The sequence below is a fragment of the Suncus etruscus genome, chromosome 15, assembly GCF_024139225.1.
Source record: "Suncus etruscus isolate mSunEtr1 chromosome 15, mSunEtr1.pri.cur, whole genome shotgun sequence".
NCBI lineage: Eukaryota > Metazoa > Chordata > Mammalia > Eulipotyphla > Soricidae > Suncus > Suncus etruscus.
Genome location: NC_064862.1, coordinates 84,529,355 through 84,593,913, shown reverse-complemented (window position 1 = coordinate 84,593,913; position 64,559 = coordinate 84,529,355). Strand labels below are relative to the sequence as shown.

The window sequence follows — 64,559 nt, the reverse complement described above, 5'->3', positions numbered from 1 at the left end:
TACTCTAAAGTATTTGAGTTTTCACTTTCTTAAGCTAGACATAGTAGGCAAGGCATATGTTTGATTAAAATGTCACACCATTATGTTGCGTTTTTTTTTTTAAATGATTTTGTGTCACTCCCGGCGGTGCTCAGGGATTACTCCTATTCTCAGAAATTTCTGGTGGCAGGCTTGGGGGACCCTATGGAATGCCAGGATTTGAACCACCATCCTTCTGCATTCAAGCCAAATGCCCTACCTCCATGCTACATCTTTAGCCCAACCATCATTATGTTTTTTTTTCCTTAAACAGTTTCATGTTTTCTCTATACCTGTCTCTCAGATTTGGAGCTTTAAATGAAGTGTCAAGAAAAAATGCAGCTGACAACTACTATGGCTTTTGTAGACCATCACCTGACATATAAGAGAAATCAAATAAAAAGTTTGGACATTTCGGGCCCGGAGAGATAGCACAGTGGCATTTGCCTTCCAAGCAGCCAATCCAGGACCAAAGGTGGTTGGTTCAAATCCCGGTGTCCCATATGGTCCCCCATGCCTGCCAGGAGCTATTTCTGAGCAGACAGCCAGGAGTAACCCCTGAGCACCGCTGGGTGTGGCTCAAAAAACAAAAACCAAAAAAAAAAAAGTTTGGACCTTTCTGGGGGGAGCCTAGGATAGTGATCAGAGCAGGCCTACTGGCCTGTGGGGGACCAGAGATAAGCATCAGAGTGATGCTTCCTAGTTTGTATCTCTTCCCTTTTCTTTCTTTAGTTTTTTTTGTGGTCACACTCAGAAGCACTCAGGGTTACTCCTGGCTCTGTGCTCTGTACTCCTGGCAGGCTCGGGGGACCATATGGGATGCCAGGATTCGAATCACCATCCTTCTTCATGCAAGGCAAATGCCCCACCTCTATGCTATCTCTCCGGCCCCTATTCCCTTTCCTTGTTCTTTGAACTCAAGTCTCCATGGACAACTTTGGCAGGTGAATTTCCATCAAACTCTCTTGCTGTCTCTAAAATACCCCTGGTGGTGGCTGTAGTCCTCAGAAACCAGAAGACATAAAAATATACTTTTTCTGTTCTTTCTGAGTTTAGGGCTATCAGACTCTACATATTGTCATCCATCGGTGATCACAAGAACCCACCAAGCAGCCAGAGAGATAGCACAGTGGTAGCGCGCTTGCTTTGCACAGAGCCTACCCAGGATGGACACTAGTTTGAATCCCGGCATTCCATAGGGTCCCTTAAGGATGCCAGGGACAATTTCTGAGTGAAAAGCCAGGAGCACAGCCAGTTGTGACCCAGACGCCGAAATAAAAAAAAGGACCCATCAGACAGGCCCCACAGGCCCCTATGAGTCTTTTAACACCTGTTCCTGGCTGCCTTGGGCCTCTGCAGCGTATTAGAGATTGGCATTCTATTTCTCTCACTCACTACCATTGTCATAATAGTTGTCAGTGTACTTATTTCACTAACTGATCTCACAACTCTTAGTGGTGAGCTTCATATTTTGAGCTGGTCCTTCCAGCTCTATTACTTCATCTCGATTACCTCTGAGCATTATTGCAATAATATATTTTATTTTTCTTAAAACCCATAGACAAGTGAGACTATTCTGTATCTATCTCTCTCCCTCTATCTTATTTCACTCAGCATAATAATTTCCATGTCCATCCATGTATAGGAAAAATTCATGACTTCCTCTCTCTTGACAGCTGCATAATATTCCATTGTGTATATGTACCACAGTTTCTTTAGCCATTCATCTGTTGAAGGGTATCTTGCTTGTTTACCTATTCTGGCTATTGTAAATAGTTCTGCAATGAATATAGGTGTGTAAAAGGCATTTTTGTAGTGTGTTTTTGTGTTCCTAGGGTATATCCCTAGGAGTGCTATAGCTGGATCATATGTTTCATCCCATATGATGATCAATCCCATATGATCCAGAGATTTTTGTTTGTTTGTTTGTTTTTGGGGGGGTCACACCCATAGCACTAAGGGGTCATTCCTGGTTCTATGCTCAGAAATCGCTCCTGGCATTCTCCTGGGACCATATTCCAACCAGGATTCAAACCACCAGTCTTCTGCATGAAAGACGAATACCTTACTTCCATGCTATCTCTCTGGACCCTGATCCAGGGACTTACTGTTAAAAGCATGAAGCAATTTTAATTTTCTTGATAAAATAAAGATATGGGTGATGGCCTGCACAAACATTAGGGGATTAGTGGATTCTTACCATTTATTGAGCATTTGATCCCAGAATTTCTCCCATCTTTCCAATGAACTGATAGACATTTTCCAAAATCTATGCATACTCTTCCTCATAAAAACATTCAGAAATCCAGTCACAGGGATATTCCTCTCAAGAACACTTTGACTAAATCCATGGCTTGTGGTGCTGTGACCATATTAAAAAGCTCTCCTCTCTTTGCTGTCACTCTAGCCAGAGAATTTGCGGTTTCAATGCTATGGAAGCTGCAGCTGTTACCACATGGATCTTGGCATGAGAGGTAGCTGTCTACTCAAAATAGGTTTTGCTGTGAAGGTGCTACAGTGGCCCATTTGTGCCCATTCTGTCCCAATGCACACTTCATGAAAAGCAAGAGAAGAGAAACATAGTTTTGTGGACACAGGAAGAAAGTGTGTAAGTCAAGACAGGTGTGTTTATTTTTGCATGTCATGGAACCCTAGTGCCACAGTTTCCCTGATTCTTTGGAAACTGAAATTCTTTGGAAAACCAAACGCATTATTTTAATAAAAGCGGAGTGAAATACTTTGCAAAAAGGAGTGCCTGAAGCCGAGCTAAGGCTATCTCTTTAAGACGTCGGTGGGCGTGTGTGACTCCATAGACTCCAGCTTCAGGTCCTTTGCGCCCCTTCCAGCCGGTCCAGGGCGCTGCCTTAGGTCTCTGGGGCCTGGGCCAGACCGGGGTCCCCTGGGCAGGGGGGTCTGGAGGGACGACCGTTCTTTCTCTCAGGCTGTTGAGCGGCCGCTCTGAGCGCGTGGAGCCCGGCTCGCCGCCAGGTGAGATGCGGGGGCGCCCCGGGAAATTGGGGGAGCTGGTGGCGCCCAGAGGTGGGACCGACCAGGGGCGCGGAGGTTGGATCTGGTTTTGTTTGTTCCTGTGACGATCCGGATCCTCTCCTGAGAGAAGAGGCCGAGAGACAGGCGAGTTGGGGCGGGATGGGCCGCCCCGGGCGCTCGTGTTGTCGAGTGGGTGAGTGACAGTCCCGACACCCCACGATGATCGGGATGCGGGAGGCGAAGGGGACGCCGGCGGTCGAGGGAGAACGCGGGTTGGAACGAGCCCAGGCGGGAATTTTCAGACACGACCATGGAAAGAACTGACTGGGAGGAGGCCGGGAGGCCCCTGGTGGCTCCTAGAATCGGGGGGTGGGGGGGAGAGGCGGCAGCCCTAGAGGGACTCTGCACCCTTCACTCTCGGGCTCGGGTCCCGGGACATGCTGGGAGATCCAGGACCTGTGCTTTGCAAGAAATTCAGGCTTGACAGAGAGTTCCAACTGCAGAACCCAGGCAGCCTTGATCACAACTGGATGTAGCCCCCAAATCAGAAAAACAGTTACATAACGATGTAAGAGAACGTGTGTTCTACTCTAGAAAGATCTGGTTTATCCGCACAAAGAACTCACCCCAGCCCCAGTCCACATAGTACAAGGAAAGCTGGAAAGCTCCCAGGTCTGACTGTGGAGAGCTGCTGCCTCAAGGGCCCCAGGCAATGGGTCCTTTGTTCCAAGTAGGATTTTCTGGGTGTTCTCCCAACCAGCCCTCCTGGGGCTTTCCAATTGTGTTAAGATGCCTGTTGCTAGGGTGGTTGCCAGGGCGGGGTGGGGGGCTATTTGAAGTCTTTGACATTCCTCCCTTGGCCTCCATTCCACTTGGAGCCTCTGTGAGAGGTGGAGGATGCAACCTTTTGGTCTGCAGAGGCCTCTGGCCCAGGTGTTCTCAATCCCTTTGTTTTTAGTATCTCTCAAGATTATATTTTCCTGGGCGCCTTCCCACTCTGTTTGCTTCCAACCTTGATGAGGTACTTAAGGAAATGTGGGAGGCATTTACTTCCTCTTTCCTCCATTTTATTCCTAGGAAATTTTTTCTGGATGGGTTGCTCTATAGTACACCTGAACACCACTGACCCATGATTGACCTCTAACGCTGTGTAGGGTTCCCCATGGCCTCCAGTAGTGATTTCTCAGTACTGAGCTCAGAATAATCTTCTTTGAGCACCACCTGGTATGGCCCCAGAAGAGAAATTGAAGACAATTTAAAGTGGAGAGAGTTCTTTCATTTGGGTAATGTGGAAGGGTCTTCACTGTGTGCTTACACCCTATTCATAAGAATGTTCATATTGAATAAAACATTATATGTGTACATTTTTGGGGTAGGTCTGAGCTTGGCTTCTTTTTGGTTTTTGGGTCACACCTGGCAGCACTCAGGGGTTACTCCTGGCTCTGGACTCAGAAATCGCCCCTGGCAGGCATGGGCGACCATATGGGATGCCGGGATTCGAACCATCATCCTTCTGCGTCTAAGGCAAACGCCTTGCTACTGTGCTATCTCTCCGGCCCCTGAGCTTAACTTCTGACACCTTACTATACCTAGAAGAAATCATACTGGAGAGGGGCCTTATGTCATGACTGTGAGAATTAAATTCCTCACTTCATTTATCCCTCAAAGCCAGTGCTTAGTCCTACTTTGCACAAAGGTTGGTCCTAGCAGTGGAGGGTGGGGGGACCACTATGGTAGGGGAGCAGCAGAGGATTTGGACCCTGAGTCTTGTAGCAGAGCACTACCAGACTGGGTGCAAGTGGCCTTTCTGCTGCTGGCCTGCAGGGGGACTGAACTACAGTACCTATGTCTTAGTGTCTGCCCCTGTCCTGGCTCCCAAGGGCTCAGGACTGCAGTTCCTCCCTGTCCTATTCACACCCTGATCCCAACCCCATTCTGTTTCCTTAGAGAGAAAGGAGTTTCTTTTAGTTTTGTTTTGTGTCAGGCACAGAGGCACACAGGAATTACCCTGGCTCTGCTCCCAGAAATCATTCCTGGCAGCCTTAAGGGGACCATATGGGAGGCCAGAGATGGAACCCCTGACTTTGTCCCGGGAAAAAGAGTTTCTATCTTTGTGTGTTCATGTGGGTCTGGCCAGTGATCAGGGTTGCAGCCCATCAAGCATTTCCGGCCTCAGTGCAGGCACTTCCAGTCAGGGCAAGGGTTTGTGCTTCTCTCTGGTGCTCATCATAGCAATGTCTTTCTTTCTTTCTTTTTTTTTTTTTTTTTGGTTTTTGGTTTTGGGGTCACACCCGGCAGTGCTCAGGGGTTACTCCTGGCTCAGAAATTGCCCCTGGCAGGCTCGGGGGACCATATGGGATACCAGGATTCCAACCACCATCCTTGTGCATGGAAGAAAAATGCCTTACTTCCATGCTATCTCGCTGGCCCCAGCAATGTCTTTCTTACAGAGATTTATGCCAAAGTCCTTCCTTGCTGCTGCACTTTGGGAATAATACATACAAGTGAAGATGGAACTGCACCATTTGAAATCCTGTTCCTAGGTAGGGTGAGCTTCGAGAAGGACACCCCAGTGTCAAGTGTGACTTCTGGTCTAGGTGCTGCACTCTGTTATTTGAGGCCACTTTTCTCCTACTTTGCTGAGTTTGCTTTGAGGTTCACAGCCAATGGTGTTTCGGCCTTGCTCCTGAATCAGTGCTCTTGGGTCACCCTTGGCATGTCTCAAACTCTATGGGGTCCTGGGGTTCAGCATTGACCTCCTAGTAATATAAACTCCAACCATGTTGCTAATGAAATTCTTGATTCCTCGATTTTTTAAATCGATTTTTAAAGCATCATTTCTACCTCATCAGGGTTCAGATCTATTACTAATTTTTAGTTCTGAAACCACAGACAGTAGGAGATTCTCCTAACTCTGCTCTCAGGTGTCCTTTCTACTCTGTGTGATGGATCATTTAGGAGTCTGGGGTTCTCTATGGGTTAACCAAGTGCAAGGCAAGTTCCCTTCTGACTGTTTTGTAGGTTCAGCACAAAGTTCTTTATTTGCATTTTGCTTAAGCTTCCAGATGCTCATCTGATGCCTGGACACTTATGGTCGACTGATGCCTGGGCACTTATCTTCTCACTGTCTTCATTCAGAACCCTCCAGGGAAGTCTGACACACATCCCAGGTTCCTATGTCAAAACTCTGGGTGAAGAATTTTCTGACTTACTAGAAACTATGTTGCTGGGTCCTTTCCTGTGAGTGCAGTTCTGTTTGGGTGTTAGTTATGATTTCCTTGTGCTGTCCTATCTCAGATTGTTTTTTGTTTTGATTAGAATTTTATCCCATTTTGCAGTACTCTGGTTATTGTTGGCTCTGCACCTAGGAGTTACTATTGACATTAGGAGACCCAAGTCTAAACCAGAGATTGACCTGGATTGGCCCTGTGTAGAAATCCCTGGCTGTTTCGCATGTATGTTGGCTGAACTATAGGGATTTCTGGAGCCTGTCACCCAGGCTATTTAGAGGTGCCTGTTTATATATTGGCTTTGAGGCTGGTTCCTTCTGAGTGTAGAGAATAGAGGACTTGAGTCTCTTTAGGGAACTGGGAGGATACTTCTCTACTCCTAGAACTTGAGAGAGCTTGTGCCCTGACGCCTTCTGTGTGTGCTGCCTCAGGACATGGTGACCTTCCCCGATGTGGCTGTGAGCTTTTCCACAGAGGAGTGGCTGTGCCTGGACGCCTCTCAGCGAAAACTCTACAGAGATGTGATGCTGGAGACCTACCAGCACCTGCTGGACATAGGTAAGAGCTTACCTGGTGCACCTGTTAAACAGTCCCTTGGAGAGAATCAAATATCAGTCAGGTATCTGCATTGAGTAGGGGACCTGACTTTGCAGTTCCCCAAAGTCAACCCTACACATTGCTTTAACCTCTCAGGTTTGCCTTTCTATTTTAGAGGTGTCTAATTCAGTAATTGTAAATGTCATTCCATGGTGCTAAGAGATAGTGCATTGTGTATGGTGTTTGCCTTGGCCTCTGTGCGCATGGTTTGATCCAGGCTGCACATTGATCTTATAAACCTCTAGGGATTATTCTTGAACCTAGGGCTAAATTTCTGCCTGAACCACTACGGGTATATCCTACAGTTCTCCCAAATTCAAACCATTTGATTTTTGTAAGTTTGGGGAAGATTGTGACCACCATACATGGCAGCACTCAGAACTTAGGAACTACTCCTGCCATTATTCGTGATCTCTTGGAGTGCTAATGATCGAACGTCTCTACCACTGTCCCAATTCCCAATGAGTCCAACTTGATTGCGAGCAAGTTTGACTTACATGTTGCTCATGAGTTATTTAGGGTATCAAGTCATCGACCCGTCATCTTTGGCTGGTGTAATTCAGGCAATCAACCTGAGGCTCTTATATTCAAAGTATGTTTCCTAATTATATTGTGTCCCAGGCCCTACTTTTCTTTTGTTGTTTCTTTTTGGGGTATACCCAACAGAACTCAGGCTTTCATCTAGCAAATGCCATACCGCTGCACTATCACTCCTTCAAAAGGTTAAATCTAAACATCTCAAAGTTTTTACTCCTAGCTCTGATCCTGATTGTCAATTCTGATATAAATGAAAAGATTAACTAGTTGCCAGGTGTTTTTATCAGTGTTCCTTTCATTTAAATCATTTAAGGGAGAAGGGTGTTTTAAGATACAAGACATCCTTTTTTGTGGGGGAGGGGTCACACTGGGCAGCGCTCAGGGATTCTTCCCGGCTCTATACTCAGAAATCGCCCCGGGCAGGCTCCAGGGACCTTATGGGATGCCAGGAATCGAACCACTGTCCTTCTGCATACAAGTCAAAGACCAAACCTCCATGCCATATCTCTAGCCTCTCAAGATATCCTTTTAACAACTAACTTCAGTTTAGTATCACAAAGTTATTTTTATTATTTATTGATTTATTTATTTATCTATTTATTTATGCATTTTGGTTTTTGTTCCACACCTGGTAGGACTCAGGGGTTACTACTGGCTCTGTGGTCAGAAATTACTCATGGAAGGCTCAGGAGACCATATGGGATGCCGGTAATTAAAACCAGGTTCCGCAGGATTGTTTACATGCAAGGAAAATGTTCTACCTTGGGGCCGGGAAGGTGGCGCTAGACGTAAGGTGTCTGCCTTGCAAGCGCTAGCATAGGACAGACCGCGGTTCTATCCCCCAATGTCCCATATGTTCCCCCCAAGCCAGGGGCAATATCTGAGCGCTTAGCCAGGAGTAACCCCTGAGCGTCAAACGGGTGTAGCCCAAAAACCAAAAAAAAAGTTTCTACTTTTGTGCTAACTCTCCAGCCCTTACAAAGTTATTTATTTATTTATGTATTTATTTATTGTCTTGGGGTCACATCCAGCGGTGCTCAAGGATTACTTCTGGCTCTGAGCTCAGAAATCGCTCCTGAATGTCTTGGGGGACCATATGGGATGCCATGGATCTAACCTTGTTCATCACATCACAAGACAAAAGTCCTTCCTGCTGTATTATTTCGCAGCCCAAGCCTTTAATTTCAAGACATTATGGAGTCTTGTCATCCTGGCAGTGTTTGAAGTTACCTCTGGCATAGCGGTCAGTGCTCACTTTAGAAACAGCTCAGGGAACTACAGAGCTTGCCATGATGGCTCCACATTGGCCCATTGTGAGCCCAGAGTTATATTATTGCTCCACGGCAGTATTATCCTGCACCCTAAGTTGGACACTTTTATTGAACCTGGTCTCCTCTGTGTGATAACCAACATTCAGAAGGAAAGCTTGATTTGGCTACTTTCATAAGGGACCCAGAATCATACACAAGAGGAGCAAGGTTGTTGTCTCCTTCCCTGTCTCTAACTATGAATCATTCCTTTGGGCAGGACACTGCAGCGTGAAGCCTGCGCTGATCTCCTGGTTGGAAGAAAGAGCCCTTGGCAAGCTGCAGAGAGGTGTGCTTGAAGGTGAGTGTAAGAGGAGCCCAAGACTCAGACCCTGAGAAGGAGTGTGGTAGTGTCCTGGGCACATGTGAAATGTGGGTGCTGAGCAGTGTGTCTTGGGCTGCTGGATCAGCGGTGCATGACATCCTGCTTCAGTTCACAGCTCTTGATGCTAAGGCCCACAATGTTCTGGAGCTGGGCTTTCTTGGCTTTGCTCTTTCTGGTTCCCTCTTTCTGTTAGTATTTGTGGTTTTGGGTCCACAACCACTTTCTATGCTCTCATGCTAATTATACAACCCCATGTTGGGGTTCCCTTCTCATGGGCTGCTGGACGCTCTTGTGTTCTATATGTCCACAATCTTGTTTTTGTCTTTGGATCATTTTCAGTGATTCCCCCCAATTGTTTTGTCTATTTTCCTTTGTTTCTTTGCTTTTGGTCAGACACGGCAGGGCTCAGGGTCCATCCTGGCTCTCTGCTCAGAAATCACTCCTGGCAGGTATGGGAGACCATATGCGATGCCAGGATTTGCACCACCAGTTGTCCTAGGTTGGACACTTGCAAGGAAAATGCCCTACTGCTATGTTGTCTCTCCAGCCCCCTTTTCCCCTCATTTTTGATATGGCTTAATAGTTGTACTCAATGGTTTCTGTGCTTCTCAACCAATTCTGGTGCTTTCAGAAAACCAACTGTGATGGCTATGATCAAACCTGGGTATACTGAAAGGAAAATACTAACCCTTAGGAATACTGAGAAGTTTTTTGTTTCTCTTTTGGGAGCATTGCACTGATTTTCAGGAATTATTCTTAGCTCTATTCTCATATATTACCCCTGCGGTACTTTGTGGATAGATGTAATGCCAGAAATTGAACTAGGTTCATCCACTTGCAAGGTGAATCCCACGCAGGCTGTCCCATGTCACTTTCACACTAGAATATATATATATTTTTTCTATTTTGGAAGTTGTCTAGATCACATTCAGTAGCACTTAGTGGGTACTCCTGGGTCTGTACTCAGAAATCACTCCTGGTAAGCTTAGGGAACCATATGGGATGATCTGTCTGGTGTTGTACACATGGAAGGCAGATACCCTACCGCTTGATATTTCTCTAGCTAGTGTGGGGGTAAATATATATATATATATATAGTCCAGATCCATACATGCAAGGCAAATACCCTACCACCGTGCTATTTCCAGCTCCCCTAGAAATATATCATTGATTTATATATTTTAACCACAGTTGAGCCCAGGTCAACTCTAATGTGGACGTCTTTAAGTTTCTCATTTTGACCCTATTAATCTATCTTCCCTATTCTATTTTTAAAATATGGACCACTTCACTAATTTCCATGTCATCCTTGCTCAGAATCCATGCTAATCTTCTCTGTATCATTCCAATTTTGGTATATGTGCTGCCGGAGCGAGCACTATCTTCCCTATTCTATAAGCTGACTTACTATCTGAAAACAATATACTGTTACTCTGTTGCTTATTCAGCCACTTTTCATTCAACACATTTTTTGGTGTGTGGTTTTGGTCCTCACACGTAGACTCGGGTGTTACTATGACTCTGTGATCAGATATTATTCCTTGCAGGATACGACAATCATAGAGAATGTCAGGATTTAATGTCAGTCAGCCATATGCAAGGAAACACCATCTTTGCTGTGTCTTCATCTGGCCCACTCAGAAATTAATATATTGGTGACTCTCAGGTGACTCTCAGGGGTTACTCCTGTTTATGTGCTCAGAATTGCTCCTGGCTTGGGGGAAAGTATGGGATGCTGGGGGATTGAACCGTAGTCTGTCCTAGGCTTGCACAGGCAAGGCAGAATTCTTACCCCTTGTATCAACGCTCTGGCCCATAATTTGTTTTTTGAGGGGGGATATATTTTTATCTGTATCTTTAAACCATTGATGAGTGATCTCGTAATATTGTGATAATATTGCCGCTATAAACAGTTTTAATTCACTTAAATATTTGTGTGGTTTTTGGGTCAGCCCTGACAGTGCTCAGGTGTTACTACTGGCCTTATGCTCAGAAATTATTTCAGGGGCCAGATGTAGGGGTCTCAAACTCGCGGCCCGCAAGTTGTTGCGGCCTCTGTACAACATTTTGTGGCCCGTGGCCGGCCTTCAAATATTGTAGTATTCACGATCATTAGCGTAATGAATAAAAATCGCATATTTGAAGGCTAGTTGTGGGCCATAAAATGTTGCACGTAGGCCACAACAACTCGCGGCCGTGAGTTTGAGACCCCTGGAGGTAGGGCATTTGCCTTGCATGCAGAAGGATGATGGTTCAACTACTGGCATCACATATGTTCCCCCGAGCCTGCCAGGAGCGATTTCTGAGCATAGAGCTAGGAGTAACCCCAGAGTGCTGCTGGGTATAACCCCAAAAACCCAAAAAAAAAAGCCCCACAAAAATCACCAGAAATTATTCCAGTTTGGAGGGAAGGGAGACATAAGAGATCTCAGTGATCCAACCTGAATCACTTGCATGCAAGCAAATGAGCTCCCCATTTTATATTGTTCTGGTCGCTGAACAGTCTTACATTTCATACCTGATTTGTTTTTAGTATGCAGAGCACCAGTTCAGAATTCCTCAATTCTACAATTTCCTTTTAGAATGAGATCTCCAAACAGGAGTGAGTTGGTAAGATTTGCAAATTCCAAATCATATTCTTATTGTGGTGGTGGAATAGCTCGGTGCACAAACACATGGGACTTATACAGTGGGGCCCATTGATCCAGCCCTTTTACCTCATCTTTGGTCTCTGCAATGGTGGGAGCATCCAGAGCTTGGTGTGAAGAGAAGTATTCCATTCATCTCATAAGTGCCAAACTCATTTGAATGATTTGTCTTATTAAAAGGTCTCATTGTTTTTCAGAGCAAAGGAATTCTGAGATTTGTGTGGGAAATGGTTTCAGGAGGGGAGAGATACAGAGATTTTGTTTGATATCATATTAGGTCAAGTGTTTCAAGTGGATTATGAATAGAGATGGAAACCTGGATCTCAATCACCTCTGTACATGGTCCCCGAGCCTCACCATATATGATCAGGGTGCACACAGCCAGAGTAACAAGAGCACTGCCTGGTTGGAGCCCCATAGTAGAGAAAACATTTCAAAAAAGGATATTGAGTTCTTTGATTGGGCGGAATATGACTATTGTGAGACTTTTCTTCTCTTTTGGATCAACACCTGTGATATTTGGGGGTTTCCTTTGGAATGGGCCCATTTTTGATACCAGGGCTTAATTCCGAACTGGACTCTCCTTGCTATACTACTGCTCTGGCCCTACTGAGGTATTTAACATTCTGATCTGGCCGTTTCCTTTCTGTTGTGCAGAAAATCCCACCTGGCCTCAAGTTATATGCTCTTAGATCCTACCAAGCCCCAAGAGAGGATGTGTTTTACGTTTGTTTATATAGGGTTCAGAAATCATGCTTTCTATTCCTCTGCTCAGACTATGTTTTACCTCCCTAAGCTATGTCTACCTCTCTCCACAGAAATCCACACATGTAGCAAATTGTTTTTCTGTGATGGGGATCACATATGAAGGGTGGTTTTGAACATGGAGACTCAAAGCTTACTGGACTAACCCTGTGCTGTTACATAGGGAAGAGGCACGCTATGCTAGGTTGTGAATGATCCAGTGTTGTTGAACCCAGTCTCAAGGAAAATGCCCTGCCAGAATCGTGATGGGAATGAGGACTCAGGGGTCATCTATTCAATTGGGAATCAGGATGAAGAGAGCGTCCGTATTATGGGGACCCAGGCTTTTGGGCACAGTGCTCCCGATTCTATTATGCCCAGTAACTGGACACAGACCTCCATAGTTGGATCACTTTGGGCCAAGAAGCCACCAGTGTTTGCTCTAACTCCCTCATATCAAGATACTCACAAGCATAATTTCCATGGAGTGTATACACCATATATAAGCAATGTGAGGGGGATTTTTTGTGTGCTCAGCAATATGATGTGCCCTTTTATACCCCTATTATACAGGATTCCTCTGATACTAAGCGAGGTGGATTCAGTCTGAGACAACTGTCACACCAGAATGATCCAAAGGAAGTCTGGACAGGAAGCAAATGTCATCTATGTCCCAAGAATGGCAAGTCCTTCACGTACTCTTTGTCCCACACTGAACACATGAAAATTCTTAAAGGAGAGAAGTCTTATATGTGTCAGGAGTGTGGAAAGTACTTCACTCAATCTTCAAAGCTTATTAGACACATTAAAATTCATACAGGAGAGAAGCCTTATTCATGTCAGGAGTGTGGAAAGGCATTTGCTCAATCCTCAAACCTTAACAAACACATGAAAGTTCATACAGGAGAGAAGCCTTATTCATGTCAGGAGTGTGGAAAGGCATTTACTCAATCCTCAAAACTTTCTGTTCACATGAGAATTCATACCGGAGAGAAGCCTTATTCATGTCAGGAGTGTGGAAAGGCATTTGCTCAATCCTCAAAACTTTCTGATCACATGAAAACTCATACAGGAGAGAAGCCTTATTCATGTCAGGAGTGTGGAAAGGCATTTGCAACATCCTCAAATCTTAACATACACATTAAAATTCATACAGGAGAGAAGCCTTATTCATGTCAGGAGTGTGGAAAGGCATTTGCTCAATCCTCAACCCTTAACAAACACATGAAAATTCATACAGGAGAGAAGCCTTATTTATGTCAGCAGTGTGGAAAGGCATTTGCTCGATCCTCAAACCTTTCTGATCACATAAAAATTCATACAGGAGAGAAGCCTTATTCATGTCAGGAGTGTGGAAAGGTATTTGCAACATCCTCAAATCTTAACGCACACATTAAAATTCATACAGGAGAGAAGCCTTATTCATGTCAGGAATGTGGAAAGGCATTTGCTCGATCCTCAGACCTTAACAAACACATGAAAGTTCATACAGGAGAAAAGCTTTATTCATGTTCGTAGTGTGGAAAGGCTTTTGGTGAATCCTCAAGCCTTAACAGGCACATGAAAATTCATACAGGAGAGAAGCTATATTCATGTTCGGACTGTGGAAAGGCATTGCTTTATCCTCATACCTTAATACACACGAAAATTTACACAAGGGTCCGGAGAGATAGCATGGAGGTAAGGTGTTTGCCTTGCATGCAGAAGGTTGGTGTTTCGAATCCGGGTATCCCATATGGTGCCCTGAGCCTGCCAGGAGCTATTTCTGAGCATAGAGCCAGGAGTTACCCCTGAGGGCTGCTGGGTGTGACCCATAAACCGAAAAAAAAAAAGAAAAAGTAAATTCACAAAGGATAGAAGCCTTATTATGTCAGGAGTGTGGAAAGGTGTTTGCTTTATCCTCAAAGCTTCTTAGACACATGAATATTCACGGAGAGAAGCCTTTAGCCTTATTGGGATTGTAGCAAAGCTTTCAATAAGTCTCAAGACGCATTAAAATTTATATAGGATATAAGCCATATTCATATCAGGAATGTGGGGAGGCATTTGCTCATAGCTTGTTAGATACTTGGATACTGGAGAGAAACCTTACTCATGTTAGGTGAGTGTGAAAGACTTCACTCAAACCTCAACTGTTTCTGGGCAGTACATTACTGATTCGTACTGATAAGAAGACTTACTCATGTCAGAAGTATGGGATGTCCTTCATTAAATCCTCAAAACCTTATTTGCACGATTACATTCAAACAGGAGTTAAGTCTAATACATGTCAGGAGTTTGAAAGGCCTTTCCTTAGTCCTCAAACCTTACTATACACATGAATGTTCATATAAGAGAAGAGTGCTATTCATGTCTGGAGTGTGGCAAGGCTTACACTTTCTGCTCAAGCCTTCAAAAGCATCAGAAAATCCATTCTGGAGGGAAATGTCCATAAAAAGTGTGGGTATTTTTTCACTGATATGAAACTTTTATAGGTATGAAAATGATATCTGATGATCTGAGCACCACTTGCAAAATGGTTGGAATTGACCTTGCAAACCACTGGCTGGGGTTCAATGCTAAATATTCTGTAGGGTTCCTCAGCCAAAGGTATGGATAACAGAGTCAGGAATTACCTTAGAACATCATAGTGTGTCACCTATGAAAATAACTAAAATAACTTTTAAACAAGACAATATTAACTTGAGGGAATATGGGGAGACTGGTTTACTTCTGAATGATTAACTGCATAAAAAATTTATAGTTGGGACTAGAATGTAGCATAGTGGAAGAGGTATTTGCCTTGGTCACAGCCAACCAGGGTTGGAACCTCGACATTCCCTATTGTCTCAAAAGTCGGCCAGGAGCAAATTTTATACTCAGTGGGTCCTATAGCAACGAATACAGCTGCATAACCTCCTTACTTGAGAGCTTTATATTTATGAAGTGCTTTGACCCTTTTTCTACTCTAAGATGGGTCAGTTTTATAACTGTAACATACTGATCAATTAATTATTTCTGTGCAGGTCTCCTGATCACATATAATGTCTGTGTTGTACATAGCTCTGTCCATTTCTATGTTCTACATAGCCTGCTACATTTCCCCTTTTCTGCCTGTCATTCAGCAAAACCTTTTCTTTTTCTTTTTTGGGCCACACCTGGTGACACTCAGGGTTTATTCCTGGCTATGCACTCAGAAATTGTTTCTAGCTTGGGGAACCATATGGGACACCCAGGAATTGAACTTTGGTTTGTACTAGGTCAGCTGTGTGCAAGGCAAATATCCTAACATTGTGACATCACTCGAGCCCAGCAACACCTTTTCTATAGTTTCCCTGTGCTCACTTATTCAGGACTTGCTTTTCCTACTAAATTCCTAGGGCCCTATAGCTCAACATCCTTTGTGCCCTGGAACAACACTCCACACACACATTTGTACCTCTTTGAAGCATTTCAGCCTCTAGTTCCCCTGGATTGCTACTAGGACCAAAATTATCTTTTCAAATGGGTCTTGGCTGAAGGACTAATTGCAGCTTGTGACTTAAGCCATCAGCTACAGGGAGTCATTGACACTTCCATTCCCATCTTATTATTCTCATCCAACAGATTACACCTTAGTTGATTTGTCCTCTTGTATCATACTAACTTGGGCATGCTCCCAACAAAGATGGTGGACTGTGTATTTTTCTTTTCTTTTCTTTTCTTTTCTTTTCTTTTCTTTTCTTTTCTTTTCTTTTCTTTTCTCTCTTTCTTTTGTTTTGGGCACACCTGGTGATGCTAATGGGTTACTCCTGGTTATGTGTTTAGAAATCGGTTCTCAGTTGGGGAACCAAATGGAATTTTGGGGGATCCTAGGTCAGCCACATGCAAGGCCAATGTTCCACTGCTCAGGCCCTGGAATGTGTATTTTTCTTTTGTTTTTGTTTTTGCTTTTTCAGGCCACACCCATTTGTTGCTCAGGGGTTACTCCTGGCTAAGCGCTCAGAAATTGCCCCTGGCTTGGGGGACCATATGGGACACTGGGGGATTGAACCGCGGTCCTTCCTTGCCTAGCCCTTGCAAGGCAGACACCTTACCTCTAGCGCCACCTCGCTGGCCTCGGAATGTGTGTTTTTCTTATAAAATACTGTTATTGGTGGTGGGAATCTTGCACTTATGAAGAGGGGTATTCTTTACATGACTGTAATACAACTACAATTATATTTGTAATCACGGTGTTTAAATAAAGAAATTTTAACAATAAAAAGGAAGTTATGACTTTGGGCTTGATTCAGGAGTCAAATGGGGAAATATGTATATTTCCTTATATGTATTTATTTGTGAACAATGATATTGCCTTGGACTTGATTCCACACCCAAATGTAGGTGTATGTGTATTTCTTTATATATATTTATGGGTAACAATGTTGGTACTACAACTATGAATCAGGGACAGTGGACTACAACCTAGTCAGTGTCTCCTAGCACCTCAATATTACTTTGTTGCAATACCCTTTTCTCTTTTTTTGAATAGACCCAATAAATTGGGTGAAAATCTTAGGAAAGAGTCATGTTCCCAAATTTTAGAGATAGGAACCCCAAATGTTTATTCCTGGGACGTAGAAATATTATTTTATTGCATTAGGGAACTAAAGACTGCCCTGAAGCCTGCAGTTGTAAAGTATGACCAGTAGCCTGAGAAATAGCACAGCAGTAGGGCATTTGCCTTGCATGTGGCAGACCCGGGAAGGACCCGGTTTAATTCCCAGCATCCCGTATGTTCCCCCAGCTTGCGGCTGGTGGGGGGGGGGAATTTCTGAGTGCAGAGTCAGGCACTGCTGGGTTTGGTCCCAAAACCAATCAATCAAAGAATAAATAAATAAAAAAGAAAAGCATGGGACCAGAGATAGCATGGAGGTAGAGTGTTTGCCTTGCATGCAGAAGGATGGTGGTTTGAATCCAGGCATTCCATATGGTCCCCCAAGCTTACCTGGTGCGATTTGAGCGTAGAGCCAAGAGGAACTCATGAGCGCTGCTGGGTGTGACCCAAAAACCAAAAAAAAAAAAGAAAAGAAAAGAAATAAAAGCAAGAGCAGATGTTTCCTGGAAAAGTCCACCCTGCAGTAAATCTAATCCAGGTGAAAAGTCTTTATCCCAGATTTTATTGCCTGTGAAAAATCACCACTTTCTTGGAAGCTATGATCTGGGGATTCTGCCTGTAGTGGAAGACAATCTAATTTATCTAGCCCTTATCTAAATTTTGTTTTTAACCAGCTTGAGATGTAACTATTAACATGAAACACATACTGTTTGTAAACCCAGAGCATACAATCGATTTCCTTAATGTCTACCCTAGACACAGAAGCACACACTCTGCTTTAAACCCCTCTCTCATTCGGCCTGATTGGCTGACACAGAGATGACAGCCTACTGTCCCTTATAAATATCCCTTTCCACCTACATAAACTGAGTGACACTCCGGAAGTGACTGGTGGATGCTTCCTTGTGGGTACTCTAGAGGTTCTAACCTTCAAAGTAAATTCTACATCTTGGGATCTGACTTCACCAGCATCATTACAATGCTGATATCCATTTTGTTGTAGTAGGAGCAGGGCTGAAGAAGATGAGCCTATGTTCTCACTCAGCAGGTAGTGTACTTGTCTTGCGAGCAACCATGGAGGTTCAATTCCTGAATCTCATGGTCCCCTGACTCCTGAGTGCAGAGCCTAGAGTAACCCTGAGCATCACTATTCGTGATTCCAAAGTCAAATAAGGACGACAAATGAGTAAAGACAAAAAGAAACAATGAAAGCAATACCCACCAGTGAAAATTCATGGGTATCTGAAACAGAGTGACTCTGAGCACCATTATTTTATTGAAGTTTGTGGTGGCCTGGTACTGATGGGTAGGTGGTGTTTGCAAAGGAACTTTGGGGATTTATTTCCTAGTGGAACTTCTCCAGTGTGAGGCCATTCACCTTCTCCTTGTCCATCTCTCTAAGACCTTGTGAAGCTCTACTCTGGAACAGCTGGTCCAACCCCAGAAGTGGGAGAATTCTCTTTTCTGGTTTGGAGTGAATTTGGGAGCTAATGGCTGTTCTTTAGGACTCTGGCCATAAATAAAATGGCATCAAGTTGGGGCTGGAGAGATAGCATGGAGGTAAGGCGTTTGCCTTTCATGCAGAAGGTCATCGGTTCGAATCCCAGCGTCCCATATGGTCCCCCGTGCCTGCCAGGAGCAATTTCTGAGCATGGAGCCAGGAATAATTTCTGAGCACTGCCGGGTGTGACCCAAAAACCACAAAAAAAAATGGCATCAAGGTCTTTATTGTGGTCAATTTCTGGAACTTTTTGGTATTGAATCTGGTGCCCTCAAACTTTAGCTCTGCCAACCTGAAAGCTTCTGAAGTAGGTTGCAGGGAAGCAGTGGTTTGAAGGGAAGATTTAATCTCTGGTCACAACAGGGCTGCTGTGTCCAAATGAGGCCCAAGAGAACCAAGAACCAAAGTCCCTCTGGGTCCATGATAAGGGTCCTAGACTAAGACAAGCCAAATCCTTGTGAAATAGTTCTTGAGACAGGTTAAAACTAGTTATTATTGAGGCAGGTTAAAAGTTCAGGTACTTTTCCACTCTCAGCTAAAGCAAAGGGAGTTAGCTCATTTCCACTCTAAGCCAAGGCAGAGAGGGAGTTAACTCTGCTCGGGAGGTATAGTCCTACAATTCAGCACCAGCTGAATCCACAACTGGATCCACAACTTTAAATAACATATTACCCCTTGAATAAGACTTTAATCAGTATTGGATGCTGAGTCGATAAAACCCTCCTCATGGTTGGCAGTAGGGATAGATAGACACTTGAGAGAGTTTGTGGGCAGTTGGAGGCGCAGGAAGAGTTTGAAAGAGAGTTGGAGGAGTAAAGGGAGACTTCGTTGGCAGTTGTCAAAGAAAGTTGGATGGTCCCACACACAGCTAGCTCTGTCTCCCTCTTTCTCTCCTGACTTAGGAGTTTGGCATAGGCCTCTGACCTTCTCTAATAAACAAGACATGATATTTATCAGAGTCTTGCCTGCAAGACCCCAAAGTCTGCAGCAAAGTGGGCCTATCTAGAGAGAGTCAGGTGACAGGGAGGCACCTGTTCCTCTAGCAAGCCTATTGAGAAATGGATTTATTCCAAGTCTGTGTCCACTAGTCACTAGAGCTCTCTGAGCTGTTTGTACCCTGTGATGAGTCAAACCCTTGACTCTCCTTGGGGGTTGTACTGGGCACTAACCCTTTACACTGTTCTTTCCCTACACTGGGAAATTCATTAGAGCCATAACTTGCAAGTCTTTTTCCAATTGGGTCCATAACCAAAGCTGGGACTGGTATGCATTCACTGCCCCCTTCTGCAATGGGTCCACAGGTCCAACCATTTTTGTCCGCCTGCTTCAGTCTCATCTTTGGGCCGTCTTCTGAAGTGGGTTGGGCAGTCCATTTCTGGTCCTCAGTTTTCTTCCTCTAGTGACATCTTCAGGTGCGATGCATACATCCAAGTCTGGATTTCATCCACTTTTACTGTAGTAGGACTTGAGAGAATGACTATTCACATTCCTTTCTATCAGGCTCTAATCTTGATCTCTGAGGCTGAAGTTGTGGGGAAGGACTGGCTTGTTTTTCCTGCAAGGCCTCCATGCTCCTGTGACTTTTGACCAGATCTGCATAACAATTTCCCTTACTCAAGACAGAGAGGTGGGGATCTCCCTTCTTTTGCAAAAGGACTAAATACCTTTGGGGAAACACCTTGCTTTTAAAAGAGCAAAGGAAGGAGATCTGCCTAGGATGGACCTCGGCTGGATCCACCAGAGTCCCATAAGATTCCCCCAAGCAGGAGCGATTTCTGAGCACAGAGTCAGAAGTTAACCCCTGAGCGTCAACGGGTGTGACTCAAAAACAAAAACAAAACAAAACAAAAAAACATAAAAAGTAATTGAATAAAAACCAGTCGAATAGGCATATTAAGATAATATTTTGTTCTTACTTGTCAATGTTTTAAACATAAAGACAGGGGCCAGAGAGATAGCACAGCTGCAGGGCCTTTGCGTTGCAGGTGGATCACCAAGGGCTGTCTGTGGTTCGATTCCTGGCATCCCTTAGGTTTCCCTGAGCCTGCCAGGCGCAATTTCTGAAAATAGAGTAACCCCTGAGTGCCACAGGCTGTGGAATTATTGGGGAACTGTATAGGGTGCCAGGGATCGAGCCCGTTCTGTCTTGGATGGACCCTGTTCAAGACAAATGTCCTGGCGCTGTGTGATATCTCTGGCCTATGCAATGAAATTCTTTCGAATAGAAAATGCATAATTGTTTGAAGAGCTGAGTGCAAAATTGAAAAAAGGAGTGCCCAATGCCAAGCTGATGGTGTCCCTTTAAGAGGTTGGCTGGAAGTGCTGGTGAAGTCCTGGAACTCTCAGCATCTTTTGGACTTCTCTTTCCTGCTTTGGTCCCTGCAGCTGCTTCCCTGGGTCTTGGGGTCCCCGCCGGAGTGGGGGTTCCTGGAGGAACGATTTTCCTCTCTGGCCTGCAAGCAGCTGGCTGCTCTGAGCGCTCTTGAGTGGAGGCCCTGGGTCTGGCCAGGTGAGTGTCGGGAATCCCGGGAGGGTTGGGGGTGGTCGGGGATTTGGCCCTGGAGAAGGACACGAGGAACAGTTTGGTTTGATTTCCTTTGTTCCTGTGAGCATCAAGGGTCGCCGTGATAGGTAGAAAGGACCGAGAAAGAGGCGAGTCTGGCCGGGGATCGGCCGCCTAGAACGCATGTTTAGCAAGTGGGTGAGCAGGGTTCAATCCCGACACCCCACAATGATCTAGTGCGGGAGGCGACGGGGAAGCCGGCGGTGGATCAGTCCTGACCATGGCAGGATGTGGCTCCACATCCGAGAAAGAGCTCCCCCTGACACACTTTCCACAATGAAGCTTGAAAGGCCCAGGCAATGGGTCCTTTGTTCCACGTGGGCTTTTCTAGGTGTCCCCCGACCTAGCCCTCCTGGGGCTTTCCAATTTGGTTAACAGTCCTGTTGCTAGGGTGATTGTCAGGGAAAGGGTGGAGGTAGTTAAAGGTCTCTGATTTCTGTCCTTTAACCTTTGCTCCTGCTGGAGCCTTTCTAGAGGGGAGGGTCTAGCCTCTATGGGCCTGCTATAGCACCAGGTTTAAGTGTCCTCAATCCCTTCTTTGTTTTTAGGGTATCTCAATTTTTTTGTTCTGGGGCTTCCCCTGCTGTTTGCTTCCAATCTTTGATGAGGTACTTCAGGGGTGTGAGGAGACATTTACTTCCTCTTCCATTTATTTTCATATATGTCCCTTCTTTTTTCTGAATCAGTCGCTCTATAGGATAACTGAGAGTGTGTTATCCTTACACTCTACTGACCCATCATTGATCCCTGATACGGTATAGGGTATAGTGTTCCCCATGTTCTCCAGCTATAATTTCTGAATACTGAGCCAAGAATGGCCCTCTGAGCAACACAAACTATGGCCCAAGAAATGAATTGAAGAAAATTTTATTTATTTATTTAATAAAATCTCTTTTAAGCCCAATGATTCCAAGCATGATTGTAGTTGGCTTTCAGTCACAAACAGAACACCCCACGTTCACCAAGTGCAACATTCCTACCACCAATGCCACCCCTCTATCCTTCCCAACCCCTGCCTATATTCCAGACAGGCATTCTACTTCTCTCACTCATTAAGATTGTCATGATAGGGCCAGAGAGATAGCACGGACGTAAGGCATTTGCCTTATGCAGAAGGGCAGTGGTTTGAATCCAAGCATCCCATATGGTCCCCCGAGCCTGCCAGGACTGATTTCTGAGCGTAGAACCAGGAGTAACCCCTGAGCGCTGCCGGGTGTGACCCAAAAACAAAACAAAAAAAGGTTGTCATGATAGTTGTTGGTGTAGTTATTTCCCTAACTGCACTCACCACTCTATGTGGTGAGCTTCATATTGTGAGGGGGTCCTTCTGGCTACATCTCTATTGTCTCTGGGCATTGTTACAGTAAAGTCCTTAATTTTTCTTAAAATCCATAGATGACTTAGACTATTCTGTGTCTATCTCTTTCCCTCTGACTTATTTTACTCAGCATAATAGTTTCCATGTACATCCATGGATAGGAAAATTTCATGACTTCATCTCTCCTGACAGCTGCATAATATTCCATTGTGTGGGGCCAAGTGCTAGCCTAGGAAGGACCGATTTCTGAGATCATAGCCAGGAGTAACCCCTGAGCGTCAAATGGGTGTGGCACCCTTCCAAAATATTCCATTCTATATATGTACCACAATTTCATTAGCCATTCATTTGTTGAAGGGCATCTTGGTTGTTTACAGAGTCTGACTATTGTAAATAGTGCTACAATGAATATAGGTGTGAGGAAGGGATTTTTGAATTGTATTTTTGTGTTCTTAGGATATATCCTTAGGAGTAGTATAACTGGCTAATATGGGAGCTCAATTTCCATTATTTGAGGAATCTCCACATTGTTTTTTATAAGGCTGGACTAGACAGCATTCCCACCAGCGGTGAATAAGAGTTCCTTTCTCTCTACATCCCTGCTAGCACTGATTGTTCTCATTCTTTGCTAAGTGTGCCAGTCTCTGTGGTGTGAGCTGGTACCTCATCATTGATTTGTATCTCCCTGATTAGAGATGTGGAGCATTTTTCATGTGTCTTTTGGCCATTTGTATTTCTTCTTTGTGGATGTGTCTGTTCATTTCTTCACCCCAGTTTTTTTGCTGTTTTTTGGGGAGGTCACATCCAATGGTGCTCAGGGTTACTCCTGGCTCTGTGCTCAGAAATCACTCCTGGCAGGCACTGGGGATCCTACGGGATGCCAGGATTTGAACAACCATTGGTCCTGGGTGGGCCACTTGCAAGGCAAACACCTTAACACTGTGTTATCTCTCCAGCTCCTCTTCATTCCATTTTTAATGGGGTTTGATTTCTTTCTTGTTAAGTCTGTCAGTACCTTATATATCTTAGATATTAGCCCTTACCCAATGGGTAATGGGTGAATAGTTTTTCCCATTCTGTGGGTGGCTTTTGTACTCTAGGCAATATTTCCTTTGAGGTGCAAAAGCTTCTCAGCTTAATATATTCCCATCTATTTGTCTCTGCTTCCATTTGTTTGGAGAGTGCTGTTTCCTCCTTGAAGATGCTTTTCGTCTCAATGTCATGGAGTGATTTTTTTTACCAAGCTGTTGTTCTATATACCTATGGTTTCAGGCCTGATATCAGAGTCTTTAATTCATTTGGATTTGACCTTTGTGCATGCTGTTAGATGGAGATCTGAGTTCCCTTTTTTGCAAGTGGCTGCTGACCAGTTGTGCCAACACCATTTGTTGAAGAGGCATTCCTTGTTTCATTTTTGATTTCTTGACCCTTTATCAAAGATTAATTGATTGCAGTCTGGGAACTGAAGAAAATTCTAAAGTAGATAGAATTCTTTCATGTGGGTAACATGAAAAGGCCTACATTGCTTTATATACCTTATTCATAAAAATGTTCATATTGAATAAAAGTGATATATATGTATGTTTTGGGGGAAGGTCTAAGCTTAACCTCTAACACCATACAATTCCTAGAAAAAATCATGTTGGAGAGGGGGGTTACTCATAGAATGATTGTGAGAATTAATTAGATATTTTATTAATTAAAATCCCTATTTTCTTTTATTTAACAAAGCCAGTGTTTAGTCCAACATTGCATAAATATCTGTCCCAACAGTGTATGTGGGAAACCATATAGCAGGTGGATACCAAGCCGTGAATACACCTGGCAGAGGCACTTCCAGGCTGAGTGCAGTGACCATTCTACTGCCAACCTGCAGGGGGCAGTGGTGAATTGGACTGCTGATCAAAGTCAGCCCCACCCTAAACACCCAGGGACTTAGGAGTGCAGTTCCTCCCTCTAGAGCAAGACCAGTGTTCCTGTTCTATTCACATCCTGAACCCAAGCCCATTCTGTTTTCTAGGAAAGAAAGGAGTTTCTGCCTGTGTATGTTCTCATGGACCTCAGCTGGTGCCCAGAAGTGCGGTCCAACTGGCAATTTTTTTTTGGTTTTTGGGCCACACCCGTTTGACGCTCAGGGGTTACTCCTGGCTATGCGCTCAGAAATCGCCCCTGGCTTGGGGGGGGACCATATGGGACGCCGGGGGATCGAACCGCGGTCCGTCCTACGCTAGCGCTTGTAAGGCAGACGCCTTACCTCTAGCGCCACCTTCCTGGCCCCCCAACTGGCATTTTTGGCCTTTGCAGGCACTTCCTGTCGGGTAAGGGTTTTTCTTCTTCTACAGAGCTCACATCTGTGTCTTCCCTATAGGGATTCATGCAAACTGCCTTTCTGCTGCTCTTCCGGAATAATGCATACTGGTGAAGGCGAAGCTGCCCCATTGGAAGTCCAGTTCCCAGGTAGGGGGAGAGTGTGAGCATAGGGCAGGACAGCGGAAGAGGACAGGAGTGTGCATCCCCCCACTGTCAAGGAGTGGCTCCTGGCTGGGGTCCTGGACTCTGTTATTTGAGGCCACTTTTGTCTTTGTTTGCTGTGTTTGGTGTAATGGCCCCCAATGTGCTCAGACTTTGCTCCTGAATCCATGTTCTTGGGTCACCACTGGCAGGTCTCAGACCTTTTAAGGGGTTCTGGGGTCCATAAAATATGTACTGGTGGAGCAAGTGAGTGAGAAATGGCTGACTGTGGGGACTGCTGGGTGAAGTGCTGATTGCTTCACCTGCAGAGTCTCCACCCTGCTGTGCTTCTTCTGAGGAAACTGAGGACCTAAATAGAACCCTGTCCTGTGCTCCTCTCTCTTTTCTGAATCCTTCAAGCTCTCCTCAGAGTCCTGGGAAGCGAACCCCCCCCCCAAAAAAAACTGCCTTCTGAAGCTACCCAGCGAGTGAGTGTGTGAGTAAGAATTGGCTAACTAAAAATAAAAAAGAAAAGAAAAAAGAAATGGCTGACTTTACAAGCCCAGAAAGGGGAAGCTGCTGAATTCTGCTGGAACTCAAATGCCAGCACCCCTATCTGCCTGTCTTTTGTGCTGTGCACCACTTTCAGCCTGATTTCATCCTGTGTGTGGCTCATCTGCAGACGGCTCACCTTCCCTGGAGCCTTCCCTGGAGGTGAGCTTACAGGCCCAGAAGGGGGGAGCCGCTGAACTCTGCTGGAGCTCAGATGCCAGCACCCCTATGTGCCTGTCTTCTGTGCTGTGCTCCATCTTTGGCCTGATTTCATCCTGTGTGTGGCTCATCTGCAGATGGCTCGCCTTCCCTGGAGCCTTCCCTGGAGGTGAGTTTACAAGACCAGAAAGGGTAGAGCCAGAGCAGCATGGCCGCTCCACTTCACTTCCCAGCCGTGTACATCATTTAGCCAATGAATACAACCAGAACACGTAGAAAAACCCACAATACAAGTGTGCCAATGGAGAAACAATGCAGGCAAGCACCAGACATAGAGAATGACGATGACAACTCTGATGACTTGAACATGACCAACCAACTAGTCAGTCTCTCAGATAAGGAGTTTAGAATCGCAATATGGAAGATATTCAAAGAACTCAAAGAAAGTATAGAAGAGAACACTAATAAGAATCAAGAGAATATGAAGATAGAAATCAGAAAACTCCAAACTGAAATTTCAGGTCAAATAACAGGTCTGAAAAACTCAGTAGAGGAATTGAAGAAAAACATGCTTGAGCTTTCCCACGGATTAACAGCAGCTGAGGATAGAATTAGTACACTGGAAGATGAGATGAATAACAATTCCATACAGCAGAAGAAACTGGAAAAAAGCCTTAAAGCAAATGATCAAACAATGGAAAAATTACTCAAAGAATGGGAACAGATGAAAATAGAAGTCTATGATAAGCTCAAGAGAAACAACTTAAAAATCATTGGAGTCCCAGAGACCTAGGAAGAAAATCTCCAGGAAGAATCAACGATCAAGAACATCATTAAAGAGAAACTACCAGAGCTAATGAATACATGCGATCAAATCCTGCATACCTGAAAAGTACCAACTAAAAGAGACCCCAGAAAAAACACCCCAAGACACATCCTAGTCACAATGATGAATCCCACAGATAGAGACAAAATACTGAAAGCAGCAAGATCGAAAAGAGAAATTTCATTCAAGGGAACATCCTTGAGGTTTACTGCAGACCTGTCACTGGAAACACTCAATGCCAGAAGGCAGTGGTGGGACATAGTGACAAAACTCAATGAAATAAATGCTTCGCCTAGAATACTGCACCCAGCAAAACTCACTTTCAGGTTTGAAGGAACAATACATGGTTTCAGAGACAAACAACAGCTCAGAAACTTTACAGACTCAAAACCATTCTTTTTTATAATTATCTTTATTTAAACACCGTGATTACAAACATGATTATAGTTGTATGATTACAGTCATGTAAAGAACACCCCCCCTTCACCAGTGCAACATTCCCATCACCAATTTCCCAGATCTCCCTCCTCCCCACCCCCCACACCTGTACTCGAGACAGGCTTTCTACTTCCCTCATTCGTTCACATTGTTATGATAGTTCATTCTTAAAAGAAAAACTGAACAGCCTACTTTAAGACAAGACTGACCAACAGACACACCAAACTTTGATATAAAGATGGCACTAACTCCCAGAACAATTCTTTCTCTCAATGTCAATGGACTAAATGCACCAGTTAAGAGACACAGAGTGGCTAAATGGATCAAAAAAACTCAATCCATGGGCCCAGAGAGATAGCACAGCGGCGATTGCCTTGCAAGCAGCCTATCCAGGACCAAAGGTGGTTGGTTCAAATCCCGGTGTCCCATATGGTCCCCCGTGCCTGCCATAGCTATTTCTAAGCAGATAGCCAGGAGTAACCCCTGAGTATCACCGGGTGTAGCCTAAAATCCAAAAAAAACCAAAAACCAAAAAACAAAAAACAAAAAAACAAAAAAAACAACTCAATCCAACCTTCTGCTACCTACAAGAAACATACCTGAATAGTCAGAACAAACATAGACTCAAAATAAAAGGCTGGAGGAAGATCATCCAAGCAAACAACAACCATAAAAAAGCTGGAGTGGCCATACTAATTTCAGATGATGCAAACTTTATACTTATGAATATTGTAAGGGACAAAGGTGGACATTTTGTATTAATCAAGGGATAGGTACAGCAGGAAGAAATTACTCTCCTAAGCATATATGCACCGAATGAGGGGCCAGCAAAATATTTAATAAATTGTTGACAAATCTGAAAAATAATATCAATAACAACACAATAATTGTGGGAGACCTCAACACAGCATTGTCAACACTTGACAGGTCAACCAGACTGAAACCCAACAAGAATATATTAGACCTGAAAAGAGAAATAGAAGAAAGAGGCCTAGTAGATATATACAGGACACGCCACCCGAGAAGCCCGGATACACATTCTTCTCTAATGTACATGGGGCATTCTCCACGATAGACTACATGCTAGCACATAAAACATACCTCCATAATATCAAGAGGATAGAAATTCTGCAGGCTACCTTCGCTGACTACAAGGCCCTGAAATTATATGTGAACCACAAAGGGACAAAGAAAAAAAAACTTTAATACCTGGAAGTTAAACAGCTAAATACTGAATAACCAGTGGGTCCGAGATGAAATCAAAAAGGAAATCAAAACCTTCCTAGGAAAAAATGACAATGGAGACACAAATTATCAGAACCTATGGGTCACAGCAACAGCGGTACTGAGAGGAAAATTTATAGCTTTGTAAGCACACATCAGGAAAGAAGAAGGGGCATACCTGAATAGCTTAATGATGCAGCTCATAGAATTAGAAAGTGCTCAACAAAAGGACCTAAAATTAGGGAGACAGGAGGAAATAACAATGCTGAGAGCAGAAATCAATGAAGTCGAAACCCGAAAAACAATCCAAAAGATCAACGAAAGCAGAAGTTGGTTCTTTGAAAAAATAAACAAGATTGATAGAACACTGGCAAAATTAACAAAGAGAGAGAGAAACTTGATAACTCGTATTAGGAATGAAAAAGGAGAGATCACTACTGATACGGTAGAGATCCAAAGGGTAATCAGAAACTACTTTGAGAAACTCTATGCCACTAAAAATAAAAACCTGGAAGAAATGGATAAAATTTTGGACTCATAATCTTCCACGGTTGAATGAAGAGGATGTAGCATATCTAAACACACCCATCACTAGTGAGGGAATTAAGACAGTAATCAAATATCTGCCCAAAAACAAAAGTCCAGGCCCAGCTAGATTTACTGATGAATTCTTTCAAACCTTTCAAGAGGAACTTCTACCAATCCTGGCAAGACTGTTTCATGAAATCGAAAAAACAGAAAGACTTCCAAATAGTTTTTATGAAGCCAATATCACCTTGATACCTAAACCAGACAGAGATGCTACCAAAAAAGAAAATTACAGACCAATATCGCTGATGAACACAGATGCAAAGATCCTCAATAAAATCCTGGCAAATAGGATTCAATGCCTCATTAAGAAAATCATCCACTACGATCAAGTAGGTTTCATCCCAGGAATGCAAGGATGGTTTAACACCCATAAATCTATCAACATAATACACAACATCAACAACAAGAAAAATAGAAATCACATGATCATATCAATAGATGCAGAGAAAGCATTTGATAAGGTCCAATACCCATTCTTGATCAAAACTCTCAGCAAGATGGGAATGGAAGGAACCTTTCTCAATATAGTTAAGGCCATCTACCACAAGCCAGAGGCAAATATTGTCCTCAGTGGAGAAAAACTGAAAGCCTTCCCTCTAAATTCTGGCACAAGACAAGGCTGTCCTCTCTCACCACTCCTATTCAACATAGCACTGGAAGTACTCGCTATAGTGATTAGGCAAGAAAAAGATATCAAGGGAATCCAGATAGGAAAGGAAGAAGTCAAGCACTTGCTATTTGCAGATGACATGATACTCTACATAGAAAACCCTAAAGTCTCTACCAAAAAGCTTCTAGAAACAATAGACTCATATAGCCAGGTGGCAGGCTACAAAATTAACACACAAAAATCAATGGCCTTTCTATACACCAATAATAATAAGGAAGAAATGGACATTAATAAAACAACCCCATTCATAATAGTGCCACACAAACTCAAATATCTTGGAATCAACTTGACTAAAAATGTGAAGGACCTATAGAAAGAAAACTATAAAACTCTGTTGCGGGGCCGGGCGGTGGCGCTAAAGGTAAGGTGCGCCTGCCTTGCCTGCGCTAGCCTTGGACGGACCGCGGTTCAATCCCCCAGTGTCCCATATGGTCCCCCAAGCCAGGAGCAACTTCTGAGCGCATAGCCAGGAGTAACCCCTGAGCGTTACCGGGTGTGGCCCAAAAACCAAAAAAAAAAAAAAAAAAAAACTCTGTTGCAAGAAATAAGAGAGGACATGTGGAAATGGAAGCACATACCCTACTCATGGATTGGCAGTATTAACATCATTAAAATGGCAATACTCCCCAAAGCATTGTACATATTTAATGCAATCCCTCTAAAGATACCCATGACATTCTTCAAAGAGGTGGATCAGGCACTTTTGAAATTCATTTGGAACAATAAATACCCTAGAATAGCTAAAGCAATCATTGGGAAAAAGAATATGGGAGGAATTCCTTTCCCCAACTTTAAACTTTACTACAAAGTAATAGTTATCAAAACAGGATGGTATTGGAATAAGGACAGGCCCTCAGATCAGTGGAATAGGCTTGAATACTCAGAAAATGTTCCCCAGACATACAATCACCTAATTTTTGATAAAGGAGCAAGAAATTCTAAATGGAGCAAAGAAAGCCTCTTCAACAAGTGGTGTTGGCACAACTGGCTAGCCACTTGCAAAAAATTGAACTTAGACCCCCAACTACCATCATGTATGAAGGTTAAATCCAAATAGATGAAAGACCTCGATATAAGACCCGAAACCATAAGATATATTGAACAACACGTACGTAAAACACTTCAGGACATTGAGACTAAAGGCATCTTCAAAGAGGAAACTGCACTCTCCAAGCAAGTGAAAGCAGAGATTAACAGATGGGAATATATTAAACTGAGAAGCTTCTGCACCTCAAAAGAAATAGCGCCCAGGATACAATAGCCACCCACTGAGTGGGAGAAACTATTCACCAAAATATACAATCTCCAAAATATACAAGGCATTGATAAAAATTTACAAGAAAAAAAATCTAATCCCATCAAAAAATGGGGAGACAAAATGGACAGACACTTTGACAAAGAAGAAATACAAATGGCCAAAAGAAAATACTCCACATCACTAATCATCAGGGAGATGCAAATTAAAACAACTATGAGGTACCACCTAACACCCCAGAGATTGGCACACATCACAAAGAATGAGAACAAGCAGTGTTGGCGGGGATGTGGAGAGAAAGGAACTCTTATCCACTGCTGGTGGGAATGCCATCTAGTTCAACCTTTATGGAAAGCAATATGGAGATTCCTCCAAATTCAGGGCCCAAGTTACCAATAACTCAGCCCTGGAACTTAACACCCTATAGGGACTGTGTGCAATGCCATAAATGACCCAACAGCACAGTGCCTGGAGTGAGGGCTGATAACCAGTGGCTTTGTCAAAAAAACAATCAAAATAATTAATGACCAAGTTGTCTCAACCAGCACAATCCAAGAGCCACTGTGATAGTGCCATAGGGAGGGCATTTTCCTTCCATTTCGTCAAACCATATTCTATGCATGACATCCCATATTGTCAACTAATCATGTCAAGAGGGCTTTCTGAGCACATAGTGAGGAGAACCCCTGAGCACAGTCTCATGTGGCACACAAACACACACACACACACACACACACACAGAGTTCATCGTCCAACCTATCCCTACGAAATGTCACATCTGGCACAAAATTCCTTCCTGAAACATCTTTGAGCTTTTCTTGTCCTGGGGATTGCACACTACTGTCCCACCACTGTGTCACTTTCTGAGCTCACACTTATCTCATACAGGGCATTAGAAAGTGCAGCCCCATCTTCTGCCTGGACTATTACTGAAGAGCATCAGCAAGGTCCTTTGAGGAAGCCCTGTGAGAAAGTCACACGCTTGAGCCACAGAAAAGCCCACCCTCATGCCCTGGTCAGAAGTGACTGCACCTGGGCTAGAAATGCATGAGGCTGCACCCCGGGGCACCAGATCAGATCCACATGGGTGGACGCACAGCCATAGGCTACTTTCTCTTCTGGGCATTCAGAAGTGAGTTGGAATCCTGGCCATGAGAGGGACAGAAGTGCTGTCCTAGCTCTACAGGGAAGAAATGGCAGCCTTGGTCCCTGCTTCTATGCTGGGCACCACATAGGTCCTGGTAGCGCAGTATATGGGCTGACTCTGGTGCAACATCTTTACACACTTGCTCTGCTGGTAGGCCTGCAGCAGTGCAGGTCCCTACACTTAGGCCAGAAGTGGATCTTCCCCAGTAATTCTGGTGGACAAACCTCACTGCTCACCTATCTGGCCTATGGGGACATGGGCCTGGGTCAGATTCCCCTTTCCTGACTTTACTTTCCCCTTTTCTGGCTTTAGTTTCTTTCCCCCAGTTTACATGAGCCATTTGGGAGGAACCCCACCAAAATCCTTTTGGTAGGCTCTATTCACTGCCATTTCTAAAAATTCCCCATGAGATTGTTCTAGCCTGTGTTCTTCCACAACCACTTCGTTTTGGGGTGTCATCATAGATCTTGCTTGGCCACAAGTCAAGTGTTGCCCCTAGGTTGCCCTATAGGTCTCCCACCCCACCTCTTTCTCAGTCACTTTGTTAAAAGGAGACCAATGAGCCTAGGGCCTGGGGTGGCCCTAGGTTCGGAAAAGCCCCGAGGCCCAAGGGGGAAGCCCAGGGTCTAGGAAAAGCCCATTTTCTCGATAAAGACCACGAAGCATACCTTCAAAGAATGCAAAAGCAAAGTGGGTTTATTACAGGTCTCTGGGGCTCTGGGGACAGTCACGTACACTGAAACTGGAAACCCTGGTTAATCTTGGAAGGTATAGGTTTAGGGAACCTCCTTAGTCTAGGGTTAAACACATTTCCAATCAGAGGGCGAACTTGTCCTTTTTCAAAAGAAAAGGTGAGAACCTTGAAGAAGCGAGCAGAAGTTCATTCCTTTGCCCAAATAAGTCAAGTTCCATTTAGGAAGGGTATTGGTTGATGGCAGCAGGCCGTTGATGCCTCAAGGTGAAATACCAGTTCGAGAGGGATCAAGAAGTTGGGGCAGAGAAAGGCTTTTCAGGCATCTGTATCTGGTCATGTTGGGGGGTGGAGAAGTGCTTAACAGGCATCTATCACATATCTGAGTAGTTATAATGTTTTTCATAAATTTTCTCCTAACAACTTTTGTCCATCAAGATGATCCTGGTTCATCCACAGTAATACACACAATATCAAACTCTCCTCACTCTCGATCTGTCCCTTCTCTGTAGGCTGCTACTCCCTAAATTCCTTGAGGTGCCTACACTGCTCACTTGGCTGAGACCATGAATCTACAGGGTGCTCTGAGTGGTCCATAGAAGACTTGAGGACAAATTGTCCCTCCAGACCTCGATGCCCCACAAGGATCCTTTCACCCATTTTCTGAAAAGCAGCAAGAACAACTGATTTGACCAAACAGAAAAAGGACCCTGATGGGGTGGGTTGAAGTCTCTGAATCCATGGCATCACAGATAATTCCAGTGGGGTCTTAAAGGACCAGGACCCAGCACAGCAACAGACCCATTATGACCATTTTGACCCAGGCTTTTCTGCTGGATGGACAAGCACCTCAGGTTGAGCAAAGCAAAGCAGGACTAGGAAAATAGTTGTACATTCCAAGGCCTTGACGTCAAAGGCAGATGCCTGCTAGAGCAGTGGTTGGCAACCTTTTTTTTCAATTGAGCCAAATCTCGCCAAAACCACGATTGAAATTTATTTTGAGAGCCACACAGGGCGTGCACTGATAGAGGCTAGGAGCAGAGTCCTGACTCCTAGAGCAGCCGCCCGGCACACAGAAGAGCCAAATTAAAAGTGTAAAGAGCCACATGTGGCTCGCGAACTGCAGGTTGCCAACCACTGTTTAGACATTTTCAAATTGTCTCAGTTGTTTCCTTTTGTCCACACAGCATTGACACTTCTCTTTGTGCTCTTCAGAGTGGTACTTGGCAGACCATGAGGCAGTACAGAAGGCCGTTAGAGGAGGAATTGCAAACTGTAGCACTGCCCAAAGTTTACTCTGGACTCTAGTCAGATGGATCCTTTCAGAGATGGGGAACCATATGAAGATCAAAGATTAAAAACTACATAAGCCACCTGCAGTGTGTGGATTTTGTCTCCGTGTTATCTGGTTATCTATATTAACTTTTTTTCCATTTTTAAAATGTACCTTACTTAAAGAGTATGTATCATATAGTTGATCATAATACATGTTTCTAGACAAGTGAGAGAAAACATTCACAATAAAAAATGAAGAGAAAAAAAGAACAAAAATATTTGTAGTGATTATGAAATTTGTTAAAATCATTGTATCTGTGATGACTTCATGGAGTCTTTGTGAGTCCCGAGCCCCCTGAAGAGTGACTGCAGCACACAGCCTAGAGGTATATGATCACCTCCTTGTGTGGGCCCTAACAAATAAATTTAAAAAATGGGGGGGAAATCTCAATTGGTATTTGAGAGGGTTATGCTGAGAATGAGACATTTTCTTAGTTTTTGTGTGGGTTTGGCATTGGGCCATATCTGACGATATTCAGCTATCTTCCTGGTTAAATTCAGAGATCATTCATCAGAAATGCTGGTGTTCGAAAGAGGGTCCGTGGCTTGCAGGAAAAGTGCTCTCCCCTCTGTCCTGTTGTTTCAGCCTTACAGAGATATTTTATATAGTTGCCCCATAATACTTGTAGTTCATTGCAGCATTTTTCCTACGACCCAGAAGTTCATAATCAGGATTCTTTCCCTTGTCTTTTTTGGGGGACACACCTGCCAGCAGTGAGGACTTCTGCTCTAAGCTCAATAAAAACACTTGGCAAGCTTGAAGGCCACATGCAATGCAGATCATACCCGAGTTGGCCAATTGCAAGGCAAATGCCTTACTGGCTGTGCTATTGCTCTGGCCCAACTCTTTCCATTATCATGTGATCATCTTGGCTTTTCTCTTTTTCTGATCCTCAAAAGAAACGGCCAGCTGCACAGAAGAGGAATCTAGAGAGGTGGCCCTGACTCACCTGTAATGACCAAAACTCATCCTCTTCCCATAGTGATGAAACTTTCTCCTGCCACTGTTCTTGACCTGGGCTAGCCCAGGCCTGAGCACCTTTAAAGGTGGCAGAGGCTTCTTTTGTATTAAAATGTTTCTGGGTTCTAGTTTCTTCTTTACTTTGTGGCAAATTCTAAAAATATCAGTGTAAATAATGCAAATGCCTACATTTGCTTCAATTGCTTATAGGGAGTTCTATTCTCCCCTCTTTTTATTTTGAAAGTTTTCAACATGTAATGGATCCATTCCACAATGGCCTTCCCATGGGGATTCTGATGATATGTAAAATATGCCATTCCAGTTAAAGAAATGGTGGGAACATCGGTGGTCCATTATCAATTTTTTTCTTCCACTAGGACTCCCATGACAGAAATCTGGGTGAGCAAATGATCAAGAACTTGACTGATGGGGCCAGAGAGATAGCATGGAGGTCAGTTGTTGGCCTTGCATGCAGAAGGATGGTGGTTCGAATCCCGGCATCCCATAAGGTCCCCCAAGCCTGCCAGGAGTGATTTCTGAGTGTAGAGCAGGAATAACCCTTGAGAGCTGCTGGGTGTGGCCCCCCCCAAAAAAAAGAACTTGACTGGCCATCTCCACTTGTTAGGCAGTGGTCCATAGAAATCAAGAGGTGTCTATGATGATACAGAAACAGGAATAAAGGGTAAATGATGGAAAATGAGTAACAGTAATCTGCCAAATTTGATTCCCACATACCCTCTGGAATTATGTTCCTCTGTTCCAGGTGGAACAGTGCTGTACATTAAGCAGTCCTTAAGAAAGGGGTTGGCTGGCATCAGGGGAATACAATTGCTCCACATTAGAATGCAAGGTGGTGGGGGCAGAGATATAGCACAGCAGTAAGGCATTTGCCTTGTATGCAGAAGGACAGTGGTTTGGATCCTGGCATCCCATATGGGATGAGAGTGAGAGAGAGCGGTACCAAGGATCAAATGATGAGTGACTGTCCTAGACAGACAGGTGGTAAGTTTCAGAAACTCCCAGTTTCCCTTTTCGATGGTGAATGTCACTAGAGCTACAGGAACAGCCAATTGTAGAAATACTGACAATGAAAAAACTGGAACCAAGAGAGGGCCAAAGTAATAGGATTGGGGTAGTGTCAAATCCCTGTTACCCTCCAGACTTCATTTGTCTAATATTAATCTTCTTATCACATCTATATACGGGAGAATGCCTTAGAGGGAGTGTTATTTTGTCATAACCCACTCTAATGGGTTATTATTTTGTGCTAGTAATGCAGTAGAGCACAGTGGCTATTTAAGAGGATCATAATATTTGCTTGAGCAATACACAGTGGTAGGTCGTTTGCCTTACATACAGTTGATTCTTGCTGGATCTGATTCAATTCCCAGTATCCCATATGGTTCTGCAAACAGCCATGATGGAATCTTAGTGCAGATTCCTTAGTGCTCTCAGGTATGGCCCCAAAACCAAAAGAATTAGAATAGTAGTGTGAGAGTACTCAGAGCAAGAAGGAAAACACATTTTGTTGTCTTTGTTCCTTTTTTCAGCCACATACAGAGGGCTCAAGTGATAACCCTGGTTTCTGTTTACGGATCATTCCTGAGGGAGCTTGATGGACCATATAAGTTGGTCCAGGATCAAAGCCAGTTTGACTGAATGCAAGATAAATACCCTACCCACTGCTATTGCTCTGGCTCTTAGTCTACAGTTTCCCCCCTTACACTACCTAGTGTTTTTGAGGTCCATATATTCATACGGCCTCCAGACCCAAGGAGCTCTGGGCAAGACAGTCGCTTTCTCACATATTAGCAGGCAAACAGCTGCACTGTCCTTGGGAACTGGATTCAGGCCTAGCACTGATTCTGTCAGGCCTAGGACTGATTCTGTCACCCCCAAAATAAAAGATGGGCAGGGCATAGGAGTCCAGAACCCCTGGAAATATACCTAACATTGTCGTCCCAGATTTGTCAGCCCCAACAATGGCAGAATGGGAGCCTTTTGCCAATTCCAGGCAGAATTCCACTTTGATAGTATGTAGAGAGACTACCCTAGCACAATGGTTTTCTTTAGGCATCATGAACAAGGAGACTGGGCCACAATTTGGGGCATCTGGTGGGACACCAATTGCTTACTGACCACATTTGGTGGGGCTCCTGGGATCAGTACTACATCAAATGATCAGCTTGACTGCATTGGAAAAATGTTTAGTTTTGTTTTGGGGTCACTGCAGTAGTTCCCTGAGCCTCCTCAGGCTCAGGCATGAGCAACGAATGCAGACCCAGGTAAACCAACCACCATCAAGGTATCCAAAGCCCAACCAGGTCTTAAAAAACAGGGTCTCAAATGATAGTACAGTTGAATGGGCCCTTGCCTTGCATGGGATTGCCAATGATTTGATCCCCAGGTTAATGTAAGATCCATCAAGCTCCATCAGGAGTATTTGCTGAATAAAGTCTTGGGTATAAGCCCTGAGGACTGTACAGTCAGGTGCAACACATCAAAATAAAGGACAGTCAACTGTGGCCAGGGACAGGAAGCAATGGATTTGAGGAACATGCTTTTCATGCAGGAGTCTCAGATTTGATGCCCTATCCACACAATCTCCCAAGAAGCACAGGGTTGAGCCAAAACTCTGCTGCATGTGGCCATAATGAAACCATAAAAAGAATTGCAATCACGGAGCCAGAGTGATCTCATTGCGGGAAGGGCTTTTGCTTGCATGTATACAACCAGGTCACCATAGTCCTATATGGTCTCAACCCTGTCAGGAGTAATTTCTGAGCATAGAGCCAAGAGTAACCCCAGAGTATCACAGGGTATGTCTTGAAAACAACAACAACAACAACAACAAAAGAACTTAAATCTCGGGACTGTAGTGGTGAGCAAGTGGTACGGTGTTTGCCTTGCATGCAGCTAACCTAGGATGAAATGCAGGTTCATCCCCTGGTGTACTATATGGTCTCCTGAGCCAGGGATAATTTCTGAGTGCATAGCCTGGAGGAATCCCTGAGCATCACCATCACTAGGTGTGGCCCAGTAACCAGAAACCAAAAACAAACCAACAAAAAGTGCTTAAATCACTTATAAACCAAACCAAAATATCTGCAGTCAAAATTTCTTCCTGAAACATCTCTGAGCTTTGCTTGCCCTGTAGGCAGCACACTCTTGTCCCAGCACCCTGTCCCCTTTCTGAGCCCATACTTGCCCCATACTTGGGAACGGAACTTAAGAAGGTGCAGCCCCACCTTCTGTAGCCTGGATACCACTCCTAGGAATATACCCGAGGAACACAAAAATACAATACAAAAATCCCTTCCTTACTCCTATATTCATTGCAGCGCTATTTACAATAGCCAGACTCTGGAAACAACCAAGATGCCCTTCAACAGATGAGTGGCTAAAGAAACTGTGGTACATATACACAATGGAATACTATGCAGCCATCAGGAGAGATGAAGTCATGAAATTTTCCTATACATGGTGTTGGGGTCAGGGGCAATGTGCCCCTCCATCCGTTTGGTGCCTTGAGGGTTTCAAAGAGACACAGACCATGCACGAGCAAAAGGTGAGGTTTTTAATCTGACCGGTCAGGGTTTCTGCTGAGACAGATCTCAGAGCAGAGACCCCGAGGCTCTTTTCTGCAGAGTTCATATAGGAATTTTCAAGCAAGAACAGCACTTTTCCTTATCAGTCATAGACGCAGCTATGAATAAAGGCTTACATTAAAAAGCATCATAACTTTGAGAGACACATTCAATGAACAAAGAGATGACCATTAAAACTTATCACTCCTAGTGTTACATATTGCAGGTGTCAGCTTATCACAGTGGGCCAGGACCCTGGCCTAGTTAGTTGTAGAGAAGAAAGGGGATTATTAAAACTCAAGGTTCAAATGTAGCTAATGGTTAGAGCTCTTGGCACAGAGTGGCACATATGTCAGCCTTAGAAGCATGGGAGTTGGGCTTTCTGGCGCCAAGAGCCCCCTTTGGCTGGTACTGCTCGAATTACTTTAGGCTTATAATAATTAGTAATAGTAAATGAGTACTTATCAATTAAGTTAACTTATTGATATATCCTATAAAGCTCAAAACTTAAAGTGGCAGTTATAAACTAACAGTGAGCATAAATGGGTATTGATCTCATATGCCCAAGACTGGTCTTATCTTCCAGGCTTTCTGTCCTTGGGAGCTGTGAAGGCAGAATTTGCTTATCTTAGTTCAAGCTAGCTGTCTGAAACCTCTTCCTAACTGTCTGAGGCCTCTTTCTTACTGTCTGAGGCCTCTTTGTTTCTGTAGCTCCCACTTCTCTGGCAGATTTCTGTTAGCAGGCTAGAATTCTAAAATGGAGCAGTCCTTTGAAAAAGAGAAGTTAAAAAATATATATCCTAAAAACATTTAAGAAATCTTTTCCTCATCATTCCCCACTTCTCCTCTTGTGAATAGCTTTATTCTTAAAGTTCCATAGTTTCCGCCATTTCAGCCTCCTGTTCCTGTTGATATTGTTGTCTGATAAACATCAGCTTGACTGCACCAACGTGCTCTTGAATGAAAGTAGTTAAACGATTGATCACACAAGGGCCTATGATTATCAATAATAAAAGGATAATTAGTGGGCCTGTAATTGCGAAGAGCAATGTGGTGAGCCATGGGGAGCTGCTAAACCAAGTCTGGTACCAGCTTTCCTTTGCCCGAGACTTGTACTCCCTTTCATCCAGTCGCTCTTTTAGTCTGTCCATTGAATTCTGCACGACCCCCGTATGGTCTGTGTAATAACAGCACTGTTCTTTTAGGGCAACGCACAGCCCCCCTTCTTGTTCAAACAGGAGGTCAAGTCCCCTTCTGTTCTGAAGCACCACCTCAGATAAGGAGACTAGTGACTCTTTAAGGGCCCTAATTGAAGTTTCAATTTCTCTCAAATCCCACCGAATTGCTATATCTAGTTGATTGACCTGTTCACCCCCTCTTATTAGTGCAGCGGTCCCTGTTCCAACTCCTGCAGCTATTCCAGCTCCCATAAGTAAGGCCAATGTGAGTGTCACTGGTTCTCTCCCAAATCTTCCTCCTGGATTAAGCACCCGCAGTTCAAAAGCTCGGGCCTTATAGTACAACACCTTAGGGTACAAGCGAATTATGACACAAAAATGCTTTGAAGAATCAAAAACAGAAGCTGAAATGCAAGGAGTGAGGCCAGTGCTACAAGCCCACCGAGTACCTGGTGCAGGTACAAGGTACTGGTCAGCCATCTTGGCAGGAGATATTGTCTGCATGGAAGCACATAAAAATTGTTTGTCAGTGGGGATTGTGCCCAGGCAGAGGCCCTGTCCAGATACCTCCTGTAGTGTCAGCTGGTGGGCATCCTCCCAGGGGCACAGAGAACTATTGGTGGTTTCCTGGTAGGAAGCGTTAATGGCAACTCCTTCATAGTATGGAGGGGCTGACGAGAGGCAAAGCCAGCAAGACTTGGTTAATGTGCTATCTGAGGCGTTTAAGATGGAGTATGCCCCTTGAATGAGGTCAAATAGGGTGGAAGAAGTGGACTTAGATCTAGAGTGAGACCTCACAGCTGTGTTAGGACCAACGGCAGCAGAGGGGATAGTAGGATTATTTCTACCAAGCCTCAGTCTTATCTGGAACAGCAGTCCATAGTCCGTAGCCTGGCCATTATTTCCTCCAGGAGGAGGGCAAAAGATGCAGACACATAAATCCGGAGTCCCCATGTCTTTCCCCTTACCCAGTCAATGAGTCTGGCAGGCTGTCGCCCTTGCTTAGTAAAACTGATTTTTAGGATATTGCAATTGTAATGGCAGGTGCACTTGCGCAGGCACTGAGTAACCCCCTGGGTCGAATGGTTCCGGGCAACTGTGATCCAGTCCCAGAAAGAAGTAGGGTTCCAGTAAGCTTGGCCAGTGGTCTCACGGCCCCAGGATTTACAGTAAAAGGAGCTAGAGTTCCCACAGCCTCGAATTGAATCTTCATTCTGGTCACCCTTGGGGCACACATAAAAGTCTATTTCCTGCAGAGCACATCGTCTGTAGCTATTTCCACATCCACACTGTGTGTCGTACATGCCTGCATTGTCTTCTGATAGCTGCTGGTCATGATTAGGCCAGTGGTGTATATAATGTATGTCCCATCCAGAGTCAGGACTTTGCCCAGCTGCCAGGTGACATATGTCAGGGTACAGATCAGGCCACCAACCGCCTGGGGAGTAATAACCTTTTACAGACCAGACCATATGCCCTTGTTTGTTAAGTACTTCCCATACTAAATTCTGGGGGGCATGCATGTTTTGGGGGCTAATTTCCTTTAGTAGATCTACTTCACAGTCACTTATCTTGACGGCACAAGCGAAGCTTAAGAGGATTGTCAGTCTTTTCCACTTGCCAGTGAAAGAATTCCCCCGTAGGAGAACTCCGCTCCAGGCTCAGGATATGCGCGCAACCACAGAGACACAGAGACCAGACTTGCTGCAATAACACGAGGGATTTTAATATCTCAGCATGCTGGGGACCGAATCTCATAACTCAGGACCGAGTAGGGGAGATTCGGCCCCCCTTTAGCATTCAGCAAAGCTTTTATAGGGTAAAAAGTCCATACATATCATGAGAACACACCTGCCAGGAAGGAGGCATCTTTCCTTATCTCCCGCCACAGAAGAAGTTATGCGTCAGAGCCCAGGAAGGAGGCATTTTGTTTACCCCGTGTAACAGATGGGGCAGTGTTTGCCCCTGGGGTCATGTGCGTATCTTTGTCCTTCCCCTGACGGCATATGCCTAATTTAAAGTGAGGTAGGGTCTTCCGCGAATTGTGGCTTTGGTTAGTTCAAAGGAAGGGGAGTTTTTAGGGAGTGGGGGAGTGGAAAGGTTCCCAGGGAAAGGAAGGGGAGTTTTTAGGGAGTGGGGGAGTGGAAAGGTTCCCAGGGAAAGGAAGGGGAGTTTTTAGGGAGTGGGGGAGTGGAAAGGCTCCCAGGGAGCTTAAGTGAGCTTGAAAGAAGTGTAAATTAAGGCACTTTAAGGAATTAGCTTAGTCGGGATCTTTCTTTAGGGGCTTAATTAAAGTGTAAATTAGGGAAGTTAGAGTGCTTAGCTTAGCCGGGAGCTTTAGGGGAGTGCAGGTTAGGGCGCCTAGTTTTTTTTTTTTTTTTTTTCTATTGGCTATTTTCCAGTTCTTGCTTATTTTTGTTATTTTTTCTTCACACCTTTTCATCCCCCACTTCTTTTCTTGCGCATAGCTCTAATCTTAGAGCATCCCTTCATTTTGCTGATATTGCTGTTTGAGAACCATTACATGGACTGTATTTATTCTTTGTTTTACAAAACTAACTAACTTATTTAAAATGCAGGGACCGAAAGTAAGCAGGAAGAATAGGATTATTAGGGGTCCTGTCAAGGTGGAGATAAGGGTTGTAAACCAAGGGGATTTGTTAAACCATCCCTCAAACCAGCCTTGACGAGAATCCCTTTCCAGCCTGCGTTTGTCTAATCTTTCTCTTAACTTTGCCATGGAGTCTCTGACGACTCCGGAGTGGTCTGCATAAAAACAACATTCTTCCTTCAAGGCCGCACACAACCCTCCTTCCTTTAAAAACAAGATATCCAGACCCCTTCTATTCTGGAGGACTACCTCTGATAGGGATGTGAGAGACTCTTCGAGCTTAGTGATGGATTGCTCGATAATTTCTAAGTCTGCATCCATGGCAGCACGCAGTTCAGTATAGTAGTGGGGCATTTGGACTAGGGCGGAGGTCCCAGTCCCAATTCCTGCTGCGACCCCCAAGCCTAGAAGGACTGCCAGTGTAATAGTTACAGGCTCCCTTTTCCAGCGAGCTCTCCTGTCAAACTCATTCACAAAAGACTCGCTATCATGATACAAGAGTCTAGGGACTAGCTGGACTAGAATACAGTAATCCTGGAAATTGTTGAACACGCTGGTGGAGATGCATGGGGTGAGTCCCGTGTTACAGGCCCAAACCGTGTCTGGAGGGGGAACGAGGTATTGCCCCCGTGTAAAAGATGATTGTAGGGTTGAGCTGCAGAGGTGCTTTCTATTAAGGGGAACGGTACCTAAACAGAGGCCCTGCCCAGACACGGCAGCTAAGGTTAGCTTTCTGCTCCCTCCCCAGGCACATACAGAGGAACTTTTACTTTCGTTAAAGGTTCTATTTTGGGCAATTCCTTCATAGTAGGGGGGGCTTGAGGCGTAACAGAGCCAGCAAGATTGGGTGATATCAGAATTGGTTCGGTTGAGTACCAAGAAGGCTCCTTCTATTAAGTTTAAAAGGCGGTTTTCCATCCCTGGGGGGGCTGGGGTGTCTTTAGATTCGTGAGTTTGGGTTGTTGGGTCCGAGTTTAGGGGCTGTGAGGAAGCAGGAGTAACAGGGACTAGCGTTGGCCTAGGCTTGGGTAAAGGCTGGGTGTCCGTTAGGACGGGGTTGGGCCCTACTGGCTGAGAGGGAGGATTTTGAATTTTCAGTCTGAGTTTGAATGTGAACCCCGGATCGGTTCCAGAAACGTAAAATCTCAGGCCCCACTGTTTTCCTTTTATCCAGCCGCCTTTCTCCTCCCTCCCTTTCTGCGTGAAGGTGATGTTTAGGGTGTCACCCTTACTACCTCTAACTACTGTAATGAGGTCCCAGCTGGAAGAGGGGTTCCAATAGGCAGTGCCAGAGGTTTCACATCCCCATGCTTTACAAAAGAAACTTTCTATCCCCCCGCATCGGCGACCTTCCCTCTTAGACTGTTTTTCCCTGGGGCAGACATAGAACGATGCCTGTCGCAACTTTCTCTGCTTTGCCAAGGAACTGCACCCTGGCAAGTCAGCTACGTACTGGCCCCTAGTGTACACTCCCTGTGAGAGGGCTCGTTTTTGAAAGACGACTTTTTCCTGGGGAACCGTCTCAGGTGACTCTTCAGGGATGTCCCATGCCTCTACACCAGCAATGAGGGCGCAAACCTCGGGGCGCAGTGGTGGCCACCAAGTATACGGGGGGGCCACCTTGGAAATGCTCCACACAGTGTCTCCAGCCTGGGAAATGACTTCCCAGGTCAGAGTCATAGGAGCGTGGGGGTTACCGCTCTGGGCAGAGGCGACGGCGCAGGCGAAGTTTAAGAGGATTATCAGTTGTTTCCACTTTCCATTCATCCTTAAGCTCTTCAGCAGGAGCTTTCTTTGTGTGTGACGCGTGGATCCAGGCAGCAATTCCGTCCACTTTCACAGCTGTTGGGGTGGTTAGCAGTACTAAGTAGGGTCCCTTCCACCTGGGCTCGAGGGTCCCCACTCGATGACGCCTAACAAGGACCAGATCACCGACTTGGATCCCGTGTGGCACCGCAGGAGTCCCAGGTGAATAGGCTTCTTTAATCTGGTCCCAGATCTGGGTGCGGACAGCCTCTAGAGCCTTAAGGTGGATAAACAAAGCAGAGGGTGAGTGGGAATCTAAGGCGGGGTCTAATACTCCGTCTGGTCTGGTCAAGGGGGGAGGTCCCCCAAAAAGGATCTCATAGGGAGTGAGCCCGAAACGTCCGGGTGTGTTTCGGGCTCTGAGGAGCGCAAAGGGAAGGAGGCCCAACCAGTTCTTCCCGCCGGTCTCAATAGCCAATTTAGTGAGGGTCTCTTTTAGAGTTCTATTCATTCTCTCTACCTGCCCTGAACTCTGGGGTCTATAAGCGCAATGCAATTTCCAATTGGTCCCCAGTTGTTTGGCCAGTCCCTGACTTACCTGGGCGACAAACGCGGGCCCGTTGTCAGAGCCGATTACCTTGGGTATCCCGAACCGGGGCAAAATTTCTTCCAGAATTTTTTTTGTGACCACCTGGGCAGTTTCAGACTTCGTGGGGAAAGCTTCAACCCATCCGGAGAAGGTGTCTATGAAGACTAGAAGATATTTATTGCCATACCTACCAGGAACGATTTCCGTGAAATCTACTTCCCAGAAGACTCCTGGTCTGTCTCCCCGCAGCCGTTTTCCTGGTTCTACGAGCGGGTGGTGGGCATTTGTTAGAACACAGGCTTTACAGGACTGGGTTACTTGTTCTGTTATAGTTCGTAGTCTGAGTACGTGATAATTGGAGGCTTTTACTAGTTCGCACAATTTCTTTTTCCCTAAATGTGTTAGGTGATGGATACTCTTTACATAGTATTCACCTTCTTTATGAGGCAAAATGATTTTGTTGTCTTTAGTTTTTGCGATCCCATGGCAGTCAAATCCGCTGGATAATCCTTTTTCCTTTAGGCGTTCAACTTCCTCACAGTCTATTGGTGTGTAGTTTAGACTGAAATTATCTTCTTTTGGTTGGGGTTTTTTTCGTTGCTCACATAAAGCGCAGGAGATAGTTCCTTGTGCGGCTTTCTTAGCAGTGTGATCTGCCATTCTGTTCCCTGCTGCCACGGGGTCCATTCCTTTTTGATGTCCAGGACAATGAATAATAGCTACCTTTTTCGGCAGGTGTATGGCTTCTAAGAGAGCAAGGATTTCTTCCTTGTTTTTAATTTCCTTTCCTGCAGCCGTGAGGAGTCCTCTTTGTTTGTAGATCGCGCTGTGAATGTGAGCGGTGGAAAACGCGTATCTGCTGTCGGTGTAGATGTTAATAACTTTTCCTTCTGCCAGCTCAAGGGCTTTTGTCAAAGCTTGTAGTTCAGCTTTTTGTGCCGAAGTCCCCTCAGGAAGGCTGCTGGCCCATATTACTTGCTTCCCATCCACTATGGCTGCTCCGGCTTTTCTTTTTCCATCCATGATGAAGCTACTACCATCTGTGTACCAATTCGGCGCCCCATGCCAGGGCAGATCTGTCAGGTCTCTCCGGGTTCCAGTTTCCTCAGCTAAAATGTCTGTGCATGAGTGTACCGGCTGGGATCCGTCTGTCTCCGGGAGCAGGGAGGCGGGGTTAAGAATAGCAGGCGGTCCAAAAGTTATACGGTCGTTTAGCAAAAGACTTTGGTAGTGTGTTATTCGGGCGTTGGTCAACCAACGGTCAGGAGGCTGTCTGACTATACTTTCTAATGCATGGGGAGCGACTATAACTACACGCTGGCCCAGAGTAAGTTTGTCAGCGTCTTTTACCAGGAGAGCCACCGCTGCGATTACCTTCAGACATGACGGCCAGCCGCTAGCCACTGGGTCGAGTTTTTTTGACAAGTATGCTACTGGTCTTTTCCACGGTCCCAAGGCTTGGGTTAGCACTCCCCGAGCCACTCCCGCACGTTCGTCCACATACAGGGTAAAAGGTTTGGTTAGATCCGGCAGGGCCAGGGCTGGTGCCGTGAGTAGAGCAGTTTTTATTCTTTCAAAGGCTTCTTGACACTCCTGTGTCCAAGCAAAAGGAGCTTGGTCCCGTGTAAGTGGATACAGGGGAGCGGCTAGGGAGGCAAACCCAGGTATCCAAAGTCTACAGAAACCGGCTGTCCCCAGAAATTCCCGTACCTGCCGTGGAGTCTTGGGGACAGGAATGGTAACTACTGTCTTTTTTCTGGCTTCTGTGAGCCACCTCTTGCCGTTTTTCAGGACATACCCCAGGTATGTCACTTCGTTGCAGCACAACTGAGCTTTCTTGGCCGACACCCGGTACCCCAACTCACCCAATTCTTTTAGGAGTTCTCTGGTTCCTTTTTCGCATGCTTCCTTGGTGGATGCTGCCAGCAGGAGGTCATCGACATACTGAAGGAGGGAGACTTGGGGGTTCCGAGCCCTGAAGGGGGCCAGGTCCCTATGGAGTGCCTCGTCGAATAGTGTGGGGGAGTTTTTAAAACCCTGGGGCAATCTAGTCCATGTCAGCTGTCCAGTGTGTCCCCCTTCTGGATCCCTCCACTCAAAAGCAAACATCAGTTGGCTGCTGGGGTGTAATTGGAGACAGAAAAAAGCGTCCTTTAGATCCAGCACTGTGTACCAAACCCGCTCCGGTGGGAGGGAACTCAGTAGATTGTAAGGGTTAGGCACAGTGGGATGCAAATCCTGGGCCCTTTTATTAACCTCCCTTAAGTCTTGTACTGGTCGGTAGTCCCCAGTGCCAGGTTTCTTCACCGGCAGCAAAGGCGTGTTCCAGGGAGATCGGCAGGGTACTAGAACTCCTTGCTGTATCAGCCTCTGGATGTGGGGACGGATGCCTTCCTTTGCTTCTTTACTCATGGGATATTGTCTCACCGAGATAGGTGAGGCATGCGCTTTCAGCTCTACCACTATCGGGGGTACTTGTTTAGCCTTGCCAATTCCTGCCTGTTCAGCCCAGACCTCAGGGAATTGGGTGAGCCATTCTGAAGCAATTACTTCTCCAGGCTTTGTTTCATGGAGGCGGTATTCCTCCTCAAGTCCGACTACCAGACAAGTCACAGGGGCTTCCCCCAAGGTTACTTCAGGTCCCTTAGGGGTAAACTGAATTTGTGCCTTTAATTTGGTCAGCAAATCTCTTCCCAGGAGGGGCGCAGGGCACTCAGGGATGACCAGGAAGGAGTGAGTTACTCGGCCCCTTCCAACGTCCAATTTTCTTTTTGTAGTCCATTGGTAGAATTTGCTGCCTGTGGCCCCCACAACCATGGTTTCTTTTGTTCCTAATTTTCCTAGGGGCCTGGTCAATACCGAATGTTCAGCTCCCGTGTCCACCAGGAAGTTGATGGGAGTCCCCTCTACTGGAAGCGTTACCCTGGGCTCGGGGAGGGGGACCGAGCCCCGTCCTCCCTAATCATCGAGAGCCAGGACCTTGTTCCTCCTGAGTTGCTTTTTCGGGCACTCCCTGGCCCAGTGTCCTTTTTCTTTACAATGGGCACACTGATCTTTTTCGAGTGGACGGTCACGTCCTTTTTCTTTACAATGGGCACACTGATCTCTATCGAATGGACGATCTTGGCCTCCCGGGGTTCTTCTTGCCCTGTCGCCCAGGTGCCCTGTCTGCCTGCTTCTTTCTCTTTCTGCTATACTATCCCCTACTACTGCAGCCAATATTCTAGTTAAATTTCTCTCTTGTCGGCGATCACGCCGGTTCTCTCTGTCCTCTATCTCTTTCTTTTCTCTTTCCTTTTTCTCCTCTTCTGTCTCTCTCTTGTGGAACACTTTCTCTGCCTCCTTCACTAAGTCCCGCAACGAATAATCTTGAAGTCCCTCTAGCCTCTGTAGCTTACATTTTATATCTGTGGCTGACTGCCCAATAAAGGCCATTGCTATGGCCGCCTGCTGTCCCTCTGAAGCTGGATCGAAAGGAGTGTACCTCCTATAAGCTTCCATTAGGCGTTCCAGGAAAACCGAGGGTGGCTCAACTGGACCTTGGACAACCTCTCTTACCTTAGCCAAATTCGTGGGGCGTCTTGCAGCCCCTCTGAGACCTGCAATTAGAGCCCGGCGGTAGACGGTGAGGCGCTCCCTACCTTCTGCTGTATTGAAGTCCCAGGTTGGCCTGGTCAATGGAAACCCTTCATCTATGAGGTTAGGGAGATTGGTGGGAGTCCCATCGGCCCCCGGGACGTTTTTCCTGGCTTCAAGGAGGACTCTTTCTCTTTCCTCTGTCGTGAAGAGGACCTGGAGCAGTTGTTGACAGTCGTCCCAGGTGGGCTGATGCGAAAACATGAGAGACTCGAGGAGTCCCGTCAGGGCAGAGGGATTATCTGAAAAGGAGGGGTGCATAGTCTTCCAATTATATAGATCTGCCGAGGAAAAAGGCCAGTACTGTAAAGGGGGAAGCTGGTCATCTCCTGGTGGGGGCCCCATTGCCCGAAGGGGGAGGGCAAGAGACCGTGACTCGGAGGGGCGAACAGTTTTTGGACTGCGGCCCTTCCGGCTCCGGGTTCCCCCTGCTGGTCCCGGTTCGCGTGGACCGGCCGCCGGGGGTTGCCCCACAGCGACGTGTGGCACGTTAGGTTGTGCCGGCTGGGGAGAGGATTGAGGTTGGGAGTACGGAGGGGGGGGAGTCAAGAAGAAGATCATTGTCTATCTCAGGGTAGAGAGGCGGGGGAGCTGAAGGTCGTGGGGGGACAGGTAGGTTGGGCTCGGGATCTGAGGCTACTGCTATCATAGTGGGAGTTGGCTCAGGGTGGCCAGATATCCAGGGCTTGACCCACGCTGGTGGATTCTGGACGAGGTCCTGCCAGACGAGAATGTAGGGTATTTGGTCCGGGTGTCCCCCTTCAGACTGAAAAATGACCTTTTTTACTGCGGAAATAAGAGAAAGGTTAAAGACACCTTCCGGCGGCCAGCCGACTCCAAAGGTTGGCCACTCAGAGGTGCAGAAGGTCTGCCAGGGGCCCTTCCGTACCCCGACAGACAGATTGTGAGCCCTAGCTTTTACGTCAGTCCAGTGGTTGAGGGTTAGAGTCAAAGGAGTCGTCACGGTCTGTCCCATCTTAGTCCTAATTTCAAGGAAAACTGACACAGAAGTTACAATCAAGAGACAAATGACCCAGAACAAGCGCCGTTCCCGCGTTGCCCAAAGGCACTTCAAAGAGTCGGATGGCAAGGGCCTCCGCCGCCAGCCTAGTTCAATGAGGAAGCTACTCTCCTCGCGACTCTCCAGACCAGGGGGGTACACCAGGCGTCCCTGGTCGCCCCCGCTACCTCCCGGGACGTCTCCCAGGGTGATCGGACGGTGGACACCCGGACACGTCTGTCTTTATCCACGAAACCTCAGACTTGCTGAGCGTCCGTAAAGCCGAAACTGCGATCGCGCCAGACCTCAGAGAAAAGTACAGCCAGAAGCAAACGAACCCAGACTAAGTAGACACAGACACAGACACAAAAGCTCACCTCCAAGTGGGTCTGGGGTCTCTGGGTGGTCGCAAATCTCCCGGCCGAGCCCCCAAATGAAAGAATTCCCCCGTAGGAGAACTCCGCTCCAGGCTCAGGATATGCGCGCAACCACAGAGACACAGAGACCAGACTTGCTGCAATAACACGAGGGATTTTAATATCTCAGCATGCTGGGGACCGAATCTCATAACTCAGGACCGAGTAGGGGAGATTCGGCCCCCCTTTAGCATTCAGCAAAGCTTTTATAGGGTAAAAAGTCCATACATATCATGAGAACACACCTGCCAGGAAGGAGGCATCTTTCCTTATCTCCCGCCACAGAAGAAGTTATGCGTCAGAGCCCAGGAAGGAGGCATTTTGTTTACCCCGTGTAACAGATGGGGCAGTGTTTGCCCCTGGGGTCATGTGCGTATCTTTGTCCTTCCCCTGACGGCATATGCCTAATTTAAAGTGAGGTAGGGTCTTCCGCGAATTGTGGCTTTGGTTAGTTCAAAGGAAGGGGAGTTTTTAGGGAGTGGGGGAGTGGAAAGGTTCCCAGGGAAAGGAAGGGGAGTTTTTAGGGAGTGGGGGAGTGGAAAGGTTCCCAGGGAAAGGAAGGGGAGTTTTTAGGGAGTGGGGGAGTGGAAAGGCTCCCAGGGAGCTTAAGTGAGCTTGAAAGAAGTGTAAATTAAGGCACTTTAAGGAATTAGCTTAGTCGGGATCTTTCTTTAGGGGCTTAATTAAAGTGTAAATTAGGGAAGTTAGAGTGCTTAGCTTAGCCGGGAGCTTTAGGGGAGTGCAGGTTAGGGCGCCTAGTTTTTTTTTTTTTTTCTATTGGCTATTTTCCAGTTCTTGCTTATTTTTGTTATTTTTTCTTCACACCTTTTCACCAGCCATCTTGTTCAGGAGATATGGGTGCAGGCTTAAGATGTGACGCATGGATCCACGCTGCGATGCCATCCACTTTCACTGCAGTGGGGGTGATTAGGAGGATGACATAGGGGCCTTTCCACCGTGGTTCCAGGTTCCGGGTTTGGTGTCTCCGTACCAATACGAGGTCTTCCGGCTGGAAGGAGTGTGGGATTGTCAGCTCCCCTGGCTGGTAGGCCTGCCCAAGTTGCCTCCAAACGTGTGACTGCAGAGTTGCCAACGCAGCCAAGTGGGTGGCAACTGTAGTGAAAGAAAAAGTACAATGAGAATCAGTTATTTCCCTAATAGGGGGTGGACAACCATGTAGGATTTCAAATGGAGTCAGATTACACAAAGTAGGGTTTGGGGTGTTTCTTTCCCTAAAGAGGGAGAATGGGAGGAGAGCTACCAATTCTGTACACCGGTTTCAAGAGATAATTTAGTCAGAGTCTCCTTAATTTTTCTATTTATTCTTTCTACCTGCCCTGAGCTTCGGGGATGGTAAGCACAATGTAATTTCCAATCAATCCCCAGGGTTCTGGCCAGTCCCTGACTTACCTGGGCCACAAAAGCAGGTCCACTGTCTGACCCCAATACCTGAGCAAGTCCAAATCGAGGAAAGATGTTTTCCAGAATCTTCTTAACCACCACTTGAGCCGTCTCATGTTTGGTAGGGAAGGCTTCCACCCATTGTAGCTAGTTTTTTTGTTAACCCTGAAAGGGGCGCCTGGGGCCATTCCTTGACTAGTTTCATCATCTTCCGGGCTCCCAGAGGGGTTAAGTGGTGCAAAGTACGCAAGTACTTTCCAGCTTTTACCTCCTTCTTTTCCTCTGGTCCTACCTGGTCCATGGTGGGAGGTGCCAGCTCCTTCAGGCTCAGAATGGGAAGGGACTGCTCTTGCTCTTGTTCTGCAGTTTCGGCTGCTGCCCTTGCAGCTTCATCTGCCCGCCGATTCCCCTCTGCCACTGCCCCATTCCCCTCTGATGTCCTGGGCAATGGACAATGGCTAATTCCTTGGGCAGCATCAGTGCTCTAGGAGTTTCAAAATTTCTTCTTTGCTTTTAATTTCTCTGCCTGCTGAAGTTAGCAGCCCTCTCCTCTAGTAAATAGTTCTGTGCACGTGTGCGGTGGCAAATGCATATTGGCTGTCAGTGTATATTGTAGCTCTCTTTCCCTCTGCCAATTCCAGGGCTTTGGCCAGTGCCACCAGTTCAGCCCGCTGAGCTGATGTTCCTTCTGCCAACTGCTGAGACCAAATGGTTCCAGTTCCACTTACCACTGCTGCCCCGGCTCGCCTCTTTCCGGCTCTCATGAAGCCGCTTCCATCCGTATACCAGGTTACTTCTGCTTTCTCCAGGGGCTGATCCCTCAGATCCTGTCGAATTCCAGTTTCTTCTGCCAATATATCCTGGCAGTTGTGTAGGACTGGTTTCTCCACTTCATCCGGCAGCAGCGTGGCAGGGTTGGGGATGACAGGGGCTTCAAAAGTTATTCGATCCTTATTTAACAACACACTCTGATAGTGAGTTATGCGAGCGTTAGTGAGATTTTATCAGCATCCCCATCTGGGAGTGGTGGTTTGGGATTCCTTATGTGGCCCAAGTTCCTAGCTTCCTCCCTAGGCACGCTTCTCCTATCATGTGCTACGGCCAGAACCCATGCCAGTTCCCTATTTCGACGTTAATCTTGCTCCTTTTCCTTCCTCTCCTCCTCTTCTCCCAATCTCCTCTCCTTCTCTTCTCCCAGTCTCACGCTTATTGTACACCTTCTCAGCTTCCTTCACCAAATCCCCAAGTGTCATTTCCTGTATCCCTTCTAGCCTCTGCAGCCTCCTCCTAATGTCTGTTGCTGACTGCCCTATATGCCTCCATCAGCCTTTCTAGGAACAAAGAAGGGCTTTCACTTGGTCCCTGAATCACTTCCTTTACCTTAGCCAAATTAGTGGGCCTTCTGGCTGCTCCCCGGAGACCTCTCATGTGAATTCGGCAGTAATTGGACAGCTTGTCTCTGCCTCCCGGGGTGTTGGGGTCCCACTGCGGTCGCCTCAAGGGGAAATCTGCTTCCAGCAATTGAGGCTGGGTAGCTGGTCTCCCATCATCCCTGATGACATTTATCCGGGCCTCTGTAATGCTGCAATCTCTCTCTTCTGAGTAAAAAGGGTTATTAGCAATTGTTGACGGTCATCCCAGGTAGGCTGATGAGTATGCATGAGGGACTCCATCAGACCTATAAGCTTAGTAGGGTTTTCAGAAAAAGAGGGATAATTAAGCTTCCAATTAAACAAGTCCGAGGAAGACAAGGGCCAATACTGGAAAGCATGAACCTGTCCCCCCTCCCAATCAGGTATGGGGGACCCATAAACCCTTAGTGGCATGACCCTGGCCACCTTTGGATCTCCCCCCACCCTGCTCCGTGTTTCCATAGCCAGCCCCTCCCCTCCCCTGGCCTCTCCAATATCAGGCTCTGGGTAACCTAGGGTTAAAGAAGAAGAAGGACTTGAAGGCAGAGCAGAAGGGGAAGAAGGGGAAGAAAGTACAAAAGTGGAAGAAGGGGAGGAAGTGCAGAAGGTTGTTGTTGATCTTGTGCTCTTTGGGCTCTGTAAGGTGGTGGATCATCAAAGAGGAGGAAGTCCGTTGTGTCTGGGTAGATTTTAGCTGGCTTCCGTGTTGATTCCTGCTCCCTCTCTTTCTCTGGAGCCTTCTTTTCTTCTGAGGCTCACGGGGTCTTTAGGGGAAGGACACTCTGTGAAGAAAACTGTTGAGGAGGGAGAAAACACTTCACCCAGGAGGGTGGATTTTCACGTAGGTCAATTCACATCATGATATATGGCTCCTGGTCCCTATAACTGTCTCCTTCTGTCTTGAAAATAACACCTTTAACTTTCAACATTAGGTCATGGTGGAATGACCCCTCAGCTGGCCATCCAACCCTAACACTGGGCCACTCTGCTGTACATAGAGTCCGACACTTTCCCTTCTTAACTGGAAATGCAAGCTCCTTAGCTCTGCTCTTCACTTCCGAACAGTGATCAAGAGTTAGGGAAAGAGGGGTGGCTAGCTTCTGCCCCATAATGCTGGAAACATGAACAGTCCACGCTCCAAAAAAGAAAAAAAATTAATGTCCTGTCCCGCTCAGTACCGGGCGAGGGTCTTGCCCCAGTTCTGGAGGTCCTAGCCTCCCTGGTCTCACCTCGACTTACTCAGGCTGAGGCTTTTGTCCCCAGGGGCTCACGCACCCCAGAGACTCACCTCGCCTCACTTTGACGGAGGCTTTTGCCCCCAGGGGCTCATGCACCCCAGAGGCTCACCTTAAAGACACCTATGCAAGCGTCCTTGCGGCCCGTGTCCCGTCCCTAACGTCCACCAAGGCGCCTTGGGGACCGTGATTGGTGGCTTCTCTCAGATACGTCTATCAAGCCAGCGACGCAAATCCCCTCTCACGAGTCAGCGCGTACTCAATCACCACACCGATACTGAGCTCGTGTACACTTTGTTAAGTCCAGGAGGATGATGCGCCGTTCAAAGACACCAAGACCACAGTCTCATGCAAAAACAGGGGGTTTATTTTCTTACAAGCATGCAGGGGCTGCGCTAGAATCCAGCATTAGCCAGAAACTGCCAGCCCTGAGCCATGAGCTTACAAGCTGTATATAGTATTTCAAACAATAGAAAGGTACAGTAGATTGATTTGCTTTAGGAAGTACATGACATCTGGCATTTGCTCAATCACATTTTTGCAAGGTTCAGGTGCAAGCTTACAGGGTTAACATGACCAGGTTAGAACCATGTCAGAACAGAAAGAAAGTTGAACTGTAACTAGGTCTACAAGTTCCCACAATTCTGAAGGGAGGTGAGTGATCAGGGCAGTCAGGAAACTCAGGGGAAACTTAAGTTCCCAGAATTGTGAAGGGGGGTAGGTGATCAGGGCAGTTAGCAAACCCAGGGGAAACTTTTCCTTTACAACTTATCCCCTGGGACTTCTTGCGGAGCTGGCTGTCTGTCTCTCAAAAAGGGGCAGGGAAGGTGTCCTTCAACAGAAATCAGTCCCCCGCTAATTTAGCACAAGTAAAACCAGACACAGGATTAAACCTCAAGAGCCGCTCTCAGATTTTGCAACACCACCATCAAAAGAGTAGTGAAAGTCACTGGATCAGTAAAAGGAAGCACAATCACTCTACTTATCCACAGGTGGGGGTAAAATGTCCCCAGAGGTACAACTGCGATGCAAATCAGCAAGATCACAATGCTGACCATTAGGTGGCGCCAAGACCTCACAAATGGCATTCTAAATCTCCAGGTTGAGGGAAGAAGAAAAGAGAAAAAAAAAGAGATGTCCCATCAAATATGAAGGGAGTTTGTGTTTTGCTTAAACCAATATGTTCCTGTCGTTGCTCAGTTTTCCTTCTGCGGGGGACAAGCCTTTATCTGGTAGACTTGTCTGAGACCCCCTTATCCTGGCACAGAGTTTTTAGTACCAGACCTCACCCTGTGGCTTTTGAGGTACCTGCGCCCGGAGGGTCATTTGTGAGTCGGACTCAGAACCACCAGGTGGTGGGCTGACAGGAAATCAAGGAAAGAAGAAAGAAAAGAGAGGGAAAAAAATAAGGAGTAAAAGCCGTTACAAATCCACACAATTACACACTATAATTACCAGTTATAACCAATCCCCACAGCTGCCTCAGACAATTTTAAAACGATGCAACAACACAAACTGGATAAATCAGATAGGCATTATATCAACGATAAAACATTAATCAACACATCAAAGCAACAAAAGCAAACCTAGGTAGACAAGAGCTCATATCTCACCCAGTCTAGTCTCGTTGGAATGCCCCAAGTCACCAGTCAAGGAGGTCCCCTCGTGGTCACCAAATGTTGGGGTCAGGGGCAATGTGCCCCTCAATCCGTTCGGCGCCTTGAGGGTTTCAAAGAGACACAGACCATGCACGAGCAAAAGGTGAGGTTTTTAATCTGACCGGTCAGGGTTTCTGCTGAGACAGATCTCAGAGCAGAGACCCCGAGGCTCTTTTCTGCAGAGTTCATATAGGAATTTTCAAGCAAGAACAGCACTTTTCCTTATCAGTCATAGACGCAGCTATGAATAAAGGCTTACATTAAAAAGCATCATAACTTTGAGAGACACATTCAATGAACAAAGAGATGACCATTAAAACTTATCACTCCTAGTGTTACATATTGCAGGTGTCAGCTTATCACAGTGGGCCAGGACCCTGGCCTAGTTAGTTGTAGAGAAGAAAGGGGATTATTAAAACTCAAGGTTCAAATGTAGCTAATGGTTAGAGCTCTTGGCACAGAGTGGCACATATGTCAGCCTTAGAAGCATGGGAGTTGGGCTTTCTGGCGCCAAGAGCCCCCTTTGGCTGGTACTGCTCGAATTACTTTAGGCTTATAATAATTAGTAATAGTAAATGAGTACTTATCAATTAAGTTAACTTATTGATATATCCTATAAAGCTCAAAACTTAAAGTGGCAGTTATAAACTAACAGTGAGCATAAATGGGTATTGATCTCATATGCCCAAGACTGGTCTTATCTTCCAGGCTTTCTGTCCTTGGGAGCTGTGAAGGCAGAATTTGCTTATCTTAGTTCAAGCTAGCTGTCTGAAACCTCTTCCTAACTGTCTGAGGCCTCTTTCTTACTGTCTGAGGCCTCTTTGTTTCTGTAGCTCCCACTTCTCTGGCAGATTTCTGTTAGCAGGCTAGAATTCTAAAATGGAACAGTCCTTTGAAAAAGAGAAGTTAAAAATATATATATACTAAAAAACATTTAAGAAATCTTTTCCTCATCAGTAGGAGAAAAGTGGCCTCAAATAACAGAGTGCAGCACCTAGGCCAGAAGCCACAACCTGACACTGGGGTGCTGCGCACTCCTGTCCTCCTACCCTGTCCTTCTCTAATCTCACGCTCTCCCCTACCTGGGAACAGGATTTCAAATGGTGCAGTCCCATCTTCACTTGTCCCAAAGAGCAGCAGCAAGGCCGATTGCATAAATCTCTGTAAGAAAGACATTGATGTGAGCACAGAGAGAAGCACATGACTGGAAGTGCCCTGACTGGAAGTGCCTGCACTGGAGCTGGAGATGCCTGATGGGCTGCAACGCTGCTCACTGGCCAGACCCACATGAACACACAAAGATAGAAACTTCTTTCTCGGGGCAGAAGCAATAGCACAGGGTTAGGGCATTTGCCTTGCATGCAGCCGACCCAGGAACGACCCGGGTTTGATTCTGGCATCCCATATTGTCCTGAGGGCTGCCAGGAACGATTTCTCAGAGCAGAGTCAGGAGTAACTCCTGAGTGCCTCTGGGTTTGACCCCCAAACAAAACAAAACAAAGAAACTCCTTTCTCTCCAAGGAAACAGAATGGGGTTGGGATCACATTGTGAGTAGAATGCTGGCCTTGCTCTACAGAGCGAAATTGCAGTCCTGAGCCCCTGGGAGTCCAGGACAGGAACAGACTCTAAGACAGATGGATAGTAATTCAGTTCCCCTGCAGGCCAGCAGCAGAAAGGCCACTTGCGCTCAGTCTGGTAGTGCTCTGCTACAAGACTCTGGGCAAAAAGCTGCTCACCACCTACCATATGGTTTTCCCTGACCCTCCACTGCTAGGACCAGCCTTTGTGCAAAGTAGGATTAAGCACTGGCTTTGAGGGATAAATGAAGTGATGAATTTAATTAATTCTCACAGTAATGACATAAGACCCCTCTCCAGTATGATTTCTTCTAGGTATAGTATGCTGTCAGAAGTTAAGCTCAGACCTTCCCCCAAAATGTACATATAGAACGTTTTTATTCAATATGAACATTCTTATGAACAAGGTGTAAGAACACATTGAAGGCCTTTCCAAGTTACCCAAATGAAAGAATTCTCTCCACTTTAAATTTTCTTCGATTTCTCTTTTGGGGCCATACCAAAAGAGGTTTGCTCAAATAGAGTTATTCTGGGCTCATTTTGAGAAATCACACCTGGAGGGCATGCGGAACCCTACACAATGTCAGGGATTCATGATGGGTCTGTGGTGTTCAAGAATAACACGCTCCCATTTGCACTAATGAGCAACTCATTCAGAAAACATTTCCTAGGAATGAAATGGAGGGAAGAGGAAGTAATGCCTCCCCACATTCCTTAAGTACCTCATCAAGGTTTGGAAGCAAACAGGGAGGGAAGGTAGCCAGGACAATAAGATCTAGAGATACACTAAAAACAAAGGGATTGAGAACACCTGGGCCAGAGGCCTCTGCAGTCCAAAAGAAGGTTGCACCCTCCCCCACTTAGAAAGACTCCAACTGGAATGGAGGCCAAGGGAGGAATGTCAAAGACCTTCAACTGCCCCCCTGCCCCTGGCAACCACCCTAGCAACAGGCATCTTTTTTATTTTTTATTTTTTATTTTTTAAAATTTTAATTATGAGAACAAAGATGCAAAAACAGAGGACAAGGTAAAGTTACAGTGGAAGGACAATTACCCATGAACAGAATTCTCAGTAGTCCCATTGCTGATATCCTAACTTTGAACTTTCAGTCAAAGAACATTAAGAAAAATGAAACAGAACCCATGTACAATTACTTTGTCCCTCAAGTCCCCAGATTGTAGTACATAATATTTCTTTTTTTTTTTGTTTTTTTTTTTTGGGCCACACCCGGCGGTGCTCAGGGGTTACTCCTGGCTGTCTGCTCAGAAATAGCTCCTGGCAGGCACGGGGGACCATATGGGACACCGGGATTCGAACCAACCACCTTTGGTCCTGGATCAGCTTGCTTGCAAGGCAAACGCCGCTGTGCTATCTCTCCGGGCCCACATAATATTTCTTAGCAGCACACAAAGCAATCTAAAGACATAAAACTTATGTAACTTCTTAAACATTGAAGACAAAGTACTTTTTTTACATTTCCATGCACATGCATATTAGTTTAAATTAACCTCAAAAGTTTAAGTGGGGTTTTTTTGGGAATAGAGTCAAAGAAGCACATTAAAAACGGTGTTAGAATGGCAATAATTGTTTGCATAGGCCCATCAAAATATGAGGGACATGGAAAGGAAAAGCCTTGGCCTAAATACAAGGAGGCCCTACCCCTGAAGTTTCCTGGCATAAGACCAACTCTAGGCTCCAGGCAAACAAGTTTGTCCAATCGAGGTCATTGTCTGTAGAGCCAATACACTTTTATTTTTCATACAGTCTCTGTTGTTGGTATCATGTTTCTGTATTGAAGATCCTGGAATCAGCATATCCGATATTGCAGTCAGGATGGTGCAGAGCGTCCTCTCGTTTCAGCTCACAATTAAAGGGCAATGCAGAGAACCCTGTCCTGTAAGCTGGTCGTTGTTGTTGTCAAGTATTCTTGTTGTGAAGGGAAGTGTCTTTTGAGCAGGTCGATGTCAGAGCCATGGTAGGGTCTTCCCTGGCAGAGGATTGCTTCCAGGTGTTGCTATAAAAATCCTGGGATGTTTTGTAGATAGCTTCCCTGGTTCAGGGATGAATGGAGGATGTCCATTCTTTTGAGGCCTGTGCCAGGTCATTATATCAATGTTCAGGGTGTAAGGTTCCATTGCGCTACGAGATTTGTGTGTTCCAATATCTATTAGATAAGAACTTATTTATATGGATAGCATTTTCACATTTTAATGTGCCTATGCAAACAAGGAACAATGCCACGTGGCATTATTGGCGCATATGGGGGCCATAAGAACAAGTTCAACAATCCCCATGATATGGTTCAATCAGAAGCATTAAATTGAGGGACTCTTACACCAAAATTCCTTACTGAACAGCTCACAAAGAGAAGAAAAACAAAAATTCTCACAGATGATGAAGCCATGCTACATAAGCCTGCTGCATGAGATAAGACAATCTCCAAGTAGAAGCATTCCTGCTCCTCCCCAAATCCAACACGAATTACCCAAAATAAAGAGAAAAGGAAGCTAGTTGCAACCCCAACAGGTAATCAGGAAAACAAGCTCAAAGCACATTAAGACAGAAATTGTGGGCAACACGAGTGACCAGATTCAGAACTCTGATTCTGTTTTGGAGGAAATTGGTCTGGCACTAACGGGACTTGTAATTTAGGAAACACTTCTTGCATGAACTCAATGTTATGGTGCCTGCGTAATCCTCTAAGTGTGGTGGATTCTTTTACCTGAAAACATTATGAGGATGATCTTAACAAATTCATTGGGACATAATGGTAAAGTGGAAGAAGAATTTGGAAAATTATGAAAGCTCTATAAGCAGGAGAGCACAGGCATATCAGCCAAAAAAAACATTAACATAACCATTGGGAAGATCAAGAACTGATTTACAAGGCATGGCCAAAAAAGATTCACATGAATTCCTTCTATTTCTGAAAAATGGTCTCCATGCTTTTCTTAATAGAGCTGATAGGCAGAAAGGATATTAGAAGAAAATAATAGGGGCCAGAGCAGTGGTGAGACCATGAGCATTAGATCCTGGTGTCACATATGATCCCCGAAGCCAGGAGTGATTTCTGAGTGCATAGCCAGGAGTAACCCCTAAGCATCTCCGGGTGTGACCCAAAAACCAAAAAAAAAAAGAAAAGAAGAAAATAATCATAATGACTTTTATGGGCAAACCATGCTTGGCAGAGATATAAGCTATTTTATTATTCTTGGATTGAGAGATAGCACAGTGGTAGGCCATTTGCCTTGCATGGGGCAAACCCAGGAGAAGGTGGTTCCATTCCCAGGATACCATATGGTTCCCCCTCGCCTTCCAGAAAGGATTTCTGAATTCAGGGCCAGGAGGAATCTTGGGCACCACTGGGTGTGACCCAAAAAGAATCTATTATTGCAATTTTTCAAGCTAGTTCAAATTCATGGCCCAATATCTCACCTGTCACAAAAACTCTCAAACATTTGAGACTTACATACACCTAACTTTGCCACGAGCATCCACAAAACATTATACACAATACACTATACACTATAGTATTGCCTCAAATTATTTTCAAAGGAGAAAAAGTAACAAATAATGACAGGTCACTGCAGAGTGCAGCGTGATCATCTAAAACAAGACAGAAAATTTGAAATCACAACCAGTGATTTAAATACCTCTGAAATTCTTTTCTGATGAGCACAGGTAGAAGCAAAAATTGCAGAGCTATGTGGCCTTCCCCTTAGAAAACCTTAACTTATTGTTATTGAGCTATTGAATCTAAGAACAACTTTGAAGAATATAATTAATACACCTCCAGGTTCTAAACAATGTGGTGAAATAGACAAATATCACTAGAAGGCCTACTGTAAAAATGCAGTGAAACAATGCTCGTTTTAGTTCGCTAATCGTGAAGTTTTGGATCACGGAGTTTCCCTACTTCTGTAAAATCTTCCCCAGCTTATATGTCCTTTTAAACTTAAATGGGTCTTATAACAATGGAGACAGCTGCATAAATTAAACCAGAAGTCAATGGACAAAGAAGTTGGATGCTGTGCCCTCACACTACAATACTCTGCATTTTTAATTCTTATTACAGTGGTCATTATAAGATTCTTAGCAACTTATAAAAATTATTTAGTAGAAACCAAAGTGTTGGCACTAGCAGTAAGGCATCTAACTTGCTTGTGCTAGCCTAGGATGGACCGCGGTTCCATCCCTGGCGTCCCATATTGTCCCCCAAGCCAGGAGGAATTTCTGAGTGCATAGGTGGAATAACTCCTGAGTGTCACTGGATGTGGCCAAAAAAACAAAAATAATATTTTAATATGCTTAAAACAGGGTATGGAAACTGATTGTTATGATGTATTCATAATCTAACATAAGCTTTACAGCCAAATCTAAAATTTCCTCACCACCTTCTTTGATAGCTTTATATTTATGAATACATCTAGATGAATCAGTTTTACATCTGTGACATATTGATTGATCAAATATGTATGTGTGTATGTTCTGGCCACCTCTACCTTAGGCTAATGTCTATCAATGTGATAAAGAATGTCTGTCTGTATTGTACATAGTTCTTCTAACTTCCCCTCCGTGCTTATCACTCAGCAAATGTTTTTCCTTCTTTTTCTCTGCTTACTGGTTCCAGACATTGCTTTCCCTATTACACCCCTTGACTCCTAAAGCAAAGCACAAACTGTGCCCTAGAACAGCACTCCACTCTCACACACATACACTTCTACATGCTTTTAGCCTCTCGTCTCCGTGAATAGCTACACATAACTAGAACTTGCTTTTCCAATGGGTCCTGGATAAAGGACTGATCTAGGCCTGTGAGTTCACCCAGCAGTGCAGGAGATCACTGACACTCCCATTCCCTACCTGATTACTCACTACTAATAGAATACTTTGTTAGCTGATGTCATCTTAGTGAATTGTCCTACTTTGGACTTCTCTCAACAGACATAGAAGGATGAATATATTCTGGGAAAACAATGTTATTACTTTGAACTTGATACAGCAGAAAAAGAGGGAATATGTCCATTTCCTTATATGGCTTTGTTGGGGAACTGTGTTATTGCCTTGGCATAGATTCAATAGACAAAATGGGGACATGTCTATTTCTCTATATATATTTACTGGGGACATGTTGGTACGACATCTCTGAATCAGGGATCGTGGACTACAATATAGCCATAGTGCCCTGGTGACCCAATATTACTTTGTGACAATAGTATTTTCTCCTCTTTGAAAGACTCAGTGAAATGGGGAAAATTATACAAAAATTTCCCATCTACTAGAGAGAGCAACTATAAATTTTGTGTTGCACATGAGCCTTAAACCATAAATATTTGTCATAATGGCTTGAAATAAGCTTCAGTTTCTCTAAGATTGACTATACACCCCTAAGCTTTGGTTCCATCAATGGGACCAGGGGTATTTTTGAGCCCCTTTTATAATTAGTGAACCTGGAAAAAGCTTTGTACCACAATGGTAGTGACTTGCAAACTTGGACATGTTTTATGACACGAGGCCTAACAATGACTTGCAAACTGAGGCATGCTTCACAAGGCCCTGACAGTGAGTTAAGGCTTGTGAAAGCCCAAGGGACTCTAGTGCAATGCCTGTCAGAGACAAACACGGAAGATAATATGAAAGAGAAAGAACCTTTACTTATACTGAGATGTAGAAGATTAATCCTCAGAAGTTAGGCAAACTAAAGACTGACCTGAAGCCGGAAGTTGAAATGGATAACCAGATGTTTCCTAGGAAACGCCACCTGTTCTCAATCTAAGTTTTTAATCCCAGCTTTTATTGCAACTATACAAAACAGCTATTAACACTTTGCTATAAGCTCTGATCTGGGGTTCCTGCCTCTAGTGGAAAATGATCTAGTATAAGTTAACTAAGCTTTCTTTCTTTTTTTTTTTTTGGCCACACCCTGTGACGCTCAGGGGTTACTCCTGGCTATGCGCTCAGAAGTTTCTCCTGGCTTCTTGGGGGACCATATGGGACGCCGGGGGATCGAACCGCGGTCTGTCCTAGGCTAGCGCAGGCAAGGCAGGCACCTTACCTCCAGCGCCACCGCCGGGCCCCAGCTTTCTTTTTTGTGCTCAACAAAACAACCGAATTTTTGTTTAACAAACAGGAAAGTGGGCAATTTAGCTAATAACATCAAGTACACACCCTGTTTTGAACACCTGGAGTTCCAGGGTGTTCTGAGAGGGTCCTTGAATTCCTGAGAGAAAATCGTCTCTCCAGACCCTCTGTGCCAATGGGGCTCCCCTGGCAGTGGTCAGCAGAAAGGGCAGCTTATTGGGACCAAAACAGGAAAAGGATCCAAGGGGGTGGAACCTGAAGGTTCTGTGACATCACAGATACTTCTTGTGGTGTCTTAAAGGGCCGGGCTCCACTCAGCACCAGGTACTTCCTGGACTGGAAGGTAAATTTATGTTTCTTGAGTTGAATCAGGAGATTCAAACTGCTGTGAGACTCCAATCATGGAGAGTGTGAGAGGAGAGTTGTGAGGACTAGAAGGATCCTCTGAGCACTGCAGTTTGTGCTTCAAAGCTCAGAGCTAGCGAGCTAGATAATACATAAATAGATCTCTAATCCATATGAGATCTAATCACTGGCCGCCTGGCTCCGCACTCTCAGCCCGGTCCCGGAGCCCCTCGGAGGTCGTCCGTGGGGACATCTAGGACTGAAGACAGCCACGCCTAAGGGGCAGCCCAGTGCGGCTTCTGAGCCCTCGGTTCGGGTTTGTCGGGTGGGGTCTGCGATGTCGATTAGAACTGCAGCCCAGCAATCGCCCTGTCTCGGCCACGTTGCTCTCCAGGGGTCGGACAGTCACCGAATCCAGCAGGCGACTTTCCCTTCCAGTCCCGGCGCCTGGCCCTTTAAGACGAGGCTGAGACGTCACTGCATCCGGGGCTCTTTGTGCTGTGACGTCACCACAGCATCCGGGGCTTTTCTCCGGAGCTGGAAGCGCCCGGGGCCGCCATTGCGGAGTTGGCCGCTTCCCTCGCCCGCGGGAGTGCGCAGGCGACTCTGACTCTCGCTCCGAGGGGCCTCTTGAGCCGGAGCCCGGGTCTCGGTGAGCAGCGGGGAGGCTCGGGGAAAGGCCGCTCGGTCCGGCTTCTTGGCGCGACTCTCGCCTCCGTGTTTGCCCCATCAGTGTCGGGGTGTCTCTAGCTCGTCTCTGGGTCCCCCTCGGGGTCTCAGGTCGGCGTTTGGCTCCGGCTCGGATCCCTCCAGGCAGCCCAGGCGACCTCATCGGCGCTGGGGATCGACTCAGGCGGACGGGCCAGTCCTTTGGCAGGTTGGATCTGGGGTGGGGAATGGCGTGGAATACATACAATTTGGGGAGTGGAGAGTCGGGCCTCAACCCCGGGCTCAGGGCACTTGGGTCCTGTCCAGTGCACTACTTGGGTCAGCACCCGATGGGCGAAGCCTTCCCGGCTGCCTACAGTCTCCTCGCCCGAGATCGACTCAGTGAGAAACTCCGAGCAACTCCAACATACAGGGCACATCGTGGTCCTTGGAAAGTACTGGGATAAGATTATCGCTTTCTAACAAGCCATCTGGCACTTGTCAGAAATGTTCCCTCGAACAGCAGCTGGATGCCAGGTTCAGATGTGCTGATCGGGGTTAGGATCCAGCAGGACCCACAAGACGGAGCTGTAGGAGGGCAGCCCAGGCCCAATATCGCTCCCCTGGCAGGTTTGTCACCCTCGGGTCCCTGAGAATAGCATGACTTCCCTAGTCTGTGTGCGGCACCTGGAGGATCTGCTGTTCCGGCTATGAAGCGCCCGTGTTCCTGTTCCCATCACTGCTCCCCAAGACAGTATCTTGCTCCATTGCCCCATGCTGGAAGAACCTGATGTCCAGGGCTT

At 45.7% G+C, this 64,559-nt stretch overlaps 2 protein-coding genes and 1 non-coding gene across 3 annotated transcripts; 1 reads left to right on the top strand and 2 right to left on the bottom strand.

Annotated features, from left to right (window-relative positions):
* Positions 1-10,274: 10,274 nt before the first annotated feature.
* Positions 10,275-10,381, bottom strand: LOC126031744 (U6 spliceosomal RNA). Its single transcript, XR_007503575.1, has one exon. It is a non-coding gene; the product is annotated as a U6 spliceosomal RNA (small nuclear RNA).
* Positions 10,382-12,641: 2,260 nt separating this feature from the next.
* LOC126030064 (zinc finger protein 501-like) lies at positions 12,642-31,932 on the top strand. Its single transcript, XM_049788265.1, has 6 exons — positions 12,642-12,797; positions 12,968-13,753; positions 13,922-14,053; positions 19,755-19,808; positions 20,839-20,962; positions 31,802-31,932. The coding sequence occupies exons 1-6, from the start codon at positions 12,642-12,644 to the stop codon at positions 31,930-31,932; spliced, it is 1,383 nt and encodes a 460-aa protein (XP_049644222.1).
* Positions 31,933-43,703: 11,771 nt separating this feature from the next.
* On the bottom strand, positions 43,704-49,766 carry LOC126030063 (uncharacterized). Its single transcript, XM_049788264.1, has 7 exons — positions 49,727-49,766; positions 49,359-49,495; positions 48,622-49,218; positions 47,744-48,485; positions 47,384-47,493; positions 44,909-47,303; positions 43,704-44,809 (listed from the first exon to the last, which is right to left on the bottom strand). Exons 1-7 carry the CDS (start codon positions 49,764-49,766, stop codon positions 43,704-43,706), a joined length of 5,127 nt encoding a protein of 1,708 aa, XP_049644221.1.
* Between the last annotated feature and the right edge of the window lie 14,793 nt (positions 49,767-64,559).

Bases quoted from the DNA above. Each gene is read 5' to 3' on its own strand.
- LOC126030064 (XM_049788265.1), top strand. From the start codon at position 12,642: ATGCCCTGCCAGAATCGTGATGGGAATGAGGACTCAGGGGTCATCTAT. The intron at 13,754-13,921 runs GTATTTGCAACA...TAGTGTGGAAAG, and splicing joins CATGTCAGGAGTGTGGAAAG to GCTTTTGGTGAATCCTCAAG. The intron at 14,054-19,754 runs GTCCGGAGAGAT...ATGGGTCCACAG, and splicing joins ACACGAAAATTTACACAAGG to GTCCAACCATTTTTGTCCGC.
- LOC126030063 (XM_049788264.1), bottom strand. From the start codon at position 49,766: ATGACCCCAGGGGCAAACACTGCCCCATCTGTTACACGGG. The intron at 48,486-48,621 runs GTAGCCTCAGAT...TCCTCTCCCCAG, and splicing joins CAACTCCCACTATGATAGCA to CCGGCACAACCTAACGTGCC. The intron at 47,494-47,743 runs GTAAGCTACAGA...CCTGGGCGACAG, and splicing joins GTCAGCCACAGATATAAAAT to GGCAAGAAGAACCCCGGGAG.